The following is a 72,089-nucleotide window of genomic DNA, read 5'->3' as shown; positions in this document are numbered from 1 at the left end:
TTTTGCAAACCTTAAAGCACTCTACAAAGGTTAGTTATTATTACTTAAGCAGGAATTGTTGACTTGAGTCAGCCTTTGGTCTGTCAGCTTCCGAAAAGGAACCATAGTGACCTACCACCAGTGAGACCTTTAGAAGCTTAATTAATATTGTTAACTGCTTTGAGGTAGATGAAAAACCACCTTTGAAATCTATTGATTGAACTGGCCTTTTGAGTGAATCAATCCTTGGCCAAAAAAAAATGCATTCCTATTATTTGAAAGCATGTCAGGCAGGAGTTCCATTTGGTATGATGTTTCAAAGATATTTAACCCAGTCATTGTAGGGCTGTGCTGGTGCTAAGGTAACTTAATTGACTTCACTTTGGAAATGTCACATTTAAAGCCAGTGCTTCATAGCCTGTTAATAATGCAGAGGCATTTCAATTGGGGGAATGACGTGAACCTTGCACTTTCTCTATAGATCATTTTTATAATGCCCTGCTTTCTCTACTCTTCACATAGGCTTTTTCTGGAAATAGAATTGGAACATGGGGTATAGAGAATCATGTCATTGAGGGAAGCCTTGCTCCTTTGTGAATATAACCTATCCCACTGGGCCTGGGAAGGAGAACACATGCTTATATTCCCAGATTCAGCATCCTAGAATTATGAGACACACCTCTAAATTTGTAGGAAATTGTTTTAGAGCAAAGAAAAGAAAATCTCTCCTTACATTGTAGGTAGTGTAAGGTAGACCTTGGGAGAGGGGCACCATTTGGCCTTGGGGATGAGTGAGTGAGTGAGTGAGTGAGTGAGTGAGTGAGTGAGTGAGCAGGACCAATGAAAGGCCATCATGGGAGAGAAAAGCCCCATTGGGTTAGTCACCTAGCCCTATGCATTCCCTTTGATGTAGCATTAGTTAGCACTATTAGGTCTGTAACCCAAAGAGATCATAAAAATGGGCAAAGATTTGGAAATTGAAGGATTACCATCAGTTGAAGAATGGCTGAACAAGTTGCGGCATATAAATGTAATGGAATGCTATTGTGCTATAAGAAATGATGAGCAGGTGGATTTCAGAAAAAACCTGGAAAGATTTACATGAACTGATGCTGAGTGAAGTGAGCAGAAGCAGGAGAACATTTTACACAGCAACAACAACACTGTGCAATGATGAACTTTGATAGGCTTAGCTCTTCTCAGAAATACAACGATCTAAGACAATTCCAGAAGACATTTGGAAAATGCCATCCACATCCAGAGAAGGAACTTTGGAATCTAAATGCATATCAAAGCATGCTATTTTTTTCTCATGGTTTTTATTTTTTGTTCTGATTTTTCTTTACCATATGACTAATGTAGAAATACATTTAATTTGATTGTATATGTATAGCCTATATCAGTTTACATACTGTCTTGAGGAGGGGGGGAGGAATGGGGAAAAATTGAAACTCTGAATCTTATAGAAGTGAATGTTGAAAACTAAAAATAAATAAATAAATTTACTTATGATATCTCCCTTTATCTCAAGGCCTTCTATTCCACTGATCCACCATTTCATTTCTTAGCCAGTATGAGATAGTTTTAATAATGACCACCTTATAATACAGTTTAAGTTCTGACACTGCTAGACCTCCTTCCTTTATATTTCCCCCCTTAATTCCTTTGAGAGTCTTGGCCTTTTGTTTTTCCAAATGAATTTTGATATTATTTTAAAATTTAAATTATTATATTGTTATATTATTTTAAAATAATTTTCTGGTAATTAAATTAGGATGGCACTGCATGAGTAGATTAATTTACATGGAATTGTCATTTTTATTATATTGGTTTGGTCTACCCATGAACAATTAATATTTCTCAAATTTTGTAAATATGACTTTATTTGTATTAAAAATGTTTAATTATTATGTTCATGTATCTCCTGGACTTGGCTTGGTAGGTACACTCCCAGGAATTTTATACCATCTAAGATTATTTTAAATGAACAATCTCTTACTATCTTTTCTTGCAGGGCTTAATTGGTTACATAGAGAAATATTGATGATCTATTTACACAATAGCAGTTCTTTTTTGTGGTGCCAAAAAACATGGAAATTGAGTGGATGCCTATCAATGAGGGAATGACTGAACAAGTCGTGGTACATGATTATGAAGGCATACTATCATGCTATAAGAAATGATGAGTACTATGGTTTCAGAAAAACCTGGGAAGATATGTATGACCTAATGTCAAGTAAAAGGAGAAGAACCATGGAAAGCATTGTACACAGTAATAACAATATTGTAATACTGATCAACTATGAAAGACTTAGCTACTTTGATCAATACTGTGATCTAAGATAATTCCAAAGGACCCATGATGAAAAGTGGCACATCCAGAAAGAGAACTGTTAAACTCTGAACACAGAGAGAAGCATATTTTTTTTTCACTCTCTTCATGTTTCTTGCTTTTTCTTGGTTTTTCTTTTGTTTCGTTTGTGCAATATGGTTAATGTGGAAAAGTTTTCCATGATTTTACATGTATATTTGATATATATTGATTACCTTCTCAGTTGGGGAGGGAGTTTGCATGATTAAAAGAGAAAATTTAGAATTCAATGTTTTGTAATCAATGGTAAAAATAAATTTGAAAGTAAAAAAGAAAAGATAAGTTAGATTTTTTATTTTTATTTTGTAATACAGGTGACAAAAGTGAAGTAAAGTCAAATAAACAGGTCATCATTGAAAGCTACAAGCTGAATTTAACAAGCTGGAAAGGCTTCAAGTAAAGGCCTTGGCATGAATTGTGTATCTGCCATCTAGACCAGTAGGTGATGAATCAGGGTGGAAGGCATTTTGTGAGGGAACATAGGAACTAATGAAAATATTTACTAAGATGCAAAAAGATCATGATGTTCATTTTGGAGGCAACAGGCACTGACTAAATCATAGATATTTGAAATATCAAGACAACAAGGAACTAGTATAAGTTAACCATTACAAAATAAATTTATTCTTAAGATGGCAGGTTACTATGCAAAAAAAATTCAGTGATCTCTAGCCAGTATTTGGACTTTTTCCCCTCTTCTCCTTTATCTTGAAATATTAAAGACTTAGACTTTAGAAGTAATTTCGCATATTGCTGATGGGCTCTAGGAGATATAATTCCATCCAGACATTAGCACTATCTCACTTCTAAAAGGCAGACAGGAAACAGAAGCTGCTTTTAACCTCTCCTTTTAAAACACTGGGCTCTTCAATGTTTTTCTTAACTCATACATGCACATGTACATAGGGTATTTTTTTCCACTTATAATTATATATGAACTCATGAATCATAGGAGGATAAAACCTGAACAAATAACTGGGTAAAAGCTTGAAATCTTTTTAGAATATAATATAATATAATAATTGGACATAATACTGACTCTAAAAAAAATGACCTAAATGATCAATTATTTACTTACTGAGTAATCAAATATAAAAAATAACTAAAGCAGAATAGTCTATCTGAATTATCACTGGATATCTTTGTTTTTAATCACATACTATACAAATTATAAAATATATGGTAATTTCTAGGCCACCTCCTTAGGGAAAGACTGGGAAAGGGAAGAGAAAAAAAAAACAGGTTGAGTAAGAAAAATTTCTTAAAATTGCAATGTAGCAGATAATTAGACAATTAGCATGATTCAGAGTTAACATAGAAAGGCAATAAAAGCGGAGGAAGTAGATCTTGATCATGGATTGCTAATGGTTTGGGACCAGTATACTGGTCATGCTCATTGGAGAACTATAGAAATACATGTGGGTATATGAACATTTGCAGTAGAAATTTGGTTTCCTCACATGTTTGGAAACAATCATAATGTGGAATAATGTTCAAGTTGGAAAGGTTGATGGTGGTGAAAACCTGCCCTGGATTACTCTTCTCGATTTTCTCTGACAACCTCCCCAGTTGTCCTCTCTCCTAGGCTCAGAATGCCCATTGTGTTGAGAGGCCTAAACAGGTAGAATCTAGAATGTTTGTGCAAAGAGTGTGGTTTTCCTCCCACTTCCTGACAAGAGGGTATCTAGGATTTTTTTTTAATTCCACTGATGGCAGTAAGAACAGAGAATCGATGAACAATTGAATGGCTTTACAACTCTATGATAGCTGTAAGGAAGAAAATTAAAGAGGTAGTTTGTGCACTTTAATTAAACAATAAGATCTGACAGACATGAAAGTAGTCACGGTTGAACTTGGAAAATGATACTTAGATTTTGCTCGGAAGCATTCAATGAGAAATCAATGAGACATCAACATTGTTATGCTAAGCAGAATACTGCTGCAAATCCTATCAAAAGGGTTAGCAGGGAATGTCACATTTCCCAAGCAAGAACCTTGCATTAAATGTTGACCAATGTAAACTGTTGATTCTCCACAAAGCTCCAAAACATCACTTATCTCCCAAACAGGCTACCCTATGATTGACAACTTTAATTTTAGTATGAAACTGGCTGACTGGCTCCTGAAACATCTATCCCCCTTGACAAAGACACTACATATTCCATTCTGGGTATTTACTACCCGAAATCCCACAAGCCAACCTTCTACCCTTGAAAAGAGGGTATGAAGGTAAAGGCTTGATCTATGTGTCACTTATTAGGAAATGAGAAAAACTCATTGAGATATATCATGCCTTGAATTGGTCCTGCTTTTGGTATGGATGCCACAAAGAAATGATCTCTAAACATTCAATAGTCTTAACTGTATTTGCACAAAGTGAGGATGTTATTGTAACAAATGGAAAAAGTGACATCTTGTCCTTAGGGCTCCAGATCAGGGAAGGACACTTAGGGAATGAAGGATGACAAGTGATTCAGACCATTGCTCTTAGAGTCACCAAGTGGATCCATCACTGGAAATTCTAATCACCAAGGCAATCTCCACCAAATATTCCTGGCAACATCAGCACAAAGCTTGCTCTCAAAAAAACTTTTTAAAACAAGTTGAAGGAAGGAGTATTCAAGGAGACACCTTGTACAACAGGTCAAAGTATGTTTCAGCAGACAGAGAACCTGATGGTGATGAAGTTAGAAGTCCTGAATTTGAATCCCAACTCTACCAGTTACTAGCTTTGTAACACTAGGCAAATCATCTCACCTCCCTGTGGTTCAGTTTCCTCATCTATTAAAAATGAGGATGGACTTGGTAACCTTTTTTAATTGTCTTTTTCAAAATTTGAATTTCATATTCTCTCTCTCCCTCTAATTTCTTCCTCACCAAAGCAAGCAATATATAATTTATACATGTGAAGTTAAGTAAAAACACATTTCCATGTTAGCCACGAGAGAGAGAGAGAAAGAAAGGAAGGAAGGAAGGAAGGAAGGAAGGAAGGAAGGAAGGAAGGAAGGAAGGAAGGAAGGAAGGAAGGAAGGAAGGAAGGAAGTAAAGAAAGAAGGAAGAAAAAAGGAAGAAAGAAAGAAGGGAAAAGTATACTTCAATATTCACTCAGACTTCAGACTTTCATCAATGTTCTTTCAGGAGATGGAAAACAGTTTTCATTATGAATCTCTCAAAATTGTCTTGGATCATCATTTTGATCAGTGTAGCTAGCACTTTCATAATTGATAATCATAACTATATTGCTGTTGCCGTGTATAATGTTCTACTGGTTCTGCTCATTTTATTTTGTATCAGGTCATATAAGTCTTCCCATGTTTTTCTGAAAACAACCCCTTCATCATTTCATATAGCGTAATAGAATTCTATCATAATTACATGTCCACAACTTGCTCAGCCTCTCAATTTCCAATGCTTTGCCACCACAAAAAGAGGTGCTATAAATGTACATTATATATAGGTTCTTTTTCTTTTTTAAAAAATTTCTTTAGGATGCAAAGTCGATACTAGGTCATAATTAAGATTCATTCTAGCTCTGCATCTATGATCCTATGAAGGTTTAACGGGGCAGAGCTGGGAGGTAAAATGGAGGGGAAACAATTATGCAATATCCCCCAGTGGTGGAGAAATGGAAAAAAAGACTTCACCACTTTACCCTACTCTTGGACATCATCCCCCAGCGACAGAAATCCAAGGACTCAATAAGGCTATTACTTGGGTAACAACAGCTGAGGAGGAATCAGGGCAAGGTCAGATCCAGGAGAAACTCATCTGAGATGCAGCTGAAGGGGAATGGGAGAGAAGGAAGCACATCATTTCACAACTTTTCATTTTAGCTAATTATTCTTGATAACTTTTTGCCAAAGTCTATTTTTTCTAGCTACTGAAATTTGACAAGTGCCACCAACACTCTTTAAATCCATGCCCTGAGACAAAATCCTAACCACTCTGCCCTAGTTAGGGCTCTAACTCCAGGTCAAACTACCATCTGCATTCATTGTTGAGTGAAACACATTCTTTCAAGGCCTGGACTCAACATCAGAAGTCTCAATTTTGTTGTTGTTTTTGTTCAAAAGCATTGAAAATAGCACTCCGTTTTTAGAGGACTTGGATGCTTGCTAAAAAAGAAAATATCCTGGTGTGTAGACACCAGCACATTTCATTTTGTATTCCCGAGAGGAGCTGCAGAGTCTAAAAATAATCTGTGTTTTCTGTTCTATCCTAAAAAGAGGAAATGTGTACTTTGTTTCATAACATTTTCCACACTACCTTATTTTTGAAAATCTGCATTTTTCCCCACAGGTATTTTTAAAATGCTTTCAAAGATGCAAACTGGAGGGAATATTTTATGCAAATATTGTGGTGACTTCCACCATTTTTTGAGCCAACTCTATGTCCTAATATGCAGTTCTAGTTCCTTTGAAAACTACATCTGGGGACTAATCATTCAGTCATTAAATGGAAATGAAAACATTGAGATAACATTCCACAGAATCACCAAATATCAGAGACAGAAGAGAATTTAGAGGATTTTTAAAATTTATTTTGTTTGTTTTCATCCAAGATAAACTTTCAATGAAGGACCTACCTTACAATATCCCTGACAAGGAGGAATCCAAGCTATATACTGGCAGACTTCCAGGGATTGGGGAACTCCTACCAAGACAGCCCATTCCATTTTGGCAAGGTTATCTAATTGTTAGAAGTGTGTGTGTGTGTGTGTGTCAGTGTGTGTGTGTCAGTGTGAGTGTGTGTGTGAAGGAGAGACAGAGAGATAGAGACAGAGAAAGAGAAACAGAGGCAGAGAGACAGAGACAGAGATATAGCTTGAGAGAGTCAGAGAAAGGAGAGAGAGAATGTTAGGAAAAAGGAAGAAAGAGATAGGCAGAGACAGAGAGGGACATAGAGAGAGAAGAGAGACACAGAGACACAGAAGTGAAATGAGGGGAGATTGGATCAATTTTGCACCTCTGCAACTTCTAACCATTTCTCCTATTTCCCTCTATGGCCAAATTGAACAAATCTAGTCCTTTTCACCATGTAATAGCCTTTCAAAGACAAATACCATATCCCTCAGAAATTTTCTCTTTTCCCAATTAAACATTAGGAAAACATCAGTCCTTTGATGGAAAAACATGAATACTTCTATTGTATGGTTTTAAGTGAAAGAGTGTAGTATAATGGAAAGAGTATGAGGTTTTGAGTCAAAGGACCTGTATTTGAATCTAGGCTCTGAAGCTCATCATCCATATGTCACTGAGAAGGTCATTTAATCTCTCTAGACTTCAGTTTCATCAGATAAACTCTAACACATACCCTTTCCTCTTCTATCTCTAATTGTCCTCTAATCCTAAACCCCCTCCTGAGTCAGTCATTCTCTTTTGTTTGGATCCTTGTCAACATTCTCCCTCTAATTGGCATTCTGAACCGAACACAATCCAATCAACATGATCAATTGAGATCAGATTAAGGTAAGGCTTTCATAACTCCATTGTTCTGGAGAGCTTGCTTCTTTCAATGCAGCCTAAGGTTGCATTTTTAATGTCACCACTATTGGTTTATGTTGTAGTGCACTGCACAAAATATCCCAAGCATCTTTTTTAAACCTATGTAGATAGATAGATAGATAGATAGATAGACAGATAGACAGACAGACAGACAGACAGACAGATAGATATATAGATAGAGATACAGTTAGAGATGGACAGATTGATAGACTGAATATACAGACCTATGTATAGATGCATATATTGTATATCTAAACATGTGTGTGCATGTGTATTTACATGTATATGTGTGTATAGACATATGTATATATGTACACTCAACAGAGATATATAGTGTGTCCCCAAAGCCTCAGTGCGGTTTTAACCTATACCTGCTTAAAACTACACTGAAAATTTGGAGACATATATTCATCTATTTGTGTGTGTGTGTGTGTGTGTGTGTGTAATTTCAGCTCATTAAATTCAGCCAAACATTATATCCCATTAAAACATTTTGGTGTCTTGAAAGGTTAGCAATCATTCTCAGTTTGTCATCCACAGATTTAACAAAAATAACAAATAATTAACATTTACATAGTGCTTTGTTTCCCAATGTTTTTACACATATTTTGAAAAATATTTTATTTTTCCAATTATGTATAAAACAATTTAACATTTATATATTTTTAAATTTTGAGTTCCAAATTCTTTGCCTCCCTCCCATTATCCCTTATTGAGAAGGTAAACAATTTAGGTAAGTTATACATATAAAGTCACACAAAACATATTTCCATATTATTCATGTTGTGAAGGGAAACACAGACCATCCCCATTCCCCTCAAAAAATACAAGAAAAAGAAAATGTTTTCGTTGTTGCTTTTGTCTTTTTTAAAGTATACTTTGTTCTGCATTCAGATTCCATTGGTTCTTTCTCTGGAAGAGGATAGCATTTTTCAAGAGTCCTTTGGAACTGCCTTAGATCATTTTATTGCTGAGAATAGCTAAGTCATTCGTAGGTAATCATCATATTAATAACGTTGCTGTTACTCTTCTCTTGGTTCTGCGCACTTCACTTTGCATGTGTTCTTCTAAAACCTTTCATGTTTTGTTTTGTTTTTTCCTGAAATCACCTTGCTCACATCATAATCATGTACCAGATGTGTTCAGTCATTCCTCAATTGATGGGTATTCCTTCAAGTTCCAATTATTTTCCAATTATATTTCCAAATATTATTTAACACCAAAGAGGTGCTACATATGTTTTTGTGCAAATAGGCACCTTTGTTGTTGTTGTTGTTGTTGTTTTTATCTCTTTGGGATACAGACCTAGTAGTGCTATTGCTGGGTCAAAGAGAATACATAGTTTTGTCTTTTTTTTTTGGACAGGCAAGGGTAGGGCAATTGGCATTAAGTGACTTGCCCAAGGTCACACAGCTAGTAAGTGTTAAATGCCTGAATTTGGATTTGAACTTGGATCCTCCGGACTCCAGGGCCGGTGCTCTATTCACTGTGCCACCTAGCTGCCCCCATACATAGTTTTGTAATTTTTGGGGTGTCGTTCCAAATTGTTTTCCAGAATGGTTGGATCAGTTCACCACCCCACCAACAATGCATTAGTGTCTCAATTTTCCCACATCCCCTCTAACATTGGTCAATTTTCTCTTCTGTCATGTTAGCCAATCTGATATATATGGTGGTCCTTCACAATTGTTTCAATTTCTATTTCTTTAATCAAAAATGATTTAGAGCATTTTTACATGATTATAGATAGCTTTGATTTCTTCACCTGAAAACTGTCTGATCATATCCTTTGACCATTTATCAATTGGAGAATGACTTGTGCTTTTATAATTTTGACAAATTTCTCTCTATATTTTTGACATTAGGCCTTTATCATATACTTGGCTATAAAAGTATTTTCCCAGTTTCCTGCTTTTCTTCTAATTTTGGTTGCATCAGTTTTGTTTTTGTAATATCTTTTTAATATAATGTGATCAAAATTACCCCATCATAGTAAACTCATACCTGTGCTCTCTGTCTATGTATACTCCTAACTTCTTCATTAATGACAAAGTTTTTAGAAGTTACAAGTATCATCTTCCTATATAGGAATGTAAACAGTTTTATCCTATCAAGTGCCTTATGATTTCTCTCTTTTGTTTACCTTTTCATTCATCTCTTCAGTCCTATATTGACAAGTCAAGTTTTCTATTCAGCTTTGATCTTTTCACAGGAATGCTTGAAAGTCTTCAATTTCATTAAATATGCATTTTTTCCCTGAAGGATTATGCTCAGTTTTGCAGGGTAGATTGTACTCCTAGCTCTTTTGCCTACTACTAAATCATATTCCAAGACCTTAAATCTTTTAATATGGAAACTGCTAAATCTTATGTGATCCTGACTGTGGCTCCACACTATTTGAATTATTTCTTTCTGGCTGCTTGCAATATTTTATCCTTATTTGGAGTTCTAGAATTTGACTGTAATATTCTTGATAATTTTAATGTTGGGATCTCTTTCAAGAGGTGATTGGTGTATTCTTTCAATGTCTATTTTGCCTATGCTTCTTGGATTTTAGGGTAGTTTTCTTTTATAATTTCTTAAAGTATGATATCCAGGTCCTTTTTGAAAAAATAATCATGGATTTCAAGTAGTTCAATAATTCTTAAATTACCTCTCTTGGCTCTATTTTCCAGATGACTAGTTTGTCCAATAAGATATTTCGCATTTTCTTCTATTTTTTCATTCTTTTGATTTTGTTTTTTATGTCGATGTCTCATGGAGTCACTAATTTCCACTTGCCCAATTCTAATTTTTAAGGAATTATTTTCTTCAGTGAGCTTTTGTACCTCTTTTTCCACTTGTCAAATTATGCTTTTTAAGGAGTTCTTTTCTTTAGTGAATTTTATACTTTTTTTTCATTTAGTCACTTCTGCTTTCAAGGAGTTTTTCTCTCAGGGGATTTTTGTTCCTCTTTTTGGTCTATTATGTTTTTTAAGGTATTATTCTTTTCAGTATCTTTTATGCCTCCTTTACCAAGCTGTTCACTCATTTTTTTTTCATGATTTTCTTGTATCACTCCTTTCTTTTCCCAATTTTTCCCCTATCTTTCTTATTTGGTTTTTAAAATCCTTTTTGACCTCTTCCAGAAAGTATTTTGGGGTCTGAAACCACCCACATTTTTTCTGTGAGACATTAGATATACCAGTTTTGATTTTGTTGTCTTCTGAGTTTATGTTTTGATCTTGCCTGTTACCACAGTAACTTTCCATGGTCTGGTTCTTTTTGGGATATTTGTTCATTTTTCTAGTCTATTTCTTGACATTTAACTTTATGTTAAAGTTTGGTTCTGCTTCTAGGGTGGAGTGCCCCCACTGCCCAAACTTCTGATATTTTGCACAGCTGCTTTCAGAGCTAGATCTGGGAGTCTAAGTTTTTTAGTTCTTCCAAGGTGGTATGATCTAAGGAGAAGTGTATTCCCTATTCTCCTGACTTGTGCTCTGTTCTTAGTCACCACGTCTACACTTCTAACTCTCTAGAACTGTGAACAGAGTCCCTGTTCCCTTGTAACTGCAAGCTTTGGTGTGCTCAAGTTTCTGTTCACCCTAGGACTGTAACCCAGGACTATAATCCAGATCTATGTATGAGCAATGCATTAGAGTTCTGTACCCAGTGCCAGCAAAGGTACCAAATTATACCCCTATAATCTTCTGACCAGTTATCTGACCTTCTTACTGTCTGTGGGCTGAAAACCCTAGAAGCCACCATTGCTGCTGCTGATTCAGTAGCCCCCAAAGTTTGCTGCTGGTTTGCTGGGGGTGATTAATAGACCTGTGCTGAACCATTCTCCTGTCTCACCCTTTTTCAATAGACCTTTCCTGTCATGTTGTCTTGGGCTAGAAAATTGTTTTTATCTGTCTTTTGTGAGTTCTACTCGAGGATTTTATTTGAGATGTTATTTAAAGTTATTTGGAAGGGAACCTGAAAGATCTCGTGTGACACTCTTTTCTTTACCATTTTGAATCTCCTCCACTAACTTATTTCTTGAATTTTAACTTCATGCTGAAGTTGTACTTTGCTTCTGGGGAAGGCAGGGGAGGAAGGAAAGGGGAAACTATTCCAAGATTTAGGTGTTCATGTCATTGGCGTCAGAGCTAGTTTTGGGGGTCTGCAAGCTCTCGTTCTTCTGAGGTGGTATGATTTAGTGAGAGGTGTGGTCACTGCTCTCCCAGACTGTGTCTTGGTCTGTGAGCAGCCACCAGCACTCTTTCCCCTCCTAGAACTGTGACTAATGTCTCTGTTCCTGCTAGGACTCCTCATGACCCTGAGACTATGACCAACTGCATATGAGCAGTGCAACAGATTCCTACTTCCAATACCAGCAAAGAGTCTCCTGAAATCTCCTTCTGACCAGTTAGCTGACCACCTTACTGTCTGTGGGCTGAGAACTCTAGAAACTGCTTTTACCAAGATTCAGTCAACCCAAGGCATCCTGTTCTTGCTAGCTTACTGTGACATGGCCTGTTCTGGACTTTGTTCTACTCTCCCTCCAGAGAGATGGACAACCTTTCCTGCTGACCTTTCTAGTTGTCTTGGGCTAGAAAATTGTTCCACCTTATGCTGTTGTTGTTTTCACTGCTCCAGAATGAATTCTGTGGAATTATTTAAATGTTTTATGGAGGTGAATTGGAAAAAGTTCAAGCAAATTCTTGCCTTTACTCCTCCATATTGTCTCTGCCCCACCCCACGTTATTTCATTTATCTTCAAAACATCACTGAGTAAATTGCTATTGTCTACATTTTACAACTGAAGAAACTGAGTCTGGGAGAGGTCAAGTGACATCACTAAGGTCACATAGTATGTGTCTGAGGCAGTATTTGAACTCGACCTCCATCCAGCTACATGTTATCTTTATTTGAAATCAAATCAATAATAAAAAGGTTAAATAAAACCAGAAGCAAGGACAGAACTAGTATGTATAAAGAATACAAGCTGTATGGCAGACTTCTCAGAATTCTAACCTACTGCAACTGGGATGGATCTTAAAAATCATCTCATGTAACCATTTGATTTTACATTTGGGGAAACTGAGGTACAGAGAAATAAAGCAATCTGCCTATGGTTACACAGTAAGTTTGTGGTAGATCTAAAACTAACATCTATTCCTAATATACAACTCAAAGCTATTTCTATATCACTACTGCTCATCTCTATCATTTTGCACGTTTTGTAAGTGGACAGCTTCTGGGGTACCAATTCCAGTTCAGATTTCAAGATTTATCAGAGTAAGTAAATCTTAGAGTTTCTTTAAACAGATGATGGTTAAGTGATGTACTGAGAGTCACACAATTAATAAATCTCAGAGATAAGATTTGAAGTTGTCTTCTTGATTCCAGGTAAAGGACTTTCTGCACTGTGCCACACTCTCTCTCCATCATCAATCAGAGGTGTTCTAGAGCCAGCTTGAACTCATTCCTGAGAGCAAATTGTTAAATTTTCAGTGTGAGTATTTACACTTCAGGACTTGATTTATTGTTTTGTTGATCTCCAGACTTAAGAAAGAAATGAAGAAAATGATATTTACAGCATTAAACTTTAAAGTAAGTTGTGTATACTACTCCCTGCCCTCCATCTTGTTCTTAAATATTTACCAACACCCTTAGATCACCATACACAAATACTCAAAAATCATCTGTTAGTCAACCAATGTGGAAAATTACTCAAATGATGAAGAATGCAAACCACCCATGACTATCTTACTGAATGCCCATGTAAGTCAACCCATAATTACAAAATAGGAAGATTAATCAGCATGGAGGAGCTTTTCTTACTTTTTCTTGACATTGTGAAGCTACCAACAGAGCACATGAGGGTCCCTCTCTTTCTCTTACCACAAGATCAGTTTCTCTTCTTTTGCCCTCATAAATTTCTTTTAAAAATATTTTCATAATCTTATTTTTTCTATTAGCAAATATCTATTTTTATCTCCAATATATTATTCCCTACCTTCATTGAAGGGAAAAAAAAAAACAACCCTGATGACATATGTGCATAGTAGATGGAAAGTAGTATATTCCAGACACAACAAAAAATGTCTCATTCTGTGCCTTGAGTCCATCATCTTTCTATCAGGAGGTAGGTAGCATTTTACTTCACAGGCTCTCTGGATTCCTGGATGGTCGCTGCATTGATCAGAGTGCTTAAGTCTTTCAAAGTTATTTGTGTTTACAAATGTTTCTGTTATTGATTGAATTTTTCTCCTGGCTGTGCTGACTTCATTCTTCATCAATTCATGAAAGTCTTCTTGGGTTTCTCCGAAACCATTCCCTTCATAATTTCTTCTAGCATAAAATAGTATTCCTTTGAATTTTCAAATACCATAACTTGTTCATCCATTTCTCAATTGGTGGACACCCCTCATCTTCTAGTCCTTTACTACAAATAAATGTGTTTACATTTCTTAAATGTATTTGAGCACATATTTTACAACACTTCTACTTAGTCATTCTTTATTTTTAATGTGTTGCAGCCTACTCATGACCATCATGTGTCTCTCCATTGCCATTCAGAATATCTTCATTTTGATTCCTCACAAATTGCAGTGTTTCATGAGTCATAGTCATACAATCTTATTGGAAACACCATAATTCTGATATTAAAAAATGTTTGTATTAAATAATCTTTGTTGAAGAGAGAGTAATGGGATCTCTAAAGAACTTTGAAATTTCCCAAAGGTAGTAGAAACTACTCTCTTTCTCTGTTTACATAGAATCCTTTCATGGAATGCCTTTCCCCTGTCCTTAACACCTGGTTCCATTCCATTTATACATTGAGCTCCACTTCTCCCATGAAGCCTCCTTTCCCTTCTCTTGCCCACACTGTTCCCCCTTTTGTTGAACACTTATAGCCTTTTCAGTATTATATGCCACTTAAATAGTAACAGAGCAATGTGAAAGATGCATGTTTTGCATGTTTGTATGTTTTGTTCACCCACCTAGATCATAATGTCCCTGAAGTTGACTGTTTTCTTTATCCTTAATATAATGACATTGATTATGTAATCAATGTCATTATATTAAGGATAAAGAAAACAGTCATTACAACTCCTGATTCATTCCCTATTCTCTCCCTCCTCAACTCTACCTCCTGGCTTTCCTGGCCACCTTCTCTCCTACTCATAGTCATATTAAAGAGCTTCCTAGGGCCCTGAGAGGTTGCTAAGCACCCAGGGTCACATGTCCAGTGTATGTCAGAGGCAAAATATGAACCAAGGTTTTTGTGGTTTCAAGGTTGACTCTTTATCCAGTACCTCACAATACATCTATATTCCTTTGGACTAACCAAATCAATGCAATCCAACTCAACAAAAATTAGTTAAGCATCTACTAAGTACAAGGCTACTATGTGATAAGCATTTGGGATGCTAAGGAAAAAATAAAATAAAACATACCCAAACATTCAAACGAGGGGATAGAACATGTACATCAGCAAGTAAGTGCATATTAACCTCAAAATAATTTTAAGAGGGAAAGAGTACAATCCATACATATTTGTTGAATGAATGAATGATTGACAGGTCCTCATTAGACTTTTTCTGAAGTGACCCTGAGGGGATTGGTCCTTATTGAATGAATCTTTAGACAAGTCTTAGAGGAAAATGAAATTCAAGATTTTCCCAGAAACCAAGTAACTTTTGAATAATAGCTAGGCCAGAGGTTACCTGGCTGAAAATTTAACAGGCTTCCACCATGTGGGACATAAAATGAACCTGAAGTCATGAATTTAGAGCTAGAGTGAGCCTGACCAGTCCTCTAATTTTGCAAGTGAAGCAACTGAGGACAAGAGGGGGAGAGAGAGAGAGAGAGAGAAAGAGAGAGAGAGAGAGAGAGAGAGAGAGAGAGAGAGAGAGAGAGAGACAGAGAGAGAGAGAGAGAGAGACAGAGAGACAGAGACAGAGAGACAGAGAGACAGAGAGAGACAGAGAGAGAGAGAGAGACAGAGAGAGAGAGAGACAGAGAGACAGAGAGAGACAGAGAGACAGAGACAGAGATAGAGACAGAAATATAGAGACAAAGACAGAGACAGACAGATAGACAGAGACAGAGAGATATAGGCTTGTACAAGATCGCACAGTTTGTAAATGGCATAGCTTCAATTTGAACCAGCAGTGGAATTTCACAGATAACACACAGGAGGCACTAGAGTTTTCAGACTAGAGCCTCTAACAGGTTGGCTCTTAATCTGGTCCCACAGGGTAGACACTTTTGAAGTGGTTACTAATCAGCTTTATTTTAGTCTAATCTTCTCAAAGGAAGTTGCTGATAATGGAAATATCAGCTCTGATAGTATTCCCTAACAACCCTTCTCACAAGGGCCAGCAAGAAAGGAGTGGGCAACTAGCAGGCAAAAGCTTGTGCACTCCCTTAAGTCCCCTCAAGCCTTGATGGGGACCAGTTAAGGCACACACAGATTCCCCTAGAGGTTCCCTGTGGCTTCCTCACTCACTGACCAATGCCCACTTGCTTTATAAGGCAACAAAGAAGGCATCTTGCCAACGTTAATTTTGCAAGTTAACTTTTGCAATATCATCATTCTGCACAAGTGTAGTAAATATCAATTACATCACCCTGTAGCAGCAAGCACCCCAGAATCCCCAGAGTGGCTGCCAACACAGGTTCTTAGATCTGTTTTTCTAAAGGAAAGCAACTCAAAATAGGTTAACACTCTTGCTTTAATCAATCAAACATATAATTTACCTAGTTCAGGGGGGAAAGTCAGAACCCTTAACTTCAGAGTATACAGAGATTACAAGCAGAAATTACAAGAAGACAAAGAAATAAGCAGACAGGCCTCCAACTGTCCAATCATTACATCCATACCTAGCCAGTTACCAGAGAAGGAAGCATCAACATCTGGGTTTTTCAAAGCAGGGGGCTCTCAATGACTGCCCAGAGTTTTGTCTGGTCAAATCACACAACGCTTCTCAAAGTGAACCCCAAAGCAAAGCCTCCCATGAGGGCTTATGTAGCCTTCTCCTGTGTCAGAGTAACAACCCTCTTGACCTACTGCCCAATCACACAGTATCTCCTGAAAAACAAGCCTCCCAGCACAGGTTCCAGGTGTACTTAAGCCTATCAAAGGGCCTAGGGGCACGGAATATCTTACACAGTACAATCTTAGAAAGATGGCAACAACATAAATTTAAATTACCATTACACACCCCCATATCTCATGGCACAGTCTCAGTAGGACTGTCTATAACTGTGATTCTAGGAACTACTATCTAGAATCCTTGGGGCTATTTGAGGAGTTATTATCTAACACCTGGAAACTTGACATTGCCATGGCCATATATCCTGAGAAATTGAACTCTAAAAAGATAACAAAAGCCTCCTTATTTACAATTGGGCAGAGCACTGGGCTAGAAATCAGGAAGACTCATCTTCCTGAGTTCAAATCTAGCCTCAGATATGTACTAGCTGTGTGACCCTGGGTAAGTCTCTTAACTCTGTTTGCTTTGGTTTCCTCATTTATAAAATGATCTGGAGAAGGAAATGGTAAACCATTCTAATATCCTTGCCAAGAAGACCCCAAATGGGGTCACAAAGAGCTAAACACGACTGAAATGATTGAACAACAAACTCTAACTGGCTTTTTCTTATTGGACTATTTCCTCCAAGCCAGTACTAAACATAATCCAGTCAGTGCCACATGTGTCCCTGGCAAGTTCAATTTGTTTAACAGTGAGAATAAAGTAGACCCAGGCCATGGGTTTCACTCCTGTGCAGGTCAGGTCATCTTTCCTCTGCTAGTTGACCAGAGGTGACCCAAGCTTTGCACCGCAACCACAGGGCTCACAAAACCATGTCCTTGGATACAAGGTGAGAAAATATTTAGCATCTCTGTGAAACTCTTCCTCAGTGTATCATGGTTTTCCTGTCATTATAGCTGATAGTGTAACAACTGCTGACAAGATGAGTTGGCAGGCAAGAAGACGCTGGAAAGAGATTTGCATTGAAAGACAGGCCTGGGTTCCAGAATGGGCTCGGTCTGGGTAAAGCTGCCTGGCATTGTAGGCACCATGATAGGGCTTTAGGACACAATTAATAACAATGACCTGGCACTGGCGGTTTTTTCTATTGACATTGCAAGAGCTAATTTTGTACCTCTTTCTGTTCTCATTACTATCTGTGTCACCAGAATGGACACATTCAGAATCATTTCCTGCTCTCGTTACATTATTTGCCAGGAGTAGGAGAAATTGAGACTATGTAATGAGAAGGCAAGATTGGACATTATTATGCAGCAACAACTTGTTCTCTTGATGAAGATTGTAATTGAAACCTAATTGGTTGGAAAATTAACCCATTCTTAGGGAGCTTTACAGCCTCTTCTGGATCCCTAGAGACTGGGATGCTCAGGACAGGGGGTCCTGTTGGACCAGTGCCCATGTGCAAAGGGAGACCCAAACCCACCTAACTAGTTGGCACTTATTTGTGTACTAGGTGCTTCATAGCAGCAATTTTCCCTTGGTCTCAATAAGTGGTTCTAAAGCAAGAGTCCCGTGACCCACAAGGAATCTATGGATAGAATTCAGGATGTGAGGGATAACTTGCAGTGGTTTCCCCATTCTGAACATCCTGTATGCATTCTTATTACTTCCTTATACTTTGTAACTAAGTTCAGTGTCATTTCCCCATATATATATATATATATATATATATATATATATATATATATATATATATATATATATATCATTATGTATTTCAAGGTGATATAAGAGCTATTGGATATTAATACAAATGATTGGATTAACCATTGAAACAAAATTAGAGGTGTTTTTAGTTTGGGGAAAGGAATGGTAGTGTGAGAGGTAGCAAAGGGTTAAGTTTCTATAGAAGTGCAAGAATTGCTGAAACAAGACTACTGATAAAAAGTACCAGACAGTAGTCTTAGGAAGAGTTGAGGCAGTAGCCTTGAGAAGAAGTTGGGTTCCCAGTTTCCAGAGAATTCCTAGATAATACTAAAAATGAAATTACGTAGAATAAAAAGAGCTGGCAGCAGCAGGTGGATTTCAACAGTCAGGAAGCAGACAGTGGCCTTGGGACACTTGAGCCCAGATAAGGACACATGTAGGTTGGACTGAAGGGGGTTCAGTATTCTGGGCTTGTTACTGCTCTTGCATAGAGGAACTCATGTATTATGTATCTTATCTAACAAAATTAGAGCCTCGTTAGTAATAATTAGGATAATGGAGAGGGCTTTGCACTGATTGGTTGGCATTAATGAGAAGATTGTGAGCTTGCCTTACCAATCAATGGTAAGGTGGGACAGTTGAGAGGGTGTGGAATTCCACATTAGAGTTTTATAATCATGCCTTTGCCTTCTGTAGGGTGCTTCTCCTTTCTGGCCCTTTGTCATATTGGGGATGCCTTTTCTTGCGAGATCATAATAAACTCTTTCTATTTTCTACCTTAAGAAGCCCCTGAGTTTAATTTGGGCAAGGGTCTTTACTGTCCCACACAAGGAGATCTACAAACCCAAATGGGAAAAAAAAAAAAATATATATATATATATATATATATATATATTATTTTTATTTATCTTTGGTTTCCTTTGTAATCCTATCATTTTATATTATGCATTTAAAATATTATTCTGAGGTTCATAGGCTTCTCCAGATTGTCAAAGGGGTCCTTAACACATACAAAAAAAAAAAAAAATCAAGAGCCTCTGGTCTAGACTAAGTAGACGGTGTAGTGGATAGAACTCTGAACTTGGAGTAAGAAAGACCAGAGTTCAAATTCTGCCTCAGATACTTCTTAGCTGTGTTGTCCTAAGCAAGTCATTTGAGATTTCTCAGCCTCAGTTTCCTCAACTGTAAAATGGTAATAATAATTAATTCATTGGGTTATTTTAAGGATAATGAGATAACATTTTAAAATCCTTTGCAAAAATTAAAGTGTTATGTAAATGCTAATTATTTCCCCCTCCTTCTGCTCCTCTTCCCCCTCCTCTTCCTCCTCCTCCTCTGATGATGATGATGGTTGTTGTTATGTGACAGAAGTCCCTTTGTTTCTTCCACCATAGTAAAATGTCAAGGACAACCTGATAATTGCCCTCACCTTTCACCAGGTCAGGGAGGTGTTATATTTCCACTGAAAAACATTGAAAAGGAGTGGATTGACATTCTCTTGTCAAAAGGAGGGGGTTAATGACCCAGTGAGATGATCAGTCAGAGAGACAGGATGAAGGCTCATTTGAAGCATGGCACTGAGCTAATTACTTAGCCCATGGCTGGGCCCTGTCAAGAATCATCATCAGCTTGACATTTAATACCCTCTGCAATTTGGCTCCCACCTACCTTTCCAGGCTTATGGCACATTACTTCTCCTTTTGGATTCTCTCCATTTGAAGCAAACTGGCCCATGAGCCGTTCTCTGTGTATGATTTGCCACCTCCCACCATTGGGCTTTTATATAAGCAATATCCCCCTAGGTCTGGAATCCACTCCTTTTCTCTCCCATGCTTCCCAGAATCCCCTAGCATGATTCCAAACACAGCTCAGGTACCCCCTTTCTCTAAGAAGTCTTGATCTCCCCAATTGCTAGAACTCTCTCCTTAAAAACGCTTCGCATTTCTTTATTATTTCCTCTGGTAATTTGTAGTTGCTTGTTTTTACTCATGTCTGATTATGTGTACCACTCTGCCCTCAACCCCACCCACACACAACATGTAAGCTAATTGAGGATCAAAACTGAATTAAGTTTTATGTACTGTAAAATGACAGTTGAAGAGACAGCATTGTCTGCTGAGTAGAATGCTGAACTTGGAGTCAGAAATCAGGGTTCAAATCTTACTTCTGCCACTCACTAACTACATAGCCCCAGGTAACTCACTTAATCTCATTATTCCTCAGATAACTAACTCCCTAGATTTTATCAACAAGTTGTAGGTGGGTTGCAATCTCAGTTGGAAGAATATTCCCACACCAGGAAGTTCCCAGCACTGAAGAATTCACAGATTCTTCATATATCTGTATATAAGTTAATAATAATTATCACAGCCAGGAGCATATTAACTAGAAATTGAACACAGTTAGGTGAAATCTGCTTCTCTCATTGGAGGCTTTCTGACTGCCTTTCATAAAGTGGCCTAACCTTTTTCTCCCATGTATGGGAGACCTAATGCTCCGTCCTAGATCTTAGGAAACCAACTTCATGAAAATATGGGTGGCCTTGACCTTTCTAGATTTCACAGGATCACAGATTTAGAACTGGTAGGGACCTCAGAAGCCACCTAGCTCAGCCCCTTCATTTTACAAATAAGGAAAATGAGGCTTAGGAAGAGTTGGTGGCTTATTGGAGGTCCCATAGGTAGTAAATTTCAGAGGTATAATTTGAACCTTAGGTCCTCTGTCTCCAGTCAGGGCCCTTCCATTGTACCCTGTTACTTCTTCATCCCCTTCTTCCCCTCTACTCAGGGTGTTCTATTTTTCTGAGGTAACCTTGCATTGTCTTACTCACTCTATCATTCTACAGAATGGGCAGAAGAGTTACGTATTTCACTAGGTTCAACCAAAAGGAATTGCTGTCCCAAATTTAAAAGAAGTCCCTTGAGGGACTGAAATCCATCCTATTTTTAACCTCTAGGATGAGACATAGCATCTTCAGTATATGTGTGTATGTGGAGGATTTGGGATATGGGGGAATGGAGGATATGGGAAAGGCCATGACAGCAAAATCTGACCAGAAAATGATTGTGTGGATAAAGCTTCCTCCCAATAAATAACAGCTCTGTGTTTTGGAGTGGTGTTTGGGTTGTGAATAGTAAGGGGAAAATAACTCTTAGCAGAATGACTGTATAACAGATGGCACTAAAAATTTCAAAGAAATCCAAGTCATCTTTATTAGCAGAGCAAGGAACAAGTTCATGAGATCTGAAAGTAGAACTTGTTACAAAAACAAAAAAATTGCAAATGAGATTTTTTCTGGGCAGGCATTTTTTCCTACTTAAAAAAATAGACCCATTTTAGATTATTCTGGTATTTTGTAGTTTGTCTTCTTTGAGGATCTCTGATGCTCCGTCTTGCATTCCTATTTCATTCCTGTGTATGGCCAAAGTCTTTTTACTCATTTCGTTTTAATTTTTTTTAAAGGATCATGGAATCATACATTTAGAGCCAGAAGGAAACTTAAAGGCAATTTGGGGCAAATTCCCTCAGTTTATAGCAGAGGGAAATGAGTTCCATGGATGTTAAAAAATTTTCACAAAACCACAGAGCAAGTAAGTAAAAGTTGTATAGATGCCCTTTGTTTTTGTATCACAATCATTTCCAGATATAAGGCCTCACTAATATTCTACACAACCCATTTTGACATCTACTGATCCTTCCCTTGTAAAAAAAAACAGCTAAGAAAAACTAAAAGACACAGTGATTGCCTCTACTAATATATGACACCTTCTACCTCAGCATTTCCCTGCCTCTTGAAAGTAAAGAGGGGGAAAGCATATTTTCATCTTTTCTTGTGACCAAGACTTAATTGGGTCCCTTGCATTCTTTAATTTAAATTTTTAATTAAAAAATTATTTTAGTTAAATTAATTTGTTAGCATTTCTTTTATTTCTAAATGTATCCATTCTTTTTCATCTAACCAATAAGCCATCCTTCATAACAAAAAAAAAAGGGAGGAGAGAGACATAGACAGCAAGACAGAGACACACAGAGAAAAAATAGAGAGAGAAAAAAAGTAAAGAGGAAGGGAGTGAGGAAGGAAGAAGGAAGGAAAGGAAAAAAAGGAAGGAGGGAAGAAAGAAAGAAAGAAGGAAAAGAAGAAAAGAAAAAAAAAAGAAAAGAAAAAAGGAAGGAAGGAAGGAAGGAAGGAAGGAAGGAAGGAAGAAAGGAAGGAAGGAAGGAAGGAAGGAAGGAAGGAAGGAAGGAAGGAAGGAAGGAAGGAAGGAAGGAAGGAAGGAAGGAAGGAAAGAAGGAAGGAATGGAATGGAAGAAAACAAGAGGGAAAGAAGGAAGCAGGTCAGCAAAACTAGCCAATACCTCAACTGAATCCTATGTATGTATCCCATGTTTTGTATCTATATTCCCTCACCTTGGTCTTTTGGCCTTGAATTTTAAGTTTGTCAATCTTTACCCTTTTTAGCACAGTCTGTCCACTTGAATTTATTTCAGTTCGTACTCTAGACACTGATGGTGGAGCAGACACATTTTAAATACTTAGTGAGCTAAAGTATGAAACTAATGGAGTGATCGACAGGCTAAATGTGGGAATAGCTCTTCTATAGGCTGTAAAATGGATACAGATATTTTCAATGAGATTTACTTATTGGAATTCAGAGTGAGCTTCCTGTGATATTATTTTATGTGTGTTATCTTCAATGTGAAGACACCTTATTGTTTACTCATTGCAATAAAGAACTCATGCTCATCTTCATAATGTCCTATGGTGCTTCATTGTGGCATGGACAAGAAACTGGTTTATCCAAATCTATGTCAATGGAACATAAGCATGGGAAGATCTTACCAAGGTGGAAAGGCTTTGAGTAGTGGACTCTATGAATGCTGCCCAAGAACTAGCCCAGTCCAAAGAGGTTCATCAACAAAATTGTCCAAAAAGTATGGAATTTGAGGGTCACATTAATGGCACCTAGGAGGCCACCTAGTAAAATGAACTCATTTTACACATGAGGCAATTAAGGCCTATGGGGGGGAAATGATTTGCCCAGTGTCACAGAGGTAGTGAATATCAGAAGTGAATTTTGGACCCAGGTTCTCTGTCTCCAGAGGCCCTACCTGTGAGTCCTCCAAGTTTTGTATAGAATTAATTCTACTCAGAAATCTTTGAAGGGAAAGTTGCTCAAGTGATGGTGAAAAACTGAAACATGGAGGAATGAGGAGAAAGGCAGAGAAGGAGTGAAATTTTCAAATTGAAAAGAACTGCATGGACTGGCTATATAAGAGAAATAAATAGACTGAGAAATAATGAATCACATCTTATTGGCTGAATATGCTCCTCCTAAATAATATTAGGCACTTACAAGGATAGTTCATTTTCATTCTTGCAGAGAGGCACATATCTCTCATATCTAGTCAAGTATAAAGTCTTGCAATTTTTCTTGATTAATCCCTTCCCTTTGATCTCACTTTCACTCTTCTGGTCTAGGTGGGGTGTATGGGGTGTTCAGGGAGAAATAGTACCTCTAAACTGAGGGCTTGCCGAGCCCTTTTTAGGGCTGTTCAGCCACTTTTTAAAAATGTATTTTTACTTTTTTTTTCAATTACAAATAAGGATAATTTTCAACATTCACTTTTACAAAATTTTGAGTTTCAAAATATTTTCCTTCCTCCTCTCCTCCCTACCTCTCCCCTCCCCAAGACAGCAAGCAAGCTGATATAAAAAGAATTTAACTTTATTGAATTTCTTGTGTTTTCTCTTTCTTGTTTCTTTTTCTACCTTTTAATGTTTCCCTCGAGTCTCATATTTAGAGGTCATTTTTTTTATTCAGCTCTGGTCTTTTAATTAAAAATATTTGAAAGTCCTCTATTTTGTTAAAAATCCATTTTTTCCCCTGAATAATTATATTCAATTTTGCTGAGTAAGTAATTCTTGGTTGTAATCCTATCTTCTTTGCCTTCTGGCATATCATATCCGAACCCTCCAAGTTCTTTAATGTGGAATCTTCCAAATCCTGTATAATTCTGACTTTAGCTCCACAATATTTGAATTGTTCCTTTGTGACTGCTTGCAGTACTTTCTCTTTGATCTGTGAGCTCTGGAATTTGGCCATGATATTCCTGGGAGTTTTCATTTTAGAATCTCAAGTAGCAATCAGTGGATTCTTTCATTTTCTATTTTGCTTACTGCTTCCCTTAATAATTTCTTGAAAGCCATTGTACAGGGGGTTTTTTGTGCTTGTTTTTTTTTTTTTTCTGTCATGGCTTTCATGTAGTTTAATAATTTTTTATATTATTTCTCCTGAATCATTTTCTAGTTGTTTTTCCAATGAGAAATTTAACATTTTCTTCTTCTTTTCCTTTTTTGATTTTGCTTTGTTGTATCTTGATGTTTCATAGAGTCGTTAGATTACACTTGTCCAATTCTAATTTTTAAGAAATTATTTTCTTCACTGAACTTTTGTACTTCCTTTTCCATTTGGCCAATTCTGTTTTTGTAAGGAGTTATTCTCCTCCGAAAATTTTTGTTTATCTTTTCCCATGCTACTGACTCCTTTTTCATGATTCTCTTCTATTATTCTCATTTCTTTTCCTAATTTTCTTCTAGTTCTCTAATTTTGCATTTAAAATTCTTTTTACGTCCTTCCAGGTATTGTTTTTTGGCCTGAGATCAAATTACGTTTTTGTGTGAGCCTTCACATGTAGCCATTTTGACACTTATCCTTTTCTAAGTCTATGCTTTGATCCTCCCTCTCACCATAGTGACTTTCTATAGTCAAATTCTTTTTTTTTTTTTGCTCATTTTTTCTGTCTTTTTTGTGGCTTGGTATTTTTGTGTGAGAGTTGGGCTCTGTTTTGCACTGTCCCAAACTTTTTGTGCTGGGACTCTGGGTCTTACTGCTGGCTTTCACTGGGCTTTAAGGTTTAGTTGCTTGTTTTCTCTAGAGAGCAGTTTTCCCTTCTGGCTTGTATTGGGAGGGGTGGGGGTGTTAGCCTCCTCTGGGTGTGAGGTTTGGGGGCCAGCCTGCTCCAGGGGTAGGGCCCTGCTTCTGGGTTTCTATAGTAACAGAGTATTCCTGGTGACTGGACCTGGAGGAGGGTTTTTGTTACTTGTCAGCACCAGGGGTGGGGTCCTGCTGCTAGGTTCCTATGGAAACAGGGCCTCTGTGCCAATAGACCCTGGAGAATTAATTTTGTTGGTGATCTGCCCTTGGGATGGGCTCCTGCTCTTGTATTGCTATGGAAAGAGGGTCTCTCTGCTGGTAGTCTTCAGAATTGAGGTCTGCTGTTGACCAGCAATGTGGTCAAGGCTTGGCTGAAGGACTGTGCTGAGGATGGAGTTGTTTGGGTGGGGCCTTGCTATGCTCACTTGCCTAGGGGGCTGCTGGGTTTATAGGAGGCAGAGCCTCACTGGTGGATGGTCCCAGGCTCTGAGCCCTGCTGCAGGCACTTTGCTGTGAGGCTGGCTGGCCACTGCTGCTGCCCTTGGACATTGCTCGCCTCCCACCCAAGTGAGACAGATCTTTCCTGCCAGGCTGATAAGCTGCTTCCATACTCCTAGATCAGTTCTGAGGCGAATTTGGGAGGGCCTCAGAGGGTTCCTTCCTCACTCTGCCATCTTGACACTGGAAGTATTAGGCCCATTATTATAGGCTATGAGTGAAGATAGACTGTACTGCCTTTGTGAAAGTGAACAGGGCTTTTAAAGACAATCAAGCTTCTTCCTGAAAGAAAAACTTTGAGGATAACCATGAATTCCACTGTTTAATGTTCAGAGCATATTTCAACCTGATTTTATCTAACCTCTCTGGTCTTGTTACGTTTTCTTCCCCCTCTACTCTTCATTCCAGCGATGCTGGCCTATGCAATATTTAAAACACTTTCAAGCCTTTGCACTGGTTGTCCCCAATGCCTGGAAGGCATTCTCTCTATCTTTAGGCATGGCTATCTTCCTTTAAGACTCTCAGACTAAGTGTCATTTTCTTCATGACAACTTTCCTTCTCACCTCAGCTATCAGGTCCCCCCCTCCAAATTATTTTGTATTTTTTTTATATATTCTTTATGCATTTTTGTGTACACAGGCTGTACTCTTCATTAGAATGTAATCTCCTTGAGGGCAGGGACTTCTGTCTTTGAAACCAGCATCTAGGACAGTTTCTTTTTTTTTCTTTTTTTTAATTTTTGGAGGGCAATTGGGGTTAAGTGACTTGCCCAAAGTCACACTGCTAGTAATTGTGTCAAGTGTCTGAGGACAGATTTGAACTGAGGTCCTCCTGACTCCAGGGCCGCACAATTTCTGACACATAATAGATTACTTTCATTTCACAATTTATGGATAATTAAGAAAAACTATTGCAGATTGATAGAATGTTAGCCTTTATCTTGCTCAATGCACATTATAAGAAAGAAGAAAACAATGGGTAACTGAAAATTATATGCAGCGACAAGTTCTTCTAAGATGAAAATGGAATCTCCACAACAGATGCTTCTGGAAACCATGCAATTCCATAATGGCTCATGAAATATTAATAGATTTTTTGAGCCTAATTTTAAAAATCAGCAATAAATTATTTAATAGTGCTTAAAAGGGGTGTAAAACCCCCAAACATCAAGATAGGTGCCTGTACTTACTAAATTAAGTTAGCCATATGGTACATTACCATTTTAGATTTACAAGGACATCATTTTTTCTTGTTCTTAATGGATACACAGGGATTCGGGAAAGATATTGTGGGATCACCATTAGCCTTCTTGTTTCTCTGAGAAAGATTGCTTGGGTGATGCTCTGGCCTATTTTAGCTCAACTCTTAGGCTTTTAATGGTTACTTTAATTGATAAAGTACCCACTAATGGACTCTTCAGGGGTGAGTAGCTATCCCAGCATTGGACAAGATCCCATTCTCCTAATGTGACCTCTTATGCACACATCCTCTGAGGCACAAATCAGGTGAGAATGTGGCCAACCTTCTGCCTTGATCATTTTCTTTTCCTTTTAGTTGTGTAGACTTAAAGGAATATAATGTTAATAAATATCTGGGAAAGTGTCAGGAAAGTATAATGAAAATTACACTGGATTTGGTGTGTTTGATGACCTAGGTTCAAATCTTGGCTGTTATTAGCTACAGGTATGATTTTGGGCAAACCACTTCTCTTTGGACCCATCTACAAAATAAGGCAGTTGACTTACATCATATCTAAGTTTCTACAAGCTCTAAATTCCATGATCTTATGAATTGTACCACTATGAATCAATCAACAAATACCTATGTGGGACACATACTATATGATGGGCGGGGTGGAGCTAGGAGATACTCTATGGATGGTGAACCACAATACTATAAAACAATACAACAAACATTTGTTAAGCAACTAGTATACACAGAGAAATTTGCTAGGAAATGGAAGGGGCAATGTTTATCTAGGATTCAATTACCTCAAAGAGTTTATAGCCTAGTAAACTCTCACCACCAAGACCCAAGCTCAAAGGTGGTTAATAAAAGTTACTGGTGGTGATGCTAGAATATAAATGTTTTGAGCTGGGAAGGACTTTAGAGATCATCTATTTTTTTTAAAGATACAGAATCTTAGTTTTGTAGAAAAGACATGACTTGATCCAATTCACACAGAAAGTTAATGGTGAAGTTGGAACTAAACCCAAGGCTACTGACTCTAAGACCAGTACTCACCACTACTGTATTGTAGGGGTGTTATATAATATCAGCTTGATTGTAGCATGGTGTTTATATATTCCTAATGAGTGTTTGTGGTGAAAGGAAGAGAGAAGGGAGGAGGGGAAAGGAAGGAAGAAGAGAATCGAAGAAAGGAGAGTAAAGAGGGAAGAACAGAGAAGAGGGAAAGGCAGGATAGAGGAAGGAGAGGGAAGAGGAGGAATAAAGAAAAGGGAAGAGGAGAAGATATCATTGGAGAGGAGAAGAGAGGGAGAGGAAGGGAGGCGAAGAAAGGGGAGCAGCTGCAATATGGAAAGCAAAGAATTCCACAGTTGGCTGAAAGAACTTAGCAAAGCAACATGTTCAAGAATATTAGCAAGCTAGGAACAGGCCACCTACTTTGGGGGATGTGGAGGGCAACTAGGATGAGAAGGACCTTAAGATAATGTTGTATGAGATTTCGTTGAATGAATTGAGGATGTTTAAATTATAGAATAAAAGACTTTAAAATCATCTGGTAGCTGTCTTAAGTATTTGAAGCTAAGTTTTGAAAGAGGGATTTGATTTTGGGTTCCTAACTTGGGACCCATAAATAGATATCAGGAGAGTCTATCATCTTGGGTAGAAAAAACAATTGCATCTTTATTTCTCCTAACCTTGAATTAAAATTTAGCATCTATTTCTTTTTTTTTTTTTTTAAGCAATCGGGGTTAAGTAACTTGCTCAAGGTTACACGGCCAGTTATTTCTGGGTGTGGTGCTGTGTGTGTGAGCCCAGGATTCGATCTCCAGGTCATCCCAACACTGGAGCCGGTGCTCTTACTTGCTGAGCCACCTGGCCGCCCCTAAGCAATTGGGGTTAAGTAACTTGCTCAGTGTTACACGGCCAGGTGTTTCTGGGTGGGTGCTAAGCATCTATTTCAATTCTGAAAGTAAGCAAAAATATTGTTCTAAAAAGAATTCCATTGGCTCTGCCAAACAACCAAAGGCACCTATGACAAAAAAAGTATCATGTTAGGTTTATTGATTTTCCTTCACTACAGAGAGCAGAATTAGGAACAATGCACAGAATTTGCAAAGAGGTATATTTAGTTTTGGTAAAAGAAAAAAATTTTCTTAAAAAGTAAAACTAAAAATAAAAATTTTGAAAATGGAAAATCCTGGGATACTTCATATCATTTATGTTGTAGGGGGAATTCTTCTTCAAGTCTGAGTTGGACTAAGATCATAGGATAATGACTCTAGGAGTGAAAGGGACCTCAGAGGTTTTGTTTGTTCTTCATTCTTGAAGAGGACCTTGACCTCAGGAAGGTGATGCCATGACTTGCAAGTGATGTTGATTTAAGTGAGGAGGGCTGTGCGAAGTCAACAGCCTCACTTTCTCCTCTGAAGTCATCTGGGGCCAGTGGCCAGATATACATCAAGATGATTGGAGATGGCCCCTAGTCCAACTCCTTCATTTTAAAAATGAAGAAGAAGATGCATAATAAGACGTTTAAGTGATTTAGTCAAGTCACACAGGTAATAAATGCCAGAGATGGGGTGTAAATCCAAATCCTCTAACCTGAAAGTCAATGTCCAACTGCTGTCCTGTCAACTCCGAAATCCTGTGAGGACTGAATGGGGAGGTATTAACATGTGTTTGTTGCACTGTCAGTAACTATGGAAGACAAAAGCAAATGATTTTCCCTCTTTCCCCAGAATGTTTTATCTAGTGATGTGGTGAATGAAACCATCACTTAATATGGTTCTAAATAGATGATAACAAACATGAAACATCCTAGCCCTTATGCTTCTAGGCATGGTCATTTTTCCACACACCTCAGTTTTGCAATCATTTTACCTAATCCAGTCCCTCGTTCCAGGAAGTTGAAGGTCTAAGAGGAATTTCAGAGACGCACTTTGCTATACCACAGATATACCCTTAATCTCTTGAGCAAATGTTTTCTCACTGACACACTCAGTACAAACTATTCCTGCAGAGAACTTCTATTATGGGGGATATTTTGAAAGTATCACCAAGAATTGCCAAATCTTGTCTTTTTCCAAACTAACACCATTGTGTTCTATTGTATAAGGCAATGAAGCCTTGTCTTAGAGACATATATAGACAAGGCAAGTCTAATTCTGCTTCCATTCGACTTCTTCAGGAGTGAAGGGGCAGCTAGGTGGTGCAGTAGATATAGCACCAGCCCTGGAGTCAGGAAGACCTGAATTCAAATCCGGCTCTAGAAACTTACTAGTTGTGTGATCCTGGGCAAGTCACTTAACCCTGATTGCCTCAGAGAAACAAAAAAAGAGTTCTGAAATCAGTTTATACTAGAAAGCTGACTATTAGATTTTTATTTTGAGCCTTTATGACTCAGAAATTGGCATCTATTTCAAATCAGGGCTTGATTGATAATTTTGTTGATTGTTTAAACTTAATAAAGTAATGGAGAAAATATTAATAACTCAGATTAATTTAAATGTATGCCTGTCACATTTTTTCCTGTGGGGCCTGTTGTTAAATATTTAGAAGCACAGTCTCTGCTTCTAATATTTGAAGACAGCCATCATCCCTCCCTTCCTAATTTTCCCACCTCAGAGTTAATCCCAATTCCTGCAAATGGTCTTCATATGATGAATTAACACAATGTTCATTTAGTAGGAATCAATGGAAGTAAATCCTGATCTTTCTCTTCAATGGATTTCACTTCTTATTATCAACAGATGTTATTTTACATGAGTAATTCTATAGAAAATCAGCATCTTTACTAGGAAAGGAAAAGGGATATTCTCTATAGTAGCCTAAACCTCAGGAAGGTAGGGAAAGATGATAAAACAAATCTGAATTATTCCTCACCTGCCTGGAGTTCATTGCCCCGTATGTGGTACCAGATTAACTCATGGAAGGGTGGCAAAGATGAGAACTCCAGCTTTCCTTTTATATGCACAATAGATTTCATATGTCAGATGTATGTTAAGGATGTTTGCTCAATTTCTTGTCTTCTAGAGATTCTGAGGCCATAACTGGTAGAGGAACAAAGTGTTATCTGTTGCTTCCACTCCCAGATTCTATGTAGGTACTTTTAAATTGTAACTAGTTACATGAGAGGAGGTGGGGATGGGAAGAGGGAATTTAGAATTAAAATGTTCATTCCCACTATCTCTGCCCAAGGTCCTCTAATCTGGAGATGTATAAGGCTATAACTTATAATCTCAGGTATTATGTAGCTATAAAATATCTTTTATCTAGATATTATCAATAAATTTTCAGAGATTAGAACATCACAGTCTATGGGGTAGAAAGCAAAATAACAGGAAAAATAAAATGGCATAGGTATGCAAAAAAATAAAATAAGTAGGTTGGGAACAGAAATATACCAAGAGAGTTCTTTCTCTCTTCTTGGCCATTGTCAGTAGAATGGCCATGGGATGTCTTTGAAAATGACAGGACAAAGATCTTTTGTTAAAGGGGCTTATAAAATTCTTTTTATATTTTAAATATTTATTCGAGCCCAGAATATGAAAGGAGGAGGGGCAAGAAACATTTATAATATACAAGGATTCTGATATTAAGGGAGATGGATGTTGTTATTATTTATGGTGTTTGACTCTTCACGACCCCATTTGGGGTTTTCTTGACAAAAATACTGGAGTGGTTAGCTATTTTCTTCTCCAACTCATTTTTACAGATAATATATAGAGATATATACCTATATGTCTATTCATATATAGATTTTCTAGCAAGGAATATCATTCATTTAAACTTACAAAGGAAGAAACACTGTAGTTACAGAAATTCTAAATAACAAATAGAACAGCCATAAATGAAGCAGTATGCGATGACTTGAGGCAGCCACAATTTAACCAGCCATCAATGGGTGAATAAATAAATGAAAGAAACAGCACATTTTAAACATTTACTATGTGCCAAATTGTGTGATAAGTCAAAAACAATGCTTACCCTGAAGTAATGGGGGAGACAATAAATATAAGAAAATCGTGGCTAGGGAGAGTTATTTTTGATTTGGAATATTATTGAGGTAGTGAGCAATGCGGTGGAGGAGTAGATAGTCATTCTCTTTCCATGAACAATGGCAGAGTTGACTTGATCACCATTCTTAGGAATGGAAAGGGAAGAGGACATGTTAGGGGTCTGGGGAGGTAGTGTGTGGGTTGAGGTAACAAGATATCATCTGGTGAATTTCTGGCCACAGCCTGGACCCAGATATAGGGTGCAAATGAGCAAACCTCAAATTAGAGCAAAGCAGGGCTCCAGGATGGGAGTTCCAGGAATGAAAGCGTTAAATATCCCAAGGCTTGGGTGCTTGTCCAGGAGCCATGGCAGCTGGTAAGCAATAACATCTAAAACTATGATCTTGAGATTCTTCACTGCCTTATAACCTACCCCTCTAACTCATCAAACTCCTTTCTAAAATGCTGCATCAAGAACTGAATATAGTTCTCTGAATACAATACCATGTCTAACCAGAGCAGAGAAGGAATATTGTTTTTCATGCCTTGACTATTATAGTTATCAGTGTAGCCTAAGACATCGTCCTACTCCATCATAGCCTTGACTTATTTTATGTCAATGATAAGCTACCATCAGATCCTTTTTTAGTTGACTTGCTCTCTAGCTATATCTTTCTGTCTTATGATTGTGGCAGGTAGGCTATTCAATAAATCCAACACTGGGCTTGGAGTCAAGAAGACTAGAGTTCAAATCTGACCTCAGATGCTTACTAACTGTGACCCTGGACAAGTCACTTAACTTCCATTGGCCTCAGTTCCCTCATCTGTAAAGTTGGCATAATAATAGCTCTTATCTCTCAGGGTTGTTGTGAGGATCAAATAATATAATAATTGCAGAGTGCTTAGCACAGCCTCTGGAACATACTAAGTGCTATGCAATATTAACTACTGTTATTGTGAATTTTCTGAAACCTAGTATAAGAGTGTAAAGCAAAGCTCAGTTCAGACACTGAATGACCAATCCAAGTGCCCAGTGTATACATATTATAATGGGTACAAAATTTGAAATGGCTTGTAAAGAACATGTACCTTGGAGTAGTTCATACTCTCAGTGACCTATTTTACCAGATTTTAAAAAGGTAGTTGATCCTATCAGACTTTGATTGACCAGTATAAAGATGTGTCCTCTTCTGGACTACTTTGAATTCTAACCATCAAGAAGTCCTTTAATCAACCTGAAGGGATTTAAGGCCTTAACTATTCACTGAAGGCAACTGACATCACAGAAAAAATGTTTTCTGATCAGCTAAGATCAGCTATGCCCCCTGAGGCCTATGTAAAGCAGCAAACTCATCAGCTAAGGGACCAGTCAAGAAAAAAGCTCTAGGAGACAAGAAGAGACATCTCAAAAAGCACTCAGATGATGGGAACTTTCTCTTTGTGTTTTCTTTTTCTCCCTGTACCTTTTGAAGAGGGTACAAAGCAGGGTGGGGGCTTCTTTTATTCCCCCTCTCCTTTGTCAGTGATATATTACAGTAATAATATGCAACAAGAATCTGTGCCTCACCTAGCAGTGAGAGTTGAACTACAAGAAAAGGAAAGAAAAGAAAAGAAAAGCAGACCCAGGGTGCTCATCAGAACAGTGTGAGCAGTAAAGAGCCTGCGTTCAGGGTAGCAGAGTGAGGACTTCATGAGAAAAGCCACCCAGGCAAGGTGGTAGTGAAGGTACAAGAAGCCTTGGGGACACAGTCCTTGTCCATGTCCCTCCCTAAAGAATACAGCCAATTCTGCTCTAACACTTGTTTTGAAAATGCACACTTATTCTAATGCAATTGAATTATCAGGGAACAACTTAAACATAATATAAATTTTATTGTTTGCTTTTTCTCAATTTTGTCCATAAGAAACAGTGAGAATCCAAAAAACGGTGCCACCTCACAGTAAGTCACAAGCTCTACTCCCTTGGAAGCTCACTTCTACAGGCACACTGCAAGTCTTTTTCAAGGTAAGGTGTCATATTTCCTGTCTGTCTCCTGGTACAGTGGGAGGTAAGGATAGGGGAGGGCTGGCCTGTACCACTAACATCCTGCCTCCAGTCCTGAGGCCTGGCTAATTTGTGAGATACTTTCCCAGCCTGGTTCCCTTGGGAAACCTTTGAACGGTTTGAAAATTCACTGCAGGGGTGTGAAACCTTTGGCCTCGAAGTGACACATAGTCCTCTAGATCCTCAAGTGCAGCCAAATTCAATTAAAGGGCTGTACTTAAGGACCTACAGGGCCACATGTGGCCTCAAGGCCAAAGATTCCCTACACCCCTGCTTGAACCATTCCCATGTTTTTAAAGGATTGCATCTTATATCTCTGTGTAGATTTGTACAATACCTTAAGTATAGATGGTCATAGAATGGCCATTAATAGTATGGTTAAAAAATACCTCTTTCCCGATTAGTGGAGTTGATTTTTGTTTTAATCTTTACAACACTTATGGGAAAACAACCAGAGATAGGTGGTTAGATGGCCTAGAGAATAGAGTACTGGGACTAGTCAGGCGGACTCATTTCCTGAAGTCAAATCTGGCCTCAGACACTGACTAGATGTGTTACCCTGGGCAAGTCACTTAACCCTGTTTGCCCCAGTTCCTCATCACTAAATTGAACTGGAAAATGAAATGGCAAACCACTCCAGTATCTCTGCCAAGGAAATCCCAAAATGGAGTCATGCAGAGTTGGACATGACTGAAAAAAAAAAAAATCTTAACCAAAAAACAAAATAACAGCATACTTTATCATCTTCTTCCATAGTTTTTTTTAATCTCAATTAACTCTTTAACTGAGTCATTATACTGTACTTTGAAATAATCACCGATGTTGCCATGACCAGCGAAACTGACCAATTTGTATTTTGTTTGTTTTTGTTCCCTCCCCTCCTGGCTCTTCTCCCAAGCCTGGAATGAACCCTTTAAGATGGAGCTCCAGCACCTTCCACATGAAGCCTATCTTTAATTATTTCCACTGCTAGTGTCCTCTATCAGAAACTACTTTGTATTTAACTTTTACATAAGTGTACTTTATAATTATGCTAGATATGTGAATATGTACTTCTTAACTCCTCTTTTAGAACATAAGCTATTTGTAAATATAGGGTTTTTTTCCTTCTTTTTATTTGTTTACCTGGTGCCTGGCAATGCCTGGTGTATAGCAGGTATCAGATTGATTCATTGCTCCTTGTACATAGCATTCCTCTTCCTTTCTACTTAGCCTTAATCACTGAATGGGTGTGGCCTCAGTCCAAATGAGACCTGTTTAAAAAAAAAACAAAAACTTTAGCTTAAAAAGGTCAAGGTCTCCCACTGTATTCAGGGCCATCTCCAGTCATCCTGATCTATATCTCACCACTGGTCCCAAATGGCTCTGGAGGGAGAAAATGAGGCTGGTGACTTTGCACATCCTGCCTCACTTAAATCCAGTTCACTTGCATGTCATGGCATCACCTCCCTGATGTTATGGTCCTCTTTGAGAACGAAGGACAAACAACATCTGAACAGGTAATGTTCCCCACATCTCACATGTGTTCTCTCTCTTTTTATCTCTGTCTCTTATAATGACTCATTTTCTTCTAAGTTCAGCTCAAGAGCTACCTCCTACTTGAGGTCTACAGGATCTCCCAAGTTACTAAGACACTCCCTCCCAGTTTCTTTATTTTTATTTTTTATAGAGGTATAGTGTGTGTGTGTGAGGGGGGGTGTTGATAGAGAACTGGCCTTGGAATTAGGAAAACCTGGAGTTAAGTCTCATATAAAGAATTTATTATTTTAAAGAATCTTATGTTGTAAAGATTAAATATAAATATTTGGCCATGTGGTACTGGAAAAGTCACCAGCCTTTCAGCGATTCATAGGCAGTATGCTGAGACTAGAAGTTACGATAAAGGTGATGTTTTGCTTTGGAAGAAATTCCTCATTAAAAGCTCCTTGCACCAGTGAAACCACAGGTGTAGGCATCATACAGGGTGTCCCAAAAGTCTTAGTACAGTTTTAATCTCTAATAACCTCAGAAGTATAAATGCTATAAACTTACAAAAAAAAACATTTGAAAGGCTAATTATACAAGCTTTAAAAGAATTGTTAGATTTCTTATCAAAATTCAATTTAGCTACAGCTATTCCTTACATATTGTGGGAGTTGGAGATGTGGCTAGCTCCATGATCTGGAAAATTCATGTAAAACTTTTTTTTGTTTTTTTCTTTGTACCAGAGAAGAAATTTTAATTATTATGGTATTACGAGTTAAAATGTTGATATTATACAATACCGTACATATATTTTATATATTCCTGAGTTTCTAAACTTTTTTCTGTTTTGTTCGATGGCCTTCACTTGTCATTTGGAGCTTTCACAAAACTCCCCCCAAATTTCCATTTGATTTCTTATGCCGACTCATGATATATCAAAACCACAGTGGGAAAAGTCGTGATGTGGATGGAATAACTGTCCTGTACTGTTACATTGCTCTACTAAGTTTCTGAACTTTGTAAACATATTAATCAGTTGCACTCAGTGATGGAAGGATTGTATTTGTAATCCTAGCCTTCAGATAATCCAAAGAAACAGGCTTTTATGGAGGTATCAGTTTGTACATAACTCCACACGAAATAACCAGTGGAGATAGATTAAGTGACCAAAAAAGTCAAGCAAGAGATCGTTTACTGATACACCCATCTGATTAAGTGTCATCCAAAAAGTCATGAACACAAAATGGGCAGCTATGGGGTGCCATAGTGCACAGAGTGTTAGGTCTGAGGTCAGGAAGACTCATCTTCTCAAGTTCAAATACAGCTTCAGACGCTAAGTAGCTGTCTGACGGTGGGGAAGTCATTTAATCCAATTTGCCTCAGTTTCCTCATTGGTAAAGTGAGCTAGAGAAGGAAATGACAGTATCTCTGCAAAGAAAACTCCAAGTGTGGTCATGAAGAGTCAGACATAACCAAAAACAACTAGACACAATGACTGAATGCCTCATCTTGTTAAAATTAATTTTTTAAAATATTTTTTAAAAAATCATAAAACTAAATGATCTTTTAAAATAAACATTTCAAGTTCTGTTTCTGTGAAGTCTGTAGCATTTTTCCTTCAATATTACTAAAGTTTAAAATTGTACTAAAACTTATGTGTATAAATCTGTATGTATACCTCTGTTTCTGTATTATGTGTATAGATATGTATGTTTGTATGTATACATGTATGCCTATAATGTTTAGCTATGTGTGTAGAAAGAAAAATAGACATAAAATTTACTTAGGATCATAGAATTATGACTGGAAGGGATTTTTGAAGACACCACATCCAACCCCCTTATTTTACAGATAAGGAAAATAAGGCTGAGTAGTTCTCATTTCTTTTTTATAGCGACCATAACCTCTTTGAGGGCAAGGAAATATTTTGCTTGTCTTTGTGTCTCCAGTGCCTTGGCAGCATATATGACACATAGTAGGCACTAAATGGCTGCTCGTTGAATGAATGAAAGACCAAATGGTTGTTACCTAAGGGTGCTCTGAGATCCAAAACATAAAATGCTTTCTCTCCACCCATAGATTCATAACCTGACATCTTAGATTTAATTTGCTTTCCTAAATGATCACCATAATAGCAAATGAGAAGTTCAAAAAATGAAAATGAGAAATAGTATGGTAATGAGCCATTCTGAAGCAATTAAAATGTTTCATTATGTGCTACCTAAACCAAGGCACCTCTGGCAAGAAACAGGTGTTCCCCATTTATCCCATCAATAAATTAAACCATCCTTGTTGGAATGCTATTTCCTATCACATGGGATATTCTCCACATGGCTTAGTTCTTACATTCATTTGTTTCCCAAGGTGAAAGAATTCTTCAGATATTACCTCTCTTCTTACCTGAATCTTTTCTTTAACTAGCTCTTGCAAAGTTAGGTTGGAGCATAAACGCTATTTTAATTTATATACACAGATTGGCAGAGAGTTCCCCTTCGAATAAAAAGAAGATTGTGCCACCCTAGAAATAACCCTTGGCTCTGAGGCCTTACAGGCAGCCGCAGGTGGGGCAGTGGATAGAGCACTCTTCCTGGAGTCAGGAAAACTGGAGTTTAAATCCAGCCTCAAAAACTTGCTAGCTGGGACGGTGGAACAGTCAGCCTCTATTTGCTTCATTTTCCTCAACCAAAATGAGGATAATAATAGTACCAACGTCCTAGGATTGTTGTGAGGATTAAAAGAGATAATCTTTATGAAGTGCTTAGCTCAGTGCCTACATGGTGTGTGCTTAATGAAGGTTTCCTTTGTCCACTTCTACACATCCTCCCTTTCTTCCTCCTCCTTCTTCCCTCCCTTCCTCCCTCCCTTCCTCTCTCTAACCATCTCTCCTTCCCTCTCTCCCTTCCTTCCTCTTTCCTTCCTTCCTTATTTCCTTCCTTCCATCCTTATTTCCTTCCTTCCTCCTTTCCTTCTTTCCTCCTTCCTTTCCTTCCTTATTTCCTTCCTCCTTTTCTTCCTTCCTTCCTTCCTCCTTTACTTCCTTCCTTCCTCCTTTCCTTCCTTCTTTATTTCCATCCTTTCTCCTTTCCTTCCTTCCTTATTTCTTTCCTCCTTTCCTTCCTTCCTCCTTTCTTCCTTCCCTCCTCCTTTCCTTCCTTCCCTATTCCCTTCCTTCTTCCTTTTCTTCCTTCCTTCCTTCCTCATTTCCTTCCTTCCTCTTTTTATTTCTTCCTTCCTTCTTTTCTTCCTTCCTTCCTTTCTTCTTTCTCTCCTTCCCTTCCTCCTTCCTTCCTTCTTATTATCCAGATCCTATTCATCCTCCAAAATCTAATTCATGTCCCACCACCTCCACAAAGTCTGCCATGATTATTATTTCCCATATTGGTCTCTCCCTCTGACTTTCCACAGCACTTGCTCTTTCTTCTAGCCTCTTCCCTTTTTTTTCACTTCATGATTTGTATTTTTTAAATTGATTTTTGTGTAAATCTTGTCTTTTCAGCTAGTGTATAAGCCCCTTTCCATTCCCACTACAATGATACTAGTTCAGGATTTCATCATCTGTTACCTAGAATAACAACATACTCTTTTGTCTTTATGCTTCTAGATTTCAGCCCTTCCCTTCCATGTGAGGAAACCAAAGAAAATTTTCAGTCTACTCCTGGGGTTCTGCTCACCAACAAAAAGGGAGAAGCCAGATTGTGAGTGATGGAGGAATTTTTTTAAAAAAGCAAAAATATAAAGAGGAAAATGTCATAAAAACAGCATTCAAGAAGATTAATTAAGGGGCGGCCAGGTGGCTCAGCGAGTAAGAGCACCGGCTCCAGTGTCGGGATGACCTGGGGATCAAATCTGGGCTCAGATACTTAGCACCACACCCAGAAATAACTGGCCGTGTAACCTTGAGCAAAGTACTTAACCCCAATTGCTTAAAAAAAGATTAATTAACAGAAATAGGAAAGTTTGACAGAGAGGCAGGTTTGGGCAGAGAGATAATCAGTTCTACTTTATCCTCAAATTTTAGGGAGCTCAGAAAAACAATAAGGGATTAATATATAGGTCTGGAAGACTTCTTCGTAGAGATAATGACTGAATCCATGGAGAATAGATATCAGCCCCTGAAGCAAATATATGTAATAAAGGTGACTAAAATGTCTTCCATCATATGTCTGACACATGGATAAAGAAAGGTATCCCGGAATAATTCACCTACTTTATGATTTTATGGAGGTTAGTTCTTTTTAGCTTTTAGTCTCTATCCTTGTTATTTCTATTATGACCCACACAAGATGACCATATTCAATCCAGAACATTCTCAAAAAAATCTGTCTTCTAGCCTATATTCAAAATACTCAAAAAAAATAGCAAGGTTTCTTCTAAGACCATCCCCTGGGTACGAGTCTATTAGGTAGCATAGTAGAGCAAGGCAACTTCAGTGAGATGAATGTTGATGGCAGTCGTGGCAGGAATGATTTATGGGAGAAAATATATGTTATATATGGATTCATAGGTTCTCTGTCTATTTTGTGCTTTCTCTCAACCTAGACCTGACGTTATTAATATTAAAAGCCAGTTCTATGCAGAAGATCAGCATCAGGCTCACAAAATAGGCTGCCTGATTTTGCTCCTAGTCCCCGATTACACGAAAATTTTCCCATTATAATCAGTATCACAAAAATCACCTCTAATCAGTATTATTTAAACCTTCAATTTTCTTCATTTTCCTCAAGGCAAAGGGAACCTGGTATCAAAGAAATTTCTCCCAGTGACACTATTTCTTTTCAAGTATGACTTAATTGGACAGTTCACACTGCCTCAGCCATTTCATATCCTTGCACAAACTTAAATTTTGACTTCACATGCACATTTCAGCATTTATTTAAAGATAAGTTTGAGTGGAAGATCTAGATAAGACAGTCAGCTATTGAATATAAAGTAATACCCCCTTTTTTCCTATGTTTGAATCCTTTATCTCTAGTTACTAATTAGTTTTCTCATTTGTAATGTGAGATAATTGGACTATACAATCTGTGAGACCTCTTCAAGTCTAAACATATTGTGATACTTAAGGATACCCTCCACTTGCATGTGGCATATAAACTCTCTAGATTCAAGACACACTGGTTTTCCAACTACTTAAAAATTCATAGTTCATAAATGAGTCCCCACCTATATGTGTACTTTTACTAGTCAGTCAAAGAGCAAAATCATCTCAGTCATTCATGAAAATTCACAAAATAATATTCCCCCATTTACCTAGGGCACCTTTTAAGCCACAAATATGTACCACATCAATAGGAAAAGTGGCCAATTCTAAGGAACTATGGAGTAAAGGACACAGGGTATACATATGGGCAATGCACATGCATTGAGGAGTAAATCATATTTCTGATGTGTCAAGTATTGTTGTTTAGAGATTTTCTGTTTCCAACTTTTGGCTTTAGCTGGAGTCCTTAGCCAGAGTACTACTTGTTCTCCATAAGCTATTTCAGATCTAGCTTCTAGTCATTGTTTTTTATGGAAAAAAATAGTTTTTTTTTCTTTTCTTCCACAGGGAAAGTTCTCAGAGCTTTAATCTTGTAGGTGTTATTTTTTTCCCTCCAAAAAAAGTTTACTTTCAGGTACCTAGTAAGAACATATAGTATCCTCATTAATTTTCTTTTTAGGGCTTACTTCCTCTTCATAGTCCGTTTGCCTTAAGCCTTTGTCTACTTTAAGGCTAAAAAGAATTTGTAAATCCTGACTAATGTCTGATTACCAAACTTTACCTCTTTAGAATGATGGTTCTTATGTTTTTTTTTTTTTTTGTGTGTTATGGACCCCTTTGGCAGAATGGTGACACCTATGGGCCTCCTCTTAGAGTAATATTTTTATATTCATAAGTCAAAAGGCATAGGATTGCAAAGGGAACCAATTATATCAAAATGTAGCTATGAAAACACATATGTATACATACATATGTGTGCATGGACCCCAGATGAAAAACCCCTGCTTTGGGAACATCTTAGCAATTTTTCTGTCAACAAACATCCAGTAACTGCCTAGGTGTGATTCTTTCATTATCCCTCCCCCCTCTCATTTTCTGGTGAAAATAGAAAGGCAGGTACAAACTCATGGAAGGAACTGCTTCAAGGCATTGTCATCCACATCAATTCTTTGTTTCAAATTTCTACCTTTATCAAGTATATGTAGCTGACAGAAAGTCTTTTCAGGATTTGTTCACCCTATGCTATTATCTCATGATCTGTCAGAATTTAGCAAGAGTGAATTAGAGGAAACATGGTACAGAGGTGGATCAAATCCTAATTTTGACACTATCTGTCCACATCTTCTCCAGCAATTCTCTCTGGACCTCAGTTTCCTTATCCATAAAATTAGAGCCTGGAGTAGATAATCTCTAACATCCCATCTACCTCTAAATCCTAAGTCAAATAAGATCCAGATAGAGGTAAAGAAAAGTTTGCCTTAAGATTTAATAACTACAAAATTTTCATTATTAAAGTTTAGATTAAAGAAATTGAAGAAATCCCAGTCACATAGCTAATCCACTTGGCAAGACAAAGCATGCTATGCTTTACTCTCTTCCTTTAAACCATGATGTGTTTTGTCATGGCCCCAGAACCTAGGATGGCTATAGGGAGCTATGAAAAGTTACGAACTGGGGGCAGCTAGACGGCGCAGTGGCCCTGGAGTCAGGAGCACCTGGGTTCGGATCCAGCTTCAGACACTTAACACAAAAACTAGCCGTGTGACCCTGGGCAAGTCACTTAAGTTCAATTGCCCTCCAAAAAGCAAAAAAAAAAAAAGTTACTAACTGGCTAGTATAGCCTGATTACTAGAAACCAGACCCAATTATATGTCTCTAATTACCACCTTGAAAGAATTTTTAGATAAATGGGAAAAGGATCTCCCCAGATTTCTACATGAGCCAAAATTTGATATATTTTATGCCTTTAATATCTTTTGTTCTCACAGGAAGGGCTACCAGCTATCCTCACTTGGGTCCCTTTGCCTGCTCACAGAAGCATGCTAAGTCCTTACTCTCTGAAAACTGAATCTATCATCTCAAGGGGACATCACTTGGCAATGCCACTGAGACAGAGAATGCAGAAGAGAACTGGTCATGTCCATTGGCAATAGCCATGATTGTTTTCAATGGAGTAGAACCTGGGAGTTATGACAACCATAATAATAGTCCTATTTGTATAGCATTTTGTACTGCTTGGAGTGCTTTCATGTGTGTTATCTTCTTTGTCTTCACAATGGGAAGTAGGTAGAGTAGTCACTATCCTCAGATCAAACACTAGAATTTAGAAACCTTTGATTCTAGCTGCATTATTTCCAGGGTGGCAGAGCAGCCATAAATCAGAGCAGAAAATTTCCAGATGACCCCAAATCATTAGGCTACTATCCCCGACCATAGCTGTTGCCCGTACTGCCCTCTCTCAGTATGAAGATTGGAAGTTACTTCCAAAGATCACCAGAAAAATGCCCAATTAACTTCTGGGAGAGTTGCACCTTGATTTCTTTATACTGTGTAACTAAAATAGATTAGAAAATGAACACCGTAGGTGAAGTAGTAACTGCACTGACATTTAAACACTATTTATTCTATCATCTTGCTTCCATTTTGTGTAATTGGTCAACCTCAGATTCCTCTCCTTTCTATAAGATTACATCTCTTGATCACATTTCTCCATTTTTCTTGCTTATGATAGATATGTTCCTTATGTCTTATTTGTCACAGAATAATAGAACTTTGTAGCTTCTCTTGAGTAACCATTTAGTCCGTTCTTCTATCCAATGCCCTATGAGCATGTTAGACTGGGAATAATGAAGACCTGTGTTTCAAGGTCAACTTTGATACTTCATAGCTTTTGTTAAGCTTTAGTTTAAATCTGAGCTATGATGCTTCACCCCAAGTCTGGCCCATTATTGCCTCTGCCATTCTGTCTCTCCTCCTTTCATAATGATTTGAGAATTTTTGTGAAATTATTGGAAGGAAAGTATTGTGAATAGATAATGGCATGTTGATCATGAGTATTTCAACTTCACTTCAAACAAAGGCTGATTGGGTAGTTTTCATGTATAAGACATGGGATATTCATTTAGTGTAGTCATGGACGTGTAAAAAGGACTTACAACAAAGCAGATTGCTATGGATACAGCACATTCTCAGGAAACATTTATTAACTGACAACCTAATAAATAGGAGCATGTTTCAGGGGATGGATTACTAGACTTGGAGTCAGGAATACCTGGATTCAAATCTCATCTTTGTAATATGCCATCTTTTTTACTATGAAAATGCAGTCACTTAAACCTTTTTAACCTCAGTTTCTTCATCTGTAAAACTAAAGTAGCAATACCTATATTACCGGCTTCACAAAGTTGATGTAAGATTGAAATGAAATAATATAAGTAAAGCATTTTTAAATTTTGATGCATTATTTAGTGTTAAGAAAGACAAATTAATTCTAGGAAATGGGAAAATAAAAGTCAGGGCCAGACTTGGAAGCTGTGAATAGCATTAAAATTTTTGACCACACTTTTGAGACTTGAAAGTCTTTTCAACATAATTAAGATTTCATGGTGAGTTTATGGAAAGATCGTGAAAATGTCTATCATTTAAAAGAGACAAACTGGGATTAAAGAATTTTTTAAAAAGCATGTTATGTTAAACCAAGTATTCAGTGGCTCTATATTTCCTGTTGCATGAAGTTAAAATTCATGAAAATGGCTTTAAAGTTCTTTCTTAGTTTTATGCCACCCTGCTTACTTTCTACACAAATGTGTACCTTGCTTCTCCTTAACACAGGTCCTCTGGTAAAACCAACCAGCCATGTGAACAAATCCACTTACTGTTCTATTTTTCTTTTTTTCCCTTGTGAATTTAACAAAAAATATACAAGCATGAACATTCCCATATAAAATAACAGAAAAAGGATTGTATATGAAACCATGAATCTCTATTATATAAAAGACTTCTGTCAAACTCAAATAGAAATGGGTGCCATCAACCTGTACATATACATGGCCCTCTAGGCCAAATATAGATTTAGAAAACTACACATTAATATTATATATGTTTTTTGTACTTTATTTATTTTGTTAAATGTTTCCCAATTACATTTTATTCTGGTTCAGTCCCCACTTGGGAGTATAGTGGGCTTTATGTGGTCCTTAGGATTCACATTTGACATGTCTAGCATAGGACTTCTTTTTAAGCATATATTTAATTTAACATGAGAATACCAACATTACCCTGCTAGTCTTTGTCCCTTTTCTAAACTCCTACTCACATCTGTATAATTTTTAAGATGTCTCATTGCTGCACTTTTCTTTTTTCCCCCATCACTCACTGCTTACTTAACCCCCATCATCCTTTCCCCCATCCAATAAAAACCCTCCTTTGTAACAGATTAGTATAGTCAAGCAAAACAAATCCACAATTTGCCATTTGCCATATCTCATTCTAACATCTTATTCCATCACCTCTTTGCCAACAGCTAAGAATCATTGCTTCATCATTAGCCCTCTGAAATGCTGATCAATCCTTGCCTTGATCCAAATCTTAAGTCTTTCAAAGTCATTTTCCTTCATATTATTGTAGATGTATAACTTCTTCTCCTAGTCTGTTCACTTCACTTTGCGTAAGTTCATGCAGATCTTTCCTGATTTTTCACAATTTGTTGCTCATATGTCATATGCCTTAAATACACAATAATATCCCTCAAAAACAGTTTAGTAATTTCTCAATTGATCAATATGCACTTTGTTTCTAGTCCTTAACTGCAACAAAAAGCACTGCTATAAATATTTTTGTACATATGGATTCTTGCTCTGTCCTTGACATCTTTAGAAAATATACCTCTTTTTTTAATTAAGTTTTAAGTTTATTTTTAGTTTACATCATCCATTTACACAAGATTTTGAGTTACAAATTTTCTCCCAGTCCTTCCCCTACCCACCACCCCAAAACAGCAATCCCACTGAATATCCCCTCCCCCAATCTCTCCTATATCCTCCCCCATGCCCCTTCCAACTTTCCAGTATGGCAAGATGGATCTCTATATGCCAGTGAATGCATATCTTATTTCCCAGTTGCATGTAATAATAGCATATATGTATATTTAAACATTTGATTTTAAAACTTTGAATTCCTGATTCTTTCCCTTCCTCCCTTGTCACCCACCCTTACTGGGAAGATAGGCAATTCAATATAGGTTATACACATGTAGCTACGCAAAACATTTCTATAGTGGTTGTATTGTGAAAGACTGACTTTATTTCCCTCCATCCTATCCCACCCCCCACTTGTTCAATTCTCTATTTTTAGCCTGTCCCTTTTGAAAAGCATGTGTTTCTAACTTTTCTCCCCACCAAACTGCCCTTCCCTCCATCATCCCTCTCCTCCCCTTCCCCCCTACTCTCCTGTAGGATGAGATACATTATTTAGTGTGTATATCATTCCCTCCCTGAGCCAAATTCAATGGGAATAAGGTTGACCCATTCCCTTTTGCCTTCCTATCTTCCCCTATATTGCAATAGTTGTCCCTTACCTCTTCTATATGAGATAATTTACCCCATTCTGTCTTTCCCCACTTCTTCTCATTATATTCCTCTCTCACCTCTCAATTTCACTTTTTAAGTATCATCCCTTCCCATTCAATTAGTCCTGTGTCCTCTGCCTATGTATACCTGTACATATATACAAACATTCACATATGTATTCACACATCCATATACCCTCTTACAGACATACATATGCATGTATGTATATATATATATGTGTGTGTGTGTCTGTGTGTGTGTGTATATACACACACATTTATATTCTCTTCAACTATTCTCCTACTGAGCAAAGTTTCATGAGTTATAATTATTGTTTTTCCATGTAGGAATATAATTAGTTCAAATTTGATTAGTTCCTTATGATTCCTTTTTCCCTGTTTACCTTCTCATGCTTCTCTTACTTCTTGTATCTAAATGTCAAATTTTCTATTCAACTCTGGTTTTTTCATTAAAAATACTTGAAAATCCTCTATTCCATTGAATGACCATATTTTCCCCTGAAACATGTGTAATGGGAATGCAAATTTGGAAGATCTTCCTTGCCCCTAGGCTAAAGGCACCTGAAGCCTGGGGTGGGAGGCTTGTTTTTCAGTAGATACTTTTTGATTGGCCAGTGGGTCAATAAGGTTGTTACATTCTCTGAGCCAGGAGAAGGCTATATAAGCCCTGATGTGTAGCTTTGTTTTGGGACTCACTTTGAGAAGTATTCTGTGATTTGATCTGAATTCTGGGAAGCCATTGTTGAGAGTCCCCCGGCTTTGAAAAACCCAGAATGTGGAAACCCAGATGTTGACTGGGTATGGATGTAATGGTTGGACAGTTTGGAAATCTGTCTACTTGATGTTTCTGTCTTGATAATTCTGCCTGTATACTTTGAGGTTCAGGGTGCTGACCTTTTCTCCTGAACAAGGTAAACGATATATGTCTGACTGATTAAAGTAAGCTTGTTAACCCATTTTGAGTTGCTTTCCTTTAACAAAGCAGATCCAAGAACCTGTGTGAGCAGGCACCCTGGGGACACTGGGGTGCTTGCTGCAACAACATCATACTCAGTTTTGCTGGGTAGGTGATTCTTGGTTTTAATCCCAGCTCCTTTGACCTCCAGAATATCATATTCCAAGCCCCTCTATCCCTCAGGGTAGATGCTGCCAGGTCCTGTGTTATCCTGATTATGTTTCCACAATATTCAAATTGTTTCTTCTTGGCTGCTTGTAATATTTTCTCTTTTATCTGGGAACTGTGGAACCTGGCTATAATATTCCAAGAGTTTTCTTTTGGGGATCATTTTCAGGTGGTGATCATTGGATTCTTTCAACCTCTATTTTTCACTCTGGTTCTAAATCATCAGGGCAATTTTCCTTGAGAATTTCTTGAAGGATCATTTCTAGGTTCTTTTTTGGATCATGGCTTTCATGTAGTCCAATAATTTTATATCATCTCTCCTGGATCTATTTTCCAGTCAGTGGTTTTTCCAATTAGATATTTCACATTGCCTTCTATTTTTTCATTTGTTTGAATCTGTTCAATAGTATCTTGATTTCTCATAAAGTCACTAGCTTCCATTTGCTCCAATCTAATTCTGAAGGAATGATTATCTTCAGTGAGCTTTCAAGATTCTTTTTCCATCTGGCAAATTCGGCTTTTTAAAGCATTCTTCTCCTCATTGCCTTTTTGAGCCTCTTTTGCCATTTGAGTTAGTCTATTTTTAAGGTGTTATTTTCGTCAGTCTGGTTGTTGACTCTTTCATGATTTTCTTGGATCATTCTCATTTCTTTTACAAAATTTTCCTCCACTTCTCTTATTTCATTTTCAAAATCCTTCTTAAGCTCCTCTATGGCCTATACCCAGTTCATATTTTTCTTGGAAGCTTTTGGTGCAGGAGTTCTGACTTTGTTGTCTTCCTGCTATTCCATGCTTTGATCCTTTTTGTCACCAAAAAAGGAATCCAAATTTGGGTTGCTGTGCTTGCTTTGCTTCCTTTGCTTGCTCATGTTGCCACTCAATTACTTGACTTTTGAGATTTTTTCTACACTAGAATTCTGCTTCCAGAGGGGAGAGATTTGTCCTAAATCACTGGGGTTTTCACAGCTGCTGGACCTATTAGTTGGCTGTCCTCTCTGAAGCCCCCACGTGCTCTGGCTCACTGGTCACCCACCCCAGGACCTCCACCCTAGAGAGCAATACAGACCCATGCAGGTTAAAGCAAGAGCAATGACACCTCAGAATGGTTGGTTGGTCCCCCTATAATCTTCTGGCAAGGACCTCTGAAACCGCCACTCTCTCTTCCCAACATCTACACTGACCTCTCATTTTTGTCTTTGGAATTTATGGGTTGATAAATCTGGAAACCACCACAGCTCCTGATGTTCTACTTTCCCAATATCCCTGGCTGTGGCTATTTGAGCCACCCTGAGGCTAAAGCTGGGGGCTCACTCGGAGCTGGGCTCTGCTCCCAGTGGGCTGCGATGAATCCTTCCTGTCTGTGTGCTGGGCTGCCTTCAGCAGGAGATTTGTTTCTCTCTGTCACTTTGTGGATTCTGTAGCCCTAAAGTTTGTTGAGAGTCATTTTTATAGGTATTTGAGGTGGTTATGGGGGGAGCGCAGAAAGTTTTACTGCTTCTACGCCACCATTTTGACTCTGCCCCCAGAAAATATACCTCTTAATGGTATAAATATGTCAAAACACAGCAAATTTTAATTACATTTTTAGAATACTTTCAAATTGCTTTCCAGAATGGCTGCAACATTGCACAGCATTGGTGAAGCTAAGAGGCACAATGAATAGAGCACCAGCCCTGTAGTCAGGAGGACCTGAGTTGAAATCCAGCCTCAGACACTTAACACTTACTAGCCATATGCCTTTGGGAAAATCACTTAACTCCAATTGCCCCTTCAAAAATTAAAAAAAAAAAAGAAAACCAATGCACAGCATTAGCAGCAGTGTTTAGTGTTTTCATCTTCTTATATCTCCTCCAACAATTGTTTTTTTTTTAATTTTATCATCTCTGTCAATCATATGAGTGTGAAGTACAGCTTCAGAGTTGCTTTAAATTAAATTTCTCTAAAGTATTAGTGATTTGAAATGTTTTATATTTCTATTGATAGTTTAGGCTTCTTCCTTAGAAAAATTACTTTTTGTGTCCATTTTTAATTTTCTATTGGGGAATGTCTCTTGTTATAAATTTGAATCAGTTCAAGATATACAGATATAGATATAGATTATAGATATAGATATAAACATAGATATAGATACAGATATCTTGGATTTGAAACCTAAAAGGAGAAGGTTGCTGCAAAGATGCTTTTTTTCCCCTAGTTAGCTGTTTCCCTTCAAATTTTACCTGCATTTTGTTTTGTTGGTTATAAAAGCTTTTTAATTTGTATATTCAAAATTGCATATTTACCTTCTTTTGTTTTTGAGATTAAGTGCTGTCTTCCGAACCATAGTTCAGAAGTTAACAACATCTTTATCCATTCTCTTCTAACTTGTTTGTGATATTACTTTACTAGCTAGTTCATTCATCTACTTGGATTTTATTTTAGCATATGATAAGAGATGTTAGACTAAACCTAATATCTGCCATAATCTTTTCTAATTCTCCCAGGCATTTTGTCTCATAGAAAATCTTTGCTCCTATAGTTGAAAGTCCTTATTTTGGACACAGATTTATTTTATTTTATTGCTTCTGGGAATTGTGTACCTACTATGTTGAAAAATTTTATATGCTTTAACCAATATCCAATAATAGCCAATAACCAATGTTTTGACAATTACTACTTTTTAGTATAGTTTGAGATCTATCACTGATAAAGGTTTCATACTATATATGAATGTCTATACTCCTTTCTGTTCCATTCAGTAAACACAAGAGACATAGCATATCTAACTTTTCTAAAATTCTACTTAGATTTTCACTTCCTTCTTGTTTATATTTTTGTTTGATTTTTCTAAACTTAAAATGGACAAAGTGAGAGCAGTGTTATTTTATGGTCTGTATCTCCTAATTCTATCAGTTTTTTAATTACTTAAAAGCTACAGCATTTGGTGTGCATGTATTCATTACTGACATAACTTAATTATATGTAGCATTTTTTATCACAATGCAGTTTCCTTGGTAATTTCTTTTAGTCATGACAATATTTACTATTGTTTGGTGTAGCATAAGGTGGATGGTTCCAATACTGGGGCCTGTAGTAGAGCAAGAACCACGGTATAGTAACAGAAAGAGCATTTATTTAATAAAGATAAAAATTTTGTAAAGAATCTGCAAAATGGTGGCCTGTAGGAGAACCTTCTGGCATGACTAGCTCAAGCCAGATGGAGGTTTCAATGTGCCTAATTAGGAGAGTTCATTTGTATGTCATATAATTTCAGTGCTCAAGGTCAGAAAATGGTCACAATATCATGGGAATTCAGAGATAATCTTTGTTCAAACTATTTTCTCATAAAGCTTGTGACAAAATTCCTGTCTCCTATACATTGTCTGAGATTGTGATTGCTGCCCTTGACTTTTTGAATTTGCCTTAGGCATAATAAATTTTGCTCAAATCCCCTATTTCAACCTTGGGTGAATCTTTATTTTTCAAGTGTGTTTTTAATAAACAACATATGGTTGGATTCTGCTTTCTCAATCCTCTTCATATTCTCTCCCATTTAATGGTGAGTTTTTACCATTCCTATTTATAATTATGGTTGTTATTTGCATTTTATTCCTTCCATCATATGCTTTTATATTTTGTTTCTCTCTTTTATAATTTCCTGATCTTTACAAAGAAGAATAAAGTTTGGAAAGCAAATTAATTAGATTGACACTGATAATTTATAATTGAAATTCCCTGATCCTTATCTTCTGTCTCCCATTCTTCACCCACCTCAGAACTTGATCACTAATTCCTATATTTTCTTCCTTTAATGATCCTCTTGTCAAAGTTTGCTGTGTTTGTAACTGTTCCCTTCTCATTTCTTCTCTCCCTCTGAAATCTTTTCCTGTCTCCTAATTTATACCTATTTCTCCACTAAATTTAATGTATTTTACATTAAATTTCTTGTGCATGTGTATTTAACCCCCATTGACCTGGTTCAGATCAGAAATGCTCACTTTCCTAAACTCTTCCTCTGAGTTTGTATATTTAGCATAATGCTGCAGACACACAAGATATCCAATAAATCATGTCCAATCAATCCACAAACATTAAGTGTCCACTATGAAGTCATATACCACACTGCATTCACAAAGAAAAAAATGAATGATATTCTACCCCCACGAGGAGCTTACGTCCTATGCAAGAAACACAATTAACTTTATGGTTATCTACAAAATAAAGTCAAAGTAAGTTTGTGAAGTGAGGCACTATCATTTGGCAGAAAGTGAAAAGATACCATGTAGAAAGTGATGCTTGAGTTCAGTTTTAAAGAGAACTGGGGATACCTAGAGAGGGAGCTGAAAGAGAAGAGAATTCCAGGTGCTGCCAAATTAAATTATTGAATTAAAATGAAAACAGACCAGCTTTCTTTCTCTGGCAGTAGGGTCATTTTGTGAAATAAAAGATCAGAATCTTTACCTGTTGGAGGTCATTCTTAACTGTGAGAGATGTCCCTTGAACATCTCTCCCTTCTTTTTAATAACCCATCAAAGCCTTCATTAATTTATTGAAACTCTTTTTGAACATGTTTATATTTTTGGTTTCTTCAGCCTCTAAAGCAACCTGTCAAATTTACCCTTGATTTGGAAGCACAGGTTAACCTGTCATATCCAATTTGTGACCTAAATTCAAAATGAAATGTGCTTCTGCACTTAAGTCATTTTAATTCCATTCCTGCTGTGTGCAGAAATGCTTCCTGTTTTAACATGCTTATCTAATACAAAAACAGACACACAGAAAATGCTAAGGGGTGGGTGGTGCAGGGGGCAGAAGATCTCTTTCCCAGACATCTCATATTGTGGTGATCTTGACTTCTTAACTAATACTTGGAAATAATATTTAATTTCAGTCATTCCTTTAGCTCTATGTTGTGTTTGAAGAAAGGCATAACTAGGGAAGGTGGCATAAGGACAAATTCCAGTTAAGTTGAGCTGAGGGGGATAGGGGCAAAATATAGTCCACCCTGATCAAGTGCAGTTGCATTAGGATAGAGGAAGAGATTAACTCCCAGGGAATTTGACCCTAAATCCTAATCCCATGGCATAGACGGAGTGTGGGGAGGTATGGAGCCTAAGAGTTGGTGGTAAGACATTGGCAGAGATCACTAGGAGAGGGTAGCATATATGATTCAAGCCCTGCTCCCCTCATTCTAGTTGCTCCCTTATTTGGATAGCAAATGTACAAGCTACTTTGTTCCAAACACAAATGATTGGCTAGCAGGTTCCTCTTCAACAAGAGCTCCAAACTGGTCACACTTCAAGTGCTGATGGTGATGGTGGTGGTGATAGTGGTAGCAGTAGTAGTAGAGGGAGTGACAGTTAGCATTTGTATAGTACTTTAAAGTTTGCAAAATGTTTTATAAATATCTTATTGTATCCCAATAATATCCTGTAATAATATCCTACTAACAGCCCTAGGAAATAATTATTCGTAGGTATTATTATCCCCACTTTATAGAAGAGGAGACTAAGGCAGACAGAGGCTAAATGACTTTCCAAAGGTCACAGAACAAATTAAGTGACTGAAACAACTTGTTTCTTCTACTCTCCAACATTTGCTTCATTTGGTTATGTGACAGATGTGGTCTGAGAAGACACCAGAAGACAAGTGGAAAGAGCTCAGAAGAGCTCTGTAGCAAGGAACTGGGTTCAAATGTTGTCTTTGATGCTTAGTACTTGTGTGACTTTAGGCAAGTCACTTCACCTCCCTGGTGCTCAGTTTCCTCTTCTGTCAAATGACGGGGGGTTGCATTGGATGACTTCAGAGGTCTTTTCCAATTCTAACCCTTTGATCCTAAGTTTCTAAGAGCAGGTATCTGTAGGACTTTGGTAATCCATAATGGTAGATGGAGGAATCCCATGCTTGCTTGGTGGCTACAGTTTTAGATGTCAATATAATATGGGCAGGACAGTTATCCATTGGAAAAGCAGGTTTAGAGATAGTGGGTTGGCCTCCAGCATCCCAAACACCTTCTTAACCCTCTTGCCTTGACTCCTAAAATGTCAGTATTACCAAATATTTTGACAGATTCCTTGGTGAGAAAGTAACACTCTAAGCATCATAGAAAGGTCTTAGAATTGGGAAGACTTGTTTTCTTTAGACACTTATTGCCTGTGTGACCCTGAGTGAGCCATTTGACATCAATGTTTTTCAATTTCCTCATGTATAAAATGAGAGTCTTGGATCCAATGGCCTGGAAGCTCTCTTCCAGTTTTCAATCCGTTTTCCTATGATCCCTAGAATGGGCAAATGCCCTGAGGCTGTTGGCTAAGTGCTTGCATCTACCCTAATGTCATTTTGACCGTGATAAACAGAGTGCAATGGCAACTGGTCAAGGAGGTCAAATTGCAGTGGGCAGTGTGAGGGCAACCTGAGTAGGGGTGGAAGTGGCACAAAATAGAGAGAGGAGAATACCAAAACCCAACTTGGGTTACTTCACAAAAAAACACAGGTTTGGGAAGAGATTGGCTAAGTTGCCAAGGAGATTGTTAAACCCGCAAGTGTAGGCATCAGCTGGGGCAGTGCCACCCATGGTTGGAGCTTGATGGTGTAACATTGAACAACCTCTAGGAGGGAGAATTAACATTCTGGGCGCTGTTATGTGCAGCTAAAAGGCTCCAAGGCATGCCTCCAAGCACAATGACTGAGGAGCCCAGGATGGTCTGCCAAGAGTTCTACTTTTCTGGTTTTCTTTCCAAAGACAAGTCAAGGATGACAACCTCCCTTGGATACCTAAGAACCTGGACCCAGTACCCCTTTTGGCAGTCATATAGCCTTCAGTGCAAGGATTAATTCAACCTTCCTGACCACAACAGGTGTGCACATTGGGCTAGTGGCCAAGGAATCCTATATGTAAGTCCCTCAAGGTACCAGCTTCGTGCTCTGACACATGCTGCTGATTTATTTTTTTAAGGACACATGCCAAAAATCCAAAAAGACACTTTTTATAGAATCCATTTTAGTTTTCATCCTAAAGCATGAAAAATTCTTTTTGACCACATATCATGAGTTCTGTTTGACTCTATCCTTTGTTTCCTGGCCTCACTATGTAGTATTAATTCAGAACATTGCCCCCTCACATGCCCCTGTGTTCACATTTCCAATAACACAAGGGTCTGCAGTGCCTTGAGCAGGCATTCACCAGGCTCCCATTAGCATGGATGGGAGTGGCAGGACTGAGTTAGAAGAATGGCTTCCAAGATTCAGACCACCTTGGGCACAAGTATAATGCCTCTCCCTTATCCAAAGACACCTGGCCTTCCTTTAAAGCCAGTGGTGGGAAATATAGATTCAAAAATCAGTAACGTTTATTTCCTCTGCTGCAGGTTCCTGGCAGGATCACTACGTTTTCAAGAAAGAAATCAGCATGAGAACCTGGTCCCAGCAGAGCTGAGCAGAGTGCCGTGTAATGGGGTCTCTTGTTTTATTTAAACCAATCTCCTGTAATCACTCTGAAATGAAGAGAGTCTTTGTGGGAGACTGAATAATTCCAGAGAAGAGACAGCATGCCCCACCAAATCGAACTCATTACCTTATTCTGCAATTTCCTTTCCACCTCTGTGTGTATGGAGAATATGGTGTTCTGCTGTATGTCAAGTGTATGTTACTGGGTTCATTTAAAAGTTAGTGCAGATAGAAACGATCTCAAGAGTATGAGCTTGGGTGAACAGACAACAAGATCAGAAGAAGACTAGTAAACTTAGGTTTTAGCAAGTATATGATAAAGCCACTCACAATATTCTGGTGAAGACGATGCAGAAATAAATACTGAAAAACAGTATGGATACCCATATTCAAAACTGATTGACTCACTGTATCCAAAGAGAATTGATCAGCTTAAAACTATTGGAGACTGGAGAAGGGATACTCAGAAGTTACTTATCCCAAGCTATAGGAAGGTCTTTATTAAGCAGGTGTTCTTGGCCCTAGGATATCATTTTATCATTTTCATCAACGTTCTGGAAGAAAACATAGAACCTATGTTCATCAGATTTGTAGATACCATGATGCTGGCTGGGCTAGCTAAAATATTGGAAAACAAAATGGGATATAAAAAGATCTCAAAGGGCTAGAATTATGAATCAACATTAACAAAGCAAAATTTAGTAGAAATAAGGGAAGGTGTAAACTTGGATTCAAAACTTCACTTGCCCAGGTGCAGCATTGAAAAGGCAGAGTTAGAAAACAGTTCATGTGGAAAACAAACAAAAAAACCCAAACCTTTGAGTTTTCCGTGGACGCCGGTCTCAACCTAAGCTGATTTAGCAGCCACAATAGCTGATTACCTTAGTCTGCTTTAACAGAAGAATTATGGCCTGAGTGAGTTAGATGATTTTCCTGTTATACTCTTCATTTGTCAGATCACATTTAGGGTAATGTTCACAGCCTTGGGGAACCACTTTTTAGGGAAGACTGAGAAACTGAAGCTTGTCTGGAACAGGGTGACTGTGGTGAGAGGGTGATTCAGAAAAATATTTGAAGACTAGTCAGAGCAATATTTGAAGGGCTATGTAGGCATAGTCTGGAAAAGAGAAGACTTTGAAAGGATATCATAAGAGAAGACTTTGAAAGGATTAAATAGAATTTTCATGTGGAAGTAAGACTAAGGCTCTCAAGAACAAGTCCAATGGTTAGAGGTTCAAAAAGGTATATATAATGTATGCAAAAATCTTCTTAACCATTAAGGTTGACCAGAACCTGAATGGTTGGTTTCTTCCTCTCTAGAGATACTGAGGCAAAAGTTAAATGAGTATTTACTCTGAATTATCATGAAGATTTATGATTTGGTATCTTCCAACTCTAATATTATAGAATTCTATTTTAACCACCAGAGAGCATGTCTAGCCACACACCTGATTCTATTCATCTAAAAGACCAGGTCCTTGGAAGTCCCATAGGTTTTGTTCTCTGCTCTGCCAAAGGAGTATTCTGGGGAAGAACCAAACTGTCTAGAGTTCTAAGAGAAAAGGAAACCTATCTTCTAGTTCCAATTCTCACAGGGAGGCCTCTTATCCTCTTAGTCCAAGCCTATGGATCTAAAACCAATTGGTCAAAAGAATTACCTGTAAATCCCATTGGAGGCAAAGATGAGAAAATATGGATTGTCAAACATGCTTTTCCTATCTCATTCTTATCTTCTTCACCAAAAAAGACTGCTTCAGAGTAGAGCAAAATCTTTGTGTGACTATACATTTTTCTCCACTGAAGTCTTGTCTTAGGGGACCCCTTGAGATCCATGTAATAGTCAGAGAAGAGGTAAAAAACAAAACAAAACACTTTTTTTTTAAAAATGAGATGTTTGTAAAGCATTTGGCACAAGACCTGGAACAAGTTAGGTGATATATAAATGCTTATTCTCTCCCCCACCACCACCACCCTTTTCATTAGAAAACCAAGTACTTCTCTATATAGAGACAGTTAAACTACAGATGATCATGAAAAGTAAAAATTTTATGGGCAATTCACATGAATGAGAGGAGGATTTCCCTTATAATTCTTTTTTTTTTTAAGCAGCTGGGGTTAAGTAACTTGCCCAAAGTCACTCAGCCAGAAGCTGGAACCGATTCCAGGTCCTTCTGACTCTGGGGCCTGTGCTCTTACTCACTGTGCCACCTAGACACCCCTCCCTTATAATTCATAGGTACAGAAGTGGCTCCTCAAAAAAAAAGTTTCATTTCCTTACATTTATCATTTTTTTTCAATATGAATGAATTTGCACAACTTATTGGTTATGTATGTATACTTGCTTATGGTTGGCTCTAAACATAATTGGTTCTAGCACTTGACCTTTAATTGGTGAAGCATGCAACCATCTCTTCAGTCACTTAGAATTCTTTCCTGCATAAAGCTTCTAGCAGGAGACACTTGGGAATTTGTCATCTAAAACAGGTTGTTGTTATTGTTTTTAACAGTTGCTTTGGCTGTCTGAATAACATTGATCTTCACTAAGCAAATCTTCAGAAAATGTTGCCAAGCTTCATTGTAATTTCCTTTCTTTAATTTGTATTTCTCTGCCTTCAATTCATGTTTGTCACAGTTCTCTTTGTCTTCTAGTAGATGTTGCTCGACATTTCTCCAAACCATGGGTCCTTTATGCGAGCCTGCAATGCTCTCTCTACAATTGACACTTTATAGCTCTCAGCTCCCATAGGGTAGCTATCATTCCCTTTCCTGGGGGAACACCTCTCCTCCAGAATCCTTCGCTAACCTGTTTTACAGTTCAAAAATACAACTATTTCTGAAGGCTTGTCTAGTACTGCAGATCCCACAGCCTAACACACAAGACTTCTGTCTCCCAATAGTCTCTCAACCCTTATGAATAGAACTCTTTTTCCAATTCCATATTGGTTCAAGGAAATGTATAATAATTTAATGTCCTCTCTCTCCCCTTTGCCCAGGCAAAGGAACACCTAGACACAGAGTTCTGAAAACTAGGGAGATATAATGGGAATGTAAATTTAAGATCTTCCCTGCCCCTAGGCCCTTTGATAGGCTTAAGTGCACCTGGAGCCTGTGGTAGGAGTCTTGTTTTTCAGGATATACTTAGTGATTGGGCAGTGGTTCAAGAGGGTTGTTACATTCTCTGACCCAGGAGAAGGCTATATAAACCCTGATTTGAGGCTTTGTTTTGGGGCTCAATTTGAGAAGTGTTGTGTGATTTGATCAGATGAGACTGGGCAGCCGTTGAGAGCCCCCCATCTTTGAAGATCTCAGATGTTGGCGCTTTCCTCTCTGGTGACTGACTAGGTATGGATGTAATGGTTGGACAGTTGGAGCCCTGTCTGTTTGATCTGTTTGTTTCTGTCTTCTTGTAATTTCTGCTTGTAACCTCTGTATACTCTGAAGTTCAGGGTGCTGACTTTTCCCCCTGAACTAGGTAAAGATATGTTTGATTGATTAAAGCAAGATTGTTAACTCATTTTGAGTTGCTTTTCTTTAGAAAAGCAGATCTAAGAACCTGTCTTGGCAGCCACCCTGGGGATGCTAGGGTACTTACTGCTACAGGAGAATACCAAGATCTTGCTACAATGCCTCTGATGGTACCATATTTCTCCCTGAGGCATATGAGTGAAATCATTCAAATTTCAAACATCTAGAGGGAATCAATCTGAAGAGGGATTGTGCTGGAGTCAGCTCATACTGGCTTGGGAGAACTGATTTTTAAAATTTTCAGTATGAATATTTAGAAATCAGAAGCTGATGATGAATACTACAAATCAGGATTTGTTTTTATTTTTCTTTATTGCCTTTAAGAAAGTGATGGAAAAACATTAGTATTGCAAATTAACTTAAATGTGCTCTGTGTGTGTGTTTGAGAGAACAGGTTGTTAAACATACCAGTACACTACTAGTAAAGAGTCACACATTCTCCCTCCTGACTGTATGCCACAAAGAGAAAGATTTGTTGCAGCTGTTAAAGGCAAATCCCTGTAAAAGCAGAAGTGTTTTAAATCAATTATAAGCATATATTTACTGTGCTATCAAAATACATTCTAATTTGTTTGCTTAGACAAATATAGGTAAAAGGAATGAACTAAGAGTCACAAAATAGTCTCCTCACCCATGTTTCAAATAGTTTTATTGAGATTATTCTAATTTTGCAATGAAATTCTCTTGAAAACAGCATCTAAGACAGAGCTGAATTCTATGCTACACTCTATACCACTCTTTCTCTCTTCCCCAGTCTGCACTCTCCTAATAACTAATGTATTCTCTGCATACTTCCTTTGGGGGGAAAATGTTTCAACATTTTGCTTCCATCTGGAAAATTACCATTATTTAGTTCTGGAAGTCATATTACAACACACTAAATTTTATCACGTGCAAATTAAGGTTACCGTTGTCTTTCAGCACATAAATGCTAATAACATTACAGCTGACAACCTTCGCATTCAAAAGACTTACCCATACAAATTGCCTTTGACTATATTTACAATGTCAGATTTAATCAACTAGCCTGTCAGATCAATGTACAGTATTTCAGCTCTTTCTATTGAAACCATTTATAAGGATGGCGACCTGGATTGAATGCTGTAGGCTTTTACTGATAGCTCATTTCATGCTAGTATTATCTCCTTAGCAGACAGTAATAGATTGCTTTTGCATTTGTTTGAGAAATAGTCAAAATCTAGTCTGATTCACATTTGTTTTAAAGAAGACGGCAAGGGAAAGTGGAATAATAATCTTCAAGTTATGGCAACTTTGGGGTAGGGATTCCATTGTCACAGAATATTGCATCATGGAATCCTAGAGTGGAAGGATTTTCAAGAAGTTATATGCCTTAGAGGTCATGCTCCAACCCTTTCATTGCTTACAAACGAGAAATGTGAGGTCTAGAGTCAAGTAATTTGCCCACTGTCTTGTAGCTAGTTAATATCAGAACTGAGAGTAGAACTTCACTATCCTGGCTCCCAGTACAGTGAATCAATGCCAGAGATTTTCACAGTGCAAAGTACATTTTGATGTTTGCTTATCTAATTTTCTGAATGGATCAATAAAGTCCTTCACCCCAAATTATTTAATGACTTTAGAGTCAAAAATAAAATTTAAAGGGAAGAAATATTGGACATTAACTTATTTTCAATTCTCAGATTTGACATAAAAAGAAAAACTAAGACTGTGATACCTTTTTTCAAAAAAATCTATGGATAATTGAGGAAATAACTGATATATATAGAGTGCTTTAAAGGTTTTCATGTATTTTCATGCATAATCTCATTTTAGCCTCACAACATAACTGTGGGGTTAAATGCTAAAGATACTATTAGACCCATTTTACATATGAGGCAACTGAGACTGAAAGTAAAATTATTTTTACAGTGACAGGGCAGCTAAATATCAGAGGCAAAGTGAGAATCTAGGTCTTTCTGGTGCCAAATCTCTCTCTCTCTCTCTTCCTCTCTCTCTCTCTCTCTCTCTCTCTCTCTCTCTCTCTCTCTCTCTCGCTTGCTCTCCCTATCCCTATCCCTCTCTCTTTCCCTTTCCTTCTCTCCCTCTCTTTCCCTGTCTCTCTCTTCTTTTTTCCCTTTTTCCTTCTCTTCCTCTCCCCTTCCCTCCCTCTTGCCCTCTCTATTTCCCTTTCCTTTCCTCTCTCTCTTACTCTCTCCTCTTTCTTTCTGGTTGTCTCTGAATGTCTGTCTATATGTATGTCTCTCATCTGTTTATAAGATATATAGGAATCTCCTAAAACTAGCCAAACCTCTAAAGGACAGTTCTCTAAGAAATAAAGGACAGGGGAAGTTTCCAAATTCAGTTAAGTTACTTTTGACTGTTTTCAGAGACCATTACTGAGCCTTTCAGACTCAGGTCAAAACCTTATGGGTGAGTTTGTCTCTCATCTCTTTTACTCTTCTTTACTTAAAGTGAACAGGGTTTGTCATTATGTCTAATAACAAAATGTCATTGAAAAGCATTGACATTCAAAATGTCATTCTGCCTATCTTAGATGAAAAAATCGTGGTTCTAACTTACTGTAGTTGTTAAAGTGTTTGGTATTCTATTCATTTCAAGCTGGCAAGTGGATTGGGGGGGGAAGGGATGAGTCAAGGTTGAAGAGCAGATACATTTACCACTTCCCCCCAATCTCTACATTATCTCTCCTGGCTTCATGTGGTTAGTACAGCTACAGCTACGAGCCAAAGGTAGCTTAGACAAAAATGTACTCAAACAGCCAATCAGTTTTTCCCCCCTTTGTCAAGAACAAATGTCTTTATCTAAACCTTTTGCAATTTTTTCACAGAAAAATATATATATATATGAGAGAGAGAATAAAAATTAACTCTTTTTAAAGAAATCATAACCAAATCTATGTACAAGAATTTCTTTTGCAATAAAGGAATTAGTTCCATGTGAGGGAGTATATAAATAACATAATTAAGACTTCCAGGAGTGAACCAAGATGGTGGAATAAAGGCAGGGACTTGCCTATGTTCTCCCCCCAAATCTTCCGAATACTTGTAAATAATGACTGCAAACAAATTCTAGAGTAGCAGAACCCACAAAAAGACGCAGTGAAACAATTCCCTAGCCCAAGACAACTTGGAAAGTTGGCAGGAAAGATCTGTTGCACCAGGGTAAGAGAGGATTACAATCCAACACAGGCCATGCCAGTGTAGACCCAGACCCAGCCAACCAATATCAGACCTCAAGGCAACTGAATCAGTGGTAGTAGCTGTGGTTTCCAGACCTCTCAGCCCACAGATGGTAAGGGGATCTGACAAAGTGTCAAAGGGAGATTTACAGGGGTCCCTTTGCTGACACCAGGGGCAGAACTCTGTTGCATTGCCTGTATTTGGAACTGGGTCAGAGTCTTGGGTCTTAGACCCAGTGTGAGCAGGAGTACTGGCACAGCAGAGCTTGGAGCCACAAGGTAGCAGGGACCCTGATCACACTTCCAGGGCTGAAAAGAGTGCTTGTGGTAACTCAAAAACCAGTACCTAATTACAAGGGAGTAGTAAATACACCTCTCTCAAGCTCATACCACCTCTTAAGAGGCAAACAAATTTATAGTTCCTCAGAACACCCTCTTAAAATAGCTGCACAAAACCCCTGAAGCTTGGGACCATGTCCCCTCCATTGGGCAGCAGAGCCCCACTATAGCATACAGTTCAAAGTCAAGAAATAGACTTGAACATGAACAGAAAAAAAAATTTTGACCATGGAAAGTTACTATTGTGAGAAGGAAGATCAAAATACATACTCAGAAGACAACAAAGATTGCATACATTTACAGTCACATTGTATAATTACTAACTTTGATAGACTTAGCTCTTCTCAGCGATGCAAGATTCTAAGACAACTCCAAATGACTTATGATGGAAAATGCCATCCATATCCGGAGAAAGGACTACAGAGTCTGAATGCAGATCAAAGCAGACTACTTGCTCTCTCTCCCTCCTTTTTTGTTTCATTTTGTTTCTTCTTTCTTGTGGGTCATCCCATTGGTTCTCATTCTTCTTTACAATGCAACTAATGTGAAAATATGTTTAATATGGATGTATATGTATATCATGAAATGTATCTGATCTGGTATGTATATCAGATTGCATGCCATCCTGGGGAGGTAGAAGGGGAGGGAGGCAGAGAAAATTTAAAACTCAAAAGTTCATGGAATTGAATGTTGCAAACAAAAACTTGAAAAAAAATAACTTAAAAAGAAAGAAGACAACAAAGTCAAAATTCCTGCATCCAAAGCCTCAAAGAAAGTTATGAATTGGTCTCAGGACATAGAAGAGCTCAAAAAGGTTTTTAAAAATCAAGTAAGAGGAACAGAAAAAATTGAGAAGAGAAATGAGCATGATGAAAGGAAATGCTGAAAAACATGTTAACAGTTTGGTAAAAGAGGCATGAATATACTGAAGAAAATAACACCTTAAAAAAGAGAATAGGCCAAATGGCAATAGAGGCACAAAAATCCAAGGAAGCCTTGAAAAGCAGAATAGGTCAAATGGAAAAAGATATACAAAAGTTCACTAAAGAGAGGAACTCCTCAAAAATAGAATTAAACAAATGGAAAAGGAGGTTGCAGAGCTAATTGAAGAAAATGATTCCTTTAAAATTAAAATTGGGCAAATAGAAACTAATGACTTTATGAAACATTAAGAATCAGTGAAAGAAAATCAGAAGAATGAAAAATTAGAAGAAAATGTGAAGTACCTTCTGGGAAAAACAACAGACCTGGATAATAGATAAACGAGAGAGAATATAAGAACTATTGGTCTACCTGAAATCCATGATTAAAAAAAAAACAAAAACAAAAAACAAACCCTAGACAACATCTTTCAAGGAATTATCAAGGAAAACTGTCCTGATATTCTAGAATGAGAGGGTAGTATAGAAACTGAGCAAGTCTTAACCCCCGTTGCCCTACCTTCCCCCTCCAAAAAAAAAAATTGAAATTGAAAGAATCCACCAGGGGTGGCCAAGTAGCACAGCGAGTAAGAGCACTGGCTCTAGTGTTGAGAAGACCTGGAGATCGAATTCCGGGCTCAGACACTTAGCACCCACCCAGAAAAACCTGGCCATTTAACCTTGAGCAAGTTACTTAACCCCAATTGCTTAGGGGCGGCCAGCTGGCTCAGCGGGTGAGAGCACCAGCTCCAGTGTCAGGAAGACCTGGAGCAGATCTGGGCTCAGATACTCAGTGCCTCACCCAGAGATAACTGGCTGTGTAACCTTGAGCAAGTTACTTAACCCCGATTGCTTTAAAAAAAAAAAAAAAGAAAGAAAGAATCCACCAATCACCTTCTGAAAGACATCCTGAAATGAAAATTCGCAGGAATTTTATAGCCAAATTCCAGAGTTCCCCAGTCAAGGAGAAAATACTGCAAGCAGTCAAAAAGAAGTAATTGAAATATTTTGGAATTTAGCAGCTTCTACATTAAAGGATAGGCTTAGAATATGGTATCCCAAAAGGCAAAGGAGCTAGAATTACAACTAAGGATCACCTATCCAGCAAAACTGAATATAATCCTTCAGGGGAAAATGGACATTTAATGAAATAGAGAAAATTCCAGTATTCCTGATGTAAAGACCAGAGCTGAATAGAAAATGTGACTTTCAAATACAAAATGCACAAGAAGCACAAGAAGAGAAATAGGAAAGAGAAATCATAATGGACTTGATAAGTTTAAACTGTTTATATCTTTACATGGGAAAATGAGATTTCTAACTCCCAAAATCTTTCTCATCATTAGGGCAGTTAGAAGAGTATACATAGACAGAAAGTAGAGGTGTGAGTTGAATTTGATTGAATAGTCATCTTAAAAATACATGATTAAGGGATGAAAAAGAAAAATGCACCAGGAGAGGGGTAAAGGTAGAGGTAGAATGAAATAAATTATCTGATATAAAAGAGGCCTGAAAGAAGTTTTACAGTGGAGGGGGAAATGGGGTAAGTGGGGAGAGGAGCACACGAACCTAATTCTCATTGGAATTAGTTCAAATAGAAAAGAATATACACACTCAATTGGGTGTAGAAATCTAGCTTATCATACAGGAAAGTAGGAAGGGAAGGAGATAAAAGAGGTGGAGGAAGCTGATGGAAGGAAGGTCAGTTTGGAGGATGTAAAAGTCAGGAGCAAAACACTTTTGAGAATGGACAGGATATGGGGTGGCTAGGTGGCACAGTGAATAGAGCACTAGCACTGGAGTCAGGAGGACCTGAGTTCAGATCTGGCTAAAGAGAATTAACACAAAAAAATCTAGCCGTGTGACCTTGGACAAGTCACTTAACACAATTGTCCTCCAAAAAGCAAATAAATAAATAAATAGGAAAAAAAAAGAGAATGGACAGGATAAAGGAGAGAGAGTATGTTAAACAGGGGGGAAATAAGATGGATAAATACATCTTATATATATATCTTATAAAATAAATAAATGGATAAATAAAGTTGGTAATCATTACTCTGAAAAACATTTTATAGAGAATTTCTCTGATAAAGGCTTTATTTCTCAAACATAGAAAACTGAGTCAGTCAAATTTAAAGAAATAGCCATTCTTTTTTTAGAGAAAATAAATTTATTTAAAATCTATTTCATTATCATTACAGTAATAATTCATATTATGTACTTACCTGTGCCCATAAAAATTATTTCATAACTGCCTATTGTCTTTAGAATTAATCTGAAAATCCTCAACCTAGTTTTGAAAGACCTCTGCTCCAAGAGATAGCTCCCACTTACCTTTTCTTTTTTTCTTCAAAATTTCATTTTAGACTCAAATGCTAGAACACAAATGCAGAATCAAGAAAAGAAACAAAAACATATCATAAACTTAAATACAAAGTTCAAAAGGAAAAAAAAAGCATGCTATTTGTATAGGAGAACATAATAATCATACTTCAATTAATACACGGTCAAAAGATATTAGCAGACAGTTTTCAGACAAAGTAATCAAAGCTATCTATAGTCATATTTATATAGTCATATATATTTATATATAGTCATATTTTAAAACGCTCCAAATCACTATTGATGGGAGAAATGCAAATTAAAACAACTCTGAGCTACTTACTACCTCACACCTGTCAGTTTGGTTAAAATGACGGAAAAGAAAAATGACAAATGTTGGAGGAGATGGAGGAAAATTAAAACACTATTGATGGATTTATATACTGATTAATCATTTGGGAGAACAATTTGGAACTATGCTCAAAGGGCTATATAACCATGCATACCCTTTGACCAAGCAATAGCACTAGGAGGTCTTTATCACAAAGAGATTTCAAAAAAAGGAAAGGGACCTATGTGTTCAATAAATGTTTATAGCAACTTTTTTAGTGTTGGAAAAAATTGGAAATTGAGAAATTGAAGAATCATTGGGGGAATCATCCCCCATCAATTGGGGAATTGCTGAACACGTTGTTGTATATGATTTGTGATGGAATTTTATGATGATAATAAGCAGGATGCTCTCAGAAAAAAAAAAACATGGAAAGATTTACATGAACTAATGCAAAATGAAATGAGCAGAACCAGGAAAACATTGTACAGCAGTAACAGCAGTACTGTATGAAGATCTACTATGAATAACTTAACTATTCTCAGCAATACAACAATCCATGAAAATTTGAATTCAGGTCATCTGATTCCAAATCCAGTGTATTTTTCACTTGCCCAACAGGCATGAAAGCTAAGGAAAGGACACTTAGTTTGATCATAATTATTTTTTATCATTTGAGCCTCCCAATAGCCCTGTGAAGTATGTATCTTTATCTTCATTATAGACTTGAAGAAACTATATTTAAGAGAAATTAGGTTCTTTACCTATGGTCACATAACTAGTAAGGTTCAGAAATGAGATATAAACTTACATTCCTAAGGAAAACAAAAAAGACAATTCTACATCCCCTGGAAGAGGGGATTTAGAAAGGTTAATTTTATGTAATTTGATTGTTAAGCAAATAATAATTTTAATATTGATTGTAATTTTGAACATTTTATTAAATTTTAATTTCATGTCTGTAACCGTGTTTGTTACATATTCTTCTAAACAGGTATTCCATGGATTCTATTTTATACAGAAAAAATATATACATCACATGTTAATTCAAACAATTTAATGCTCCAAGACAGGGGGGACAGTTGGCATCATTAATGGAAATTGTAAGAGGAAAATATTATCTTGCTGATTAGCTCCTTAAGCTGAGTAATCAAAGACTGCTGTGGAGAAATTATGCATTCCTTAATACAAAGTAACTGTGTCCCAGGTGTACTCACTATGACACATTGGAACAAACCCTGCCTTGGCAGCCAAAAGGCCTGAGTGTCAGTTCCAGTTCTAATATTCAAGGGCAAGACAATTAACTTCCTGGGTCACAGTTTCCTCATCTGTCATATATAGATAACACTGAAAGAATTTAAAGCTGCCCACAATCATTTGCTCCATTTTTTTCCTCTAATAATTTAAAAGCAATTACAATTTCACTTCCAAAGTCATTGTTCAATTGAAATAACTTTTTCCAAGATAATCAATTCTAGGATCATTCTTTTATCATAAAAATATATGTACTTATACACATACATGCATGCATGCATGTATACACATATTTGTATACCACACATACACTTATCCCTACCCCACTCAGAGAAGAGCTATTATCAAAAAGAATAAAAAAGAAAGAAGAAAAGTAGTTCATTAAAAGGAACCAAGGCATCAGTCAAGTTGACAGCTTATGCACTGTCCCAGGACAACTTCAAAGAAAGAAAAGAGGCCAAGATGGCAAAGTAAAAGCAGGAAGTTGCTTGAGTTCATGCCCCAATCACATTCAATACCTATAAAAATGACTCTAAAGAAATTTTAGAGCCACAGAACCCACAAAATGACAGAGTGAAAGACATCTCCAGCAGAAATCAGCCTGGCAAGTCTAAAGGATGGGTTTATCACATTGGTCCGGGAGTGGAGAGCAGTCCTGCATGGGCTGAGCCAGCAGAGACTGGTGGCACAGACCAGGCCAGAGCACACCTCAGGGGACTGAATAACACTGGCAGCTGTGGAAATTTCAAGACTTCTCAACACACAAAAACCAAAGATAAAGTAAAAAGTCGGTGGGGAAATCCTGTTGGACCTGGGTGAGAGAAAAGGGCAGTCCAGCCTTTGCCCCCAGGGCAGTGGAAGTGATGATGGCTGTGGCACCAGCAATAGCAGTAGCAGCTGCTTCCAGAGCTGCAGGCCCACAGATCGTGGGGGGATCAAGAAACTGACCAGAGGGCAATTGCAGGAATCTCCCTGATGGCTCAGACGCAGGATTCTTTTGCTTTTCCCTGCTTTCATTGGGGTCACAGTCCTTGATCATGGTCCTGGGGGGAAGAGGAGAGCTGGCATGGCAGAGGTTGTGGTGACTGTGGAGAGCAAGTCCTCCTCAGAGTTCTGAGGCAGGTGCCTAGAAGTAGTTCTTACAACAGCTGCACAAAACCCCAGAAATTTGGGACAAAGCTCTCTCCATTCTGGAAGCAGAGTTCTACCATGGCAAAGACCTCAAAAGTCAAGTACTTGGCCAGCAAGATGATAAAACAGAGGAATAGAAATCAGAATACAGAATCTTTCTTTGGTGACAAAGCTGATCAAAACATAGAACCAGAAGAAGACAACAAAGTCAAAACTCCTGCATCAAGAGCCTATAAGAAAAATCTGAATTTGTTGCAGGCCATGGAGGAGTTCAAAAAGGATTTTGAAAATCAAGTAAGAGAAGTAGAGGAGGGGTGGCTAGGAGGTACAGTGAATAGAGCACTGGCCCTTGAGTAAGGAGGACTTGAGTTCAAATCTGGCCTCAGACACTTAATACTTACTAGCTGTGTGACTTTAGGCAAGTCACTTAACCCCAACTGGCTTGCCTTCCCTCTCCAAAAAGCAAAAAAAGAAAAAGAAAAGAAAGAAAAGTAAAGAAAAAATTGGGAAGGGAAATGAGAGTAATTCAAGAAAATCATGAAAAATGAATCAACAGCTTACTAAAAGAGACCTAAAAAAAATATGAAGAAAATATCACCTTAAAAAATAGACTAACTCAAATGACAAGAGGTTTGAAAAGTCAATGAGGAGAAATATGCCTTAAAAAGGAGATTGGCCAGATGGAAAAAGAAGTCCAAAATCTCACTGAAGAAAATTATTTCTTCAAAATTAGATGGGAGCAAATGGAAGTTAATGACTTTAAGAATAATCAAGATAGGGGCGGCCAGGTAGCACAGCGAGTAACAGCACCGGCTCCAGTGTCAGGAGGACCTGGGGATCAAATCCGGGATCAGATACTTAGCACCACACCCAGAAATAACTGGCCATGTAATCTTGAGCAAGTTACTTAACCCCGATTGCTTTAACAAAAAAAAAAAAAATCGAGATATTATAAAAGAAATCCAAACAAATGAAAAAAAAAGACATTGTAAAATATCTCAGTGGAAAAACAACTAATGTGGAAAATACATCCTGGAGAGATAATTTTAAAATTATTTGACTACTTGAAATCCATGATCAAAAAAGAGCCTAGATATCACCTTTCAAGAAATTATCAAGGAAAACTGCCCTGATATTCTAGAACCAGAGGGTAAGATAGAAATTGAAAGAATTCACCAATCATCCCTTGAAAAATATCCGAAAGCTATCTTTTTGGTATATTATGGCCATATTCCAGAGTTCCCAGGTCAAGGAGAAAATACTACAAGCAGTCAGGAAGAAACAATTTGATTGTTGTGGAAATACTATCAGGATAACACAAGATCTAGCAGCTTCTCCCTTAAGGGATTGAAAGGCTTGGAATATGATATTCCAGAGATCAAAGGAGCTAGAATTAAAACCAAGAATCACCTACCAAGCAAAACTGAGTATAAGCCTTCAGGGGAAAACATGGATATTAAAGGAAATAGAGGGCTTTCAAACATTCTTGACATAAAGAACAGGACTGAACAGAAAATTTGACTTTTAAATACAAGAATCAAGAGAAGCAATGAAAAGGTAAACAGGAAAAAGAAATAATTAGGAACTTATTAAAGTTGAACTATATACATTTCTATATGGAAAGACAATATTTGTAACTCATGAGACTTTTCTCAGTATTAGAATAATTGAAGTGAATACATATATATACACACATATATGTATGTATGTATAAGTATGTCTAGATATCATCCCTTCTTATTCAACTCACCTTATGCCCTCTGTCTATGTATACATTTACATGCATAAATGCACATACATATACATACATAGATACTCATGTCATAGATACACATGACTATATAAATATAAACAGAATAAAATTAATAGGTGAGAGAGGAATATATTGGGAGAAGGAGAAAGGAAGAGATAGAATAAGGTAAATTATCTCACATAAAAGATGCAAGAGAAAGCTGTTGCAATGGAGGGGAAGAGCATGGGGCTGAAAGGGAATGAGTCAACCTTGCTCTCATTGGATTTGACTTAAGGAGGGGATAACATTTATACTCATGGTATCTTACCCTATAGGAAAGTATGGGAGAAGAGGATAAGAGGGAAGGGATGATGAAAGAGAGGGCAGATTGGGGGAGGGGATAGTCAAAAGCAAACACCTTTAAAAAGTGAGAGGGTCAAAGGAGAACAGAATAAATGAGGGGTGGGATAGGATGGAGGGAAATATAGTTAGTCTTTCACAATCTATTATGGAAATGTTTGGCCTAACTACACATGTATAACCTGTACTGAATTTCTCATCTTCGCAGTGGGGGTGAGTGAGGAGGGAAGAAGGGAGAGAATCTGGAACTCAAAGTTTTAAAAACAAATGTTAAAAAATTGTTTTAACATGCAACTGGGAAATAAGATATACAGGCAATGGTGTATAGAAATTCATCTTGCCCTAAAAGAAAGTAAGGGGGAAGGGAGTGCGAGGTTATGTGGGATAGAAGAGAGGGCAGATTAGTGGAGGTTGTAATCAGTATGCTTGCCATCTTGGAGTGGGGGGTAGGGGAGAGATGGGGAGAAAATTTGGAACCCAAAATCTTGTGGAAATGAGTGTTGAAAACTAAAACTAAAAATAAATTTTAAAATTAAAAAGAAGAAGAGGAGGAGTCTGCTTATATCTCTCTTGAGCCAAGTTTAGTCATTATATTACAGCATTCAGTTGCAATATTGTTCTTGGTAGTGTTTTTTCTGCTTACCTTATTGTACATGTTGTTTTCCTGATTCTACTTTCTTTACTTGCCATTTCACATACATACAATCTTATCCATATCCTTCATTTATTTTCCATTCATTCACATTCTACAATTTAAGCCATTTTATTATCAAGTGGTGTCTATTTTGTTTCTAGGTCTTTGATGTTACCATGAAGACTACTATAAATATTTTAGTGAATACTCAGTGATCTCTTAATCACCAAATTCAATGGCCTCTTCTTAATCCTTTTCAATAACTCTACAGAATTTGACAACGTGGACAATCCCTCTCTTCCTAAGTACATCTGGCTCCTTGAGTTTGTATGATATTGTTTTTTTTTCTGTTTCTCCTTCAATTAACTGACTAATTGGGTCTGCTTTAGTTTTTTAGTCTCCTTTACTGAATTGTGATCTATGCCCTTTCACATGTGCGTGAGTGGACCCCAAAATTCTATTGTCTTCCTCTTTCTCTCTTTGGGTTGTTGATTTTGTTGAAATTGCAATCTTAGTCTCTTTTCTTCCCAAAGACCTACACACCCTTCTTCTCCAACCCCAGTATCAGATAGATGGATGGAGAGGTTCTCTCTGTCTCTCTCTCTGTCTCTGTCATCTCTGTCTCTCTGTCTCTCTGTCTCTGTCTCTCTCCTTCTATCAGACCTAGGTATCAGCCCTTCTTTAATAAGTCCAATCTTTGTCTACACTTCATTAAAAAAAAAGCTTACCCCTCTTATTCCTTTACTCAACCCAGCCCCAAATCCTTTGACTTTATTTTACAGATATAATTCTTTTAACATTTTCTCATAGAGTTCAAAGAAAGGTATGGTTCATTCACCTCTTTATTTAAAGGATTTCACATGGGCTGCCCCAATTTCAGTTAATATCAAGGAACTTTATCTCCTTTCTCTTTCTTTCCATTAAGATACTTCTGTCATATAATTATTCATGGAATTAAGCCATTTATTCTCTCTGTGCTCTTTCAGTGACCCTTAGACAAGGAAGGACTTCTAAAGGACATGGTCTAAACTCCTCTTTGCATCATATAAACAATGAACCATAATACCTGGTCTTTCATTTGTTATCGACTTGGTTTGCTTATCCTTCTTAATATCTTTACTTCAATTCAACTGGTATTAATATATTTTTAAACTTTAGCTTTACATTACAAAGATCTTGCTTATCTAGCCTTTTCAGGAGAAATTATTAGAAATCTTCAGTTTTGTTGAAAGTTTATCTTTTTCATGTAAGAATATGCTAAATATTGAAGAATGTCACTTTTTAGAATAAGGTTTTTTTTATCATATTCCAGACTTAAAAAAAAATTATTATCATAAACAGATAGCATCGGTCAATTTGAAGTTACATTTCTCGATATAGGAATTTTTTCCTTCTAGGAAATTGCATGATTTTTTTTTACCTCAAAGCTGTGGATATTGATGACTACCTTTCTGTGTGAGTTAAATATTGAGTTCCTCTCTGAAAGCATTTTGTGGGATTTTTTGAAGTTTCCATTTGCTTCCTAATGCCAACATTTCTGGAAAAATGTCTCTTATTTATGACATATTATTTTTGGATTATTTATTTCACTATGTATTCCCCTGG

This window comes from Petaurus breviceps, unplaced genomic scaffold, assembly GCF_028583685.1.
Source record: "Petaurus breviceps papuanus isolate PSGF00001 unplaced genomic scaffold, PetGlider_PUasm1.0 175, whole genome shotgun sequence".
NCBI classification, from domain to species: Eukaryota; Metazoa; Chordata; class Mammalia; order Diprotodontia; family Petauridae; genus Petaurus; species Petaurus breviceps.
This window is presented reverse-complemented; position numbering follows the sequence as displayed.